General features: G+C 44.2%; 3 protein-coding genes and 1 pseudogene across 4 annotated transcripts in view; 3 read left to right on the top strand and 1 right to left on the bottom strand.

The window, feature by feature from the left end:
- The window catches only part of LOC311146068 (26S proteasome regulatory subunit 10B-like), a 15,256-nt gene extending 3,861 nt beyond the window's left edge, over nt 1–11,395 (top strand). The window contains exons 7-13 of the mRNA XM_084182532.1: nt 3,811–3,898; nt 4,018–4,203; nt 4,300–4,361; nt 5,539–5,659; nt 5,866–5,946; nt 6,126–6,197; nt 10,261–11,395. Of these exons, the coding sequence (XP_084038658.1) occupies nt 3,811–3,898; nt 4,018–4,203; nt 4,300–4,361; nt 5,539–5,659; nt 5,866–5,946; nt 6,126–6,197; nt 10,261–10,379 (729 nt within the window). The 3' untranslated portion in view covers nt 10,380–11,395. The remainder of the gene's footprint in view (nt 1–3,810; nt 3,899–4,017; nt 4,204–4,299; nt 4,362–5,538; nt 5,660–5,865; nt 5,947–6,125; nt 6,198–10,260) is intronic.
- A 6,581-nt stretch (nt 11,396–17,976) lies between these two features.
- On the top strand, nt 17,977–28,814 carry LOC311145824 (protein LBH-like). The gene is made up of 3 exons (XM_084182140.1): nt 17,977–18,190; nt 23,314–23,416; nt 28,369–28,814. The coding sequence occupies exons 1-3, from the start codon at nt 18,162–18,164 to the stop codon at nt 28,570–28,572; spliced, it is 336 nt and encodes a 111-aa protein (XP_084038266.1). The 5' UTR covers nt 17,977–18,161; the 3' UTR covers nt 28,573–28,814.
- Nucleotides 28,815–41,099: 12,285 nt separating this feature from the next.
- lclat1 (lysocardiolipin acyltransferase 1) lies at nt 41,100–56,976 on the top strand. Its single transcript, XM_084182184.1, has 6 exons — nt 41,100–41,409; nt 51,652–51,821; nt 52,088–52,286; nt 52,442–52,588; nt 53,196–53,312; nt 54,085–56,976. The coding sequence occupies exons 2-6, from the start codon at nt 51,654–51,656 to the stop codon at nt 54,609–54,611; spliced, it is 1,158 nt and encodes a 385-aa protein (XP_084038310.1). The 5' UTR covers nt 41,100–41,409; nt 51,652–51,653; the 3' UTR covers nt 54,612–56,976.
- A 5,638-nt stretch (nt 56,977–62,614) lies between these two features.
- LOC311145749 (protein yippee-like 5) lies at nt 62,615–63,193 on the bottom strand (annotated as a pseudogene). The gene is made up of 2 exons: nt 63,053–63,193; nt 62,615–62,839 (listed from the first exon to the last, which is right to left on the bottom strand). The product of its transcript is annotated as a protein yippee-like 5 (transcript).
- Nucleotides 63,194–71,585: the final 8,392 nt, after the last annotated feature.

Genomic DNA, 71,585 nt, shown 5'->3' with positions numbered 1-71,585 from the left:
CCATGGCCAGGAAACTCCCCAGACCTTAATCCCATTGAGAACTTGTGGTCGATCCTCAAGAGGCGGGTGGACAAACAAAAACCCACAAATTCTGACAAACTCCAAGCATTGATTATGCAAGAATGGGCTGCCATCAGTCAGGATGTGGCCCAGAAGTTAATTGACAGCATGCCAGGGCGGATTACAGAGGTCTTGAAAAAGAAGGGTCAACACTGCAAATATTGACTCTTTGCATAAACTTAATGTAATTGTCAATAAAAGCCTTTGACACTTATGGAATGCTTGTAATTATACTTCAGTATACCATAGTAACATCTGACAAAAATATCTCATAACACTGAAGCAGCGAACTTTGTGAAGACCAATACTTGTGTCATTCTCAAAACTTTTGACCACGACTGTATGGTGTTGAACGCTGAGCTGTAGTCAATGAACAGCATTCTCACATAGGTGTTCCTTTTGTCTAGGTGGGAAAGGGCAGTGTGGAGTGCGATTGAGATTGCGTCATCTGGATCTGTTGGGGCGGTATGCGAATTAGTGGGTCTAGGGTTTCTGTCATGATGGTGTTGATGTGAGCCATGACCAGCCTTTCAAAGCACTTCATGGCTACCGACGTGAGGGCTACGGGGCGGTAATCATTTAGGCTGGTTACCTTCGCTTTCTTGGGCACAGGGAGGTGGTCTGTTTGAAACATGTAGGTATTACAGACTCAGTCAGGGAGAGGTTGAAAATGTCAGTGAAGACACTTGCCAGTTGGTCCACGCATGCTTTGAGTACACATCCTGGTAATCCATCTGGCCCGCGGCTTTGTGAATGTTGATCTGTTTAAAGGTCTTGCTCACATCGGCTACGGAGAGGGTGATCACACAGTCGTCCGGAACAGCTGGTGCTCTCATGCATGCTTCCGTGTTGCTTGCCTCGAAGTGAGCATGAAAGGCATTTAGCTCGTCTGGTAGGCTCACCTCACTGGGCAGCTCGCGGCTAGGTTTCCCTTTGTAGTCTGTAATATTTTTCAAGCCCTGCCACATCCGACGAGCGTCAGAGCCAGTGTAGTAGGATTCAGTCTTAGTCCTGTATTGACGCTTTGCCTGTTTGATGGGTCGTCTGAGGGCGTAGCGGGATTTCTTATAAATGTCCGGATTAGTGTCCCACTCCTTGAATGCGGCAGCTCGAGCGTTTAGCTCGGTGCGGATGTTGTATGTAATCCATGGCTTCTGGTTGGGAGATGTACATAAGGTCACTGTGGGGACGACGTCGTCGATGCAGTTATTGATGAAGCCGGTGACTGAGGTTGTATACTCCTCAATGCCATTGGATGAATCCCGGAACATATTCCAGTCTGTGCTAGCAAAACAGTCCTGTAGTGTAGCATCCGCGTCATCTGACCACCTCCGTATTGAGCGAGTCACTGGTACTTCCTGCTTTAGTTATTGCATGTAAGCAGGAATCAGGAGGACAGAATTATGGTCAGATTTGCCAAATGGAGGGCGAGGGAGAGCTTTGTATGCGTCTCTGTGTGTGGAGTAAAGGTGGTCTAGAGTTATTTTTCCTCTGTTTACACATGTGACATGCTGGTAGAAATGAGGAAAAACTGATTTAAGTGTCCCTGGATTAAAGTCCCCGGCCACTAGGAGCGCTGCTTCTGGATGAGCATTTTCTTGTTTGCTTATGGCCTTATACAGCTCGTTGAGTGTGATCTTAGTGCCAGCATCGCTTTGTGGTGGTAAATAGATGGCTACGAATAATATAGATGAGAACTCTCTTAGTGTGGTCTACAGCTTATCATGAGGTATTCTACCTCAGGCGAGCAGTACCTCGAGACTTCTTTAATATTAGAAATCGAACACCAGCAGTTAATGACAAATAGACACACACCCCTGCCCCTCGTCTTACCAGACATGCTCTGTCCTGCCGATACACAGAGAAGCCAGCCAGCTCTATATTATTTGTCGTCGTTCAGCCACGTCTCGGTGAAACATAAGATATTACAGTTTTAATATCCCGTTGGTAGGATATTCTTAATCATAGATCGTCCAGTTTGTTTTCCAATGATTGCACGTTTTCCACATTCCCTATACTCGCCACCTCCCCTCGTTTTAAAAGGAGGCCAGAGAGGACGCAGGAGTTGAGCAAATCAAATTGAGAGAGCGGGAGATATACAGTGCCTTGCAAAAGTATTCATCCCCCTTGGCGTTTTTCCTATTTTGTTGCATTACAACCTGTAATTTATATGGATTTTTATTTGGATTTCATGTAATGGACATATTGGTGAGGTGAAATGATTTTTATTTTATCTTTTCGAAACATTCTACAAAATAAATAACGGAAAAGAGGTGCATGCAAATGTATTCACCCCCTTTGCTATGAAGCCCCTAAATAAGATCTGGTGCAACCAATTACCTTCAGAAGTCACATAATTAGTTCAATAAAGTCCACCTGTGTGCAATCTAAGTGTCACATGATCTGTCACATGATCTCAGTATATATACACCTCTTCTGAAAGGCCCCAGAGTCTGCAACACCACTAAGCAAGCGGCACCATGAAGACCAAGGAGCTCTCCAAACAGGTCAGGGACAAAGTTGTGGAGAAGTACAGATCAGGGTTATAAAAAAAATGTCCGAAACTTTGAACATCCCACGGAGCACCATTAAATCCATTATAAAAAAATGGAAAGAATATGGCACCACAACAAACCTGCCAAGAGAGGGCCGCCCACCAAATCTCACGGACCAGGCAAGGAGGGCATTAATCAGAGAGGCAACAAAGAGACCAAAGATAACCCTGAAGGAGCTGCAAAGTTCCACAGGGGAGATTGGAGTATCTCTCCATAGGACCACTTTAAGCTGTACACTCCACAGAGCTGGGCTTCACGGAAGAGTGGCCAGAAAAAATCCATTGCTTAAAGAAGAAAATAAGCAAACACATTTGTTGTTCGCCAAAAGGCATGTGGGAGACTCCCCAAACATATGGAAGAAGGTACTCTGGTCAGATGAGACTAAAATTGAGCTTTTTGGCCATCAAGGAAAACGCTATGTCTGGCGCAAACCCAACTCCTCTCATCACCCCGAGAACACCATCCCCACAGTGAAGCATGGTGGCGGCAGCATCATGCTGTGGGGATGTTTTTCATCGGCAGGGACTGGGAAACTGGTCAGAATTGAAGGAATGATGGATGGCGCTAAATACAGGGAAATTCTTGAGGGAAACCTGTTTCAGTCTTCCAGAGATTTGAGACTGGGACGGAGGTTCACCTTCCAGCAGGACAATGACCCTAAGCATACTGCTAAAGCAACACTTGAGTTGTTTAAGGGGAAACATTTAAATGTCTTGGAATGGCCTAGTCAAAGCCCAGACCTCTATCCAATTGAGAATCTGTGGTATGACTTAAAGATTGCTGCACACCAGCGGAACCCATCCAACTTGAAGGAGCTGGAGCAGTTTTGCCTTGAAGAATGGGCAAAAATCCCAGTGGCTAGAGGTGCCAAGCTTATAGAGACATACCCCAAGAGACTTGCAGCTGTAATTGCTGCAAAAGGTGGCTCTACAAAGTATTGACTTTGGGGGGGAGGGGGGGGGGGTGAATAGTTATGCACGCTCAAGTTCTCTGTTTTTTTGTCTTATTTCTTGTTTGTTTCACAAGTGGTAGGCATGTTGTGTAAATCAAATGATACAAACCCCAAAAAAATCAATTTTAATTCCAGGTTGTAAGGCAACAAAATAGGAAAAATGCCAAGGGGGATGAATACTTTCGCAAGTCGCTGTATTTATGGTCCAATTGTGACAGGGATGGATGTTGATGTGTGTTTCAGGTGATTGAGCTGCCTCTGACCAACCCTGAGCTCTTCCTGAGGGTGGGCATCATCCCTCCTCAAGGCTGCCTGCTATACGGACCCCCAGGTGAGGAGTTCAACTTGCCTGGTTCTCTGATAGCTCTACATGTTAGCCTGAGGGCCGCTTTCCAGAAGCCAGTATTATGTGCTTTATAATTTACTGCATTTTCATTTCATGGTTTTCAGGAACCGGAAAGACACTTTTGGCCAGAGCAGTTGCTAGCCAGCTTGACTGCAATTTTCTGAAGGTGGTGTCCAGCTCCATAGTGGACAAGTACATTGGTGAGAGCGCTAGGCTGATCCGAGAGATGTTCAACTATGCCAGGGACCACCAGCCCTGCATCATCTTCATGGATGAGATCGATGCCATAGGTACATGAACTAGAGCTACAGACTATTGTTCAGTCAGTTTGTTGATTTCTATAGATTTCCACACAGACACACATGATCTGAGTCTTTGTCTAACAGGTGGTCGTCGTTTCTCTGAGGGGACGTCTGCAGACAGAGAAATCCAGAGGACACTGATGGAGGTGAATCTCTCAACAGAGAACAACCATAAACTTAACTGCACACAAAGTACTACCAAAGATGGTTTAGTATGAAGATATGTAGAAACTGCTTCTCCAATATAAATCCCCAATCACGCTTGTAGGCGATGTCATGGCGACGTTGGCTAGCTAAGCTCATGCGCAGAAACACATAATCGGGTCTAACGGTCGTCTTGTGCCGAACTTTGCATGTGGAGGCCGTCAAATCAAAGGCACTCCTTTGATGTAAAGTTATTTTTGACTAAAATGAAAACGTGTCATTTGGTCACTTTCACGAGGTTGGAGTAAAAACATATTCAGCTACTTAGAGTAACCTTCATGAAAAAACATGTTTTTCATCGAAGACCAGATGTTTTAGGCTTAGTTATAGTGAAACATGTGAATTCTGGTCTTTATTTTCACAGTTTGTTGCAAAAGTGATATTCTGTTATTTTAGTAGTAGTAAATCTAGCTCTTTTTGCCCCTAGCGGTTCAACTCTACCATTGAAATTGTGGTGTAGAGGCACCTTGAGAAGGTGCCTCTGTCATCTCAATGGAGGGGTTCGGTATGAAATATACTCCCTTCTAGATGTGCTGGGTGGTACAACCTCAAGGCTTACTATAAAAGCAGGTGACAGCGCGCATTATTTGGCAATGGTCTAGGTAAGTGGAGTGTGCCAATATATTTTTGCATGATGCTATGAGGATTAGCCGTTTACATTCGTAGCAATATCCATCGTAACAAGAAATAGATGACAATAGTGATATCAACGTGTTGTACAGTATTCTTTCCCAACAGCTAAGACAGTTTGCTTATACAGTAGTTCAATGGTTATGAGTTCTAATCCCACATGGGGCAGAGACAGTGTCTTGTATTATTATAATTTTTTTATCCTTTATTTACAATATTCATCCCATGCCCACACACTTTGAAAAGTGAAAGCATACCTGTGAGAGGGGTCGCCCTGGTAGTAGTTGACGTTTTTTTTTTATACAGTACCCAAGACTGATCTGTGAGTTAATTTGACCATTGGAAAAATACGTACTGCGTAAATACTGCAATGCAGGTTGGATTGAATTGAGCCCCTAATCTTCATTTTCAAGGTGGTGATTGTACTTTTTTCCCCAACACAATACCGCAATAAATGTGAGTCCACATTGCTACATATGTCCTGTCTAGCTGCTGAACCAAATGGATGGCTTTGACACCCTGCACAGAGTGAAGATGATCATGGCCACCAACCGTCCGGACACGCTGGACCCTGCCCTTCTAAGGCCAGGGAGACTGGACCGCAAGATCCGTATGTTTCCTCTCGAGACTTTTAACTATCCTGGTTTGAGAAGCATAGATAATCATGTTGCAGAAAACCTTTAGTCCTGGTTCCATTTCAGCACCTAGTCACTTCCCCAAAGGGCCAGGGCAAGTGGCTAGGGCCTGAAAAGTAACTAGAACTTGGTAAATGACAAAGAACAGCAGGACTATCAACTTCTGGCTTTGTCTCTACAGACATCGAGCTGCCCAATGAGCAGGCTCGGATGGACATTCTGAAGATACACTCTGGGCCAATCACTAAGCATGGAGAGATGGGTGAGTTTAGGGACTAGATAGCTTGCTGTGCTGTGGATGTGACATATTGTAAGTCGCTTTGGATAAAAGCGTCTGCTAAATGGCATATTATATTATTGTTATATTATTATAATTTTGTGATGAAATGAAGTCGCATGTTGTGAATTTCATGGTGGGCTTTAACTTTAATTTCTTTGCAGATTACGAGGCCATTGTGAAGTTGTCTGATGGATTTAATGGAGCTGATTTAAGGAACGTGTGCACTGAAGCAGGTTAGTAACCTATCCAATACACTGTATAACTGTATAATTTGACATCTTAAAAATAGGCATTCACTCAGTCTGTTCCAATATCAGGGTTCGCACAAGGTGCTTGAGGTGCTTAAAATACTTGAATTTGGCACTCTGAATACCTTGAAAATCTGATATTTTCTTACGTTGGTACTTGAAAAGTACTTGAATTAAAATGAGGAGAACAGAGAACGATCAAATATGTTAATATGAAAAATATTAGAAAAATGTATTGGTCTTGCGAAATAATTTCCAGGCAGACTACCGAGTTGTATTTCCTCATGTGTTTCAAATCAAATCAAATCACATTTTATTTGTCACATGCGCCAAATACCACAGGTGTTGACCTTACAGTGAAATGCTTACTTACAAGCCCTTAACCAACAATGCAGTTTTAAGAAAGAATACCTAAAAAATAAAAAAAGTAACATAAATAAAGAGCAGCAGTAAAATAACAATAGCGAGGCTATATACAGAGGGTACCGGTACCGAGTCAATGTGTGGGGGCACCGGTTAGTCAAGGTAATTGAGGTAATGTGTACTAGGTAGAGTTATTAAAGTGACTATGCATAGATAATAAACAGAGTAGCAGCAGCGTAAAAGAGGGGGGGGGGGCAATGCAAATAGTCTTGGTAGTGATTTGATGTTCAGGAGTCATATGGCTAGTGGGTAGACACTGTTTAGAAGCCTCTTGGACCTAGACTTGGCGCTCCGGTACCGCTTCCCGTGCGGTAGCTGAGAGAACAGTCTATGACTAGGGTGGCTGGAGTCTTTGACAATTTTTAGGGCCTTCCTCTGACACCGCCTGGTATAGAGGTCCTGGATGGCAGGAAGCTTGGCCCCAATGATGTACTGGGCCATACGCACTACCCTCTGTAGGACACCAAGGAACTTGAAGCTGTCAACCTGTTCCACTACAGCCCCGTCAAAGAGAATGGGGGAGTGCTCAGTCCTCTTTTTATTCCTGTAGTCCACAATCATCTCCTTTGTCTTGATCACATTGAGCGAGAGGTTGTTATCCTGGCACCACACGGCCAGGTCTCTGACCTCCTCCCTATAGGCTGTCTCATCGTTTTCAGTGATCAGGCCTACCACTGTTGTGTCATCGGCAAACTTAATGATGGTGTTGGAGTCGTGCCTGGCCATGCAGTCATGGGTGAACAGGGAGTACAGATGGGGACTGAGCACGCACCCCTGAGGGGCCCCCGTGTTGAGGATCAGCGTGGCGGATGTGTTGTTACCTACCCTTTCCACCTGGGGGCGGCCCGTCAGGAAGTCCAGGATCCAGTTGCAGAGGGAGGTGTTTAGTCCCAGGGTCCTTAGCTTAGTGATGAGCTTTTAGGGCACTATGGTGTTGAACGCTGAGCTGTACTCAATGAATAGCATTCTCACATAGGTGTTCCTTTTTTTCAGGTGGGAAAGGGCAGTGTGGAGCGCAATAGAGATTGCATCATCTGTGGATCTGGTGAAAGTGGCAGCTCTACCCTTTAGTTCAGTGCGGATGTTGCCTGTAATCCATGGCTTCTGGTTGGGGTGTGTATGTACAGTCACTGTGGGGACGACTTCATTGATGCACTTATTGATGAAGCCAGTGACTGATGTGGTGTACTCCTCAATGCCATCGGAAGAATCCTGGAACATATTCCAGTCAGTGCTAGCAAAACAGTCCTGTAGCTTAGCATCTGCTTCATCTGACCACTTTTTTATTGACCGAGTCACTGGTGCTTCCTGCTTTAGTTTTTGCTTGTAAGCTGGAATCAGGAGGATAGAATTATGGTCAGATTTGCCAAATGGAGGGCGAGGGAGAGCTTTGTACGCGTCTCTGTGTGTGGAGTAAAGGTGGTCTATTGAGGGTTTTTTTCTCCCTCTGGTTGCATATTTAACATGCTGGTAGAAATGAGGTAAAACAGATTTAAGTTTCCCTGCATTAAAGTCCCCGGCCACTAGGAGCGCCGCCTCTGGATGAGCGTTTTCCTGTTTGCTTATGGCCGTATACAGCTCATTGAGTGCGGTCTTAGTGCCAGCATCGGTTTGTGGTGGTAAATAGACGGCTACGAAGAATATAGATGAAAACTCTCTTGGTAGATAATGTGGTCTACAGCTTATCATGAGATACTCTACCTCAGGCGAGCAAAACCTTGAGACTTCCTTAGATATTGTGCACCAGCTGTTGTTTACAAATATACATAGACCGCCACCCCTTGTCTTACCAGAGGCTGCTGTTCTATCCTGCCGATACAGTGTATAACCCGCCAGCTGTATGTTATTCATGTCGTCGTTCAACCACGACTCGGTGAAACATAAGATATTACAGTTTTTAATGTCCCGTTGGTAGGATATACGTGCTTGTAGTTCGTCCACTTTATTATCAAGCGATTGTACTTTGGCCAATAGTACCGATGGCAAAGGCAGATTAGCCACTCGTCGCCGGCTCCTTACCAGGCACCCCGATCTCCTTCCACGATATCTTTGTCTCTTTCTACTGCGAATGACGGGGATGAGGGCCCTGTCGGGTGTCTGGAGTAAATCCCTCTCGTCCGACTCATTAAAGAACAATTATTTGTCCAGTTCAGGGTGAGTAATCGCTGTTCTGATGTACAGAAGCTCTTTTTGGTCATAAGAGACGGTAGCAGCAACATTATGTACAAAATAAGTTACAAACAATGCGAAAAAACAAACAAAATAGCATGGTTGGTTAAGAGCCCATAAAACGGCAGCCAATCCCCTCCGGCGCCATTGTAAGAGAATGGGCGAGCTCCCCTGGCTCTGGTTGCCAGGTGAGCTTGCCCATTCCACCTACACCACCACTCAGCCAAACAGCTACAGAACTGACTGATTATTGATTATGCGCAGTCAAATGTCACATCGATAGCTAAAATGCCGGGCAAATGTAGATTCAATCCTGCCTGCAGGATATTTATGTTTATGAATGGGTTTTTGCCAGACCCAACCAGGGATGTAGTGGAGGGTAAACGCATGTGAACGCCATTTACGCACCTTTTTATTTGTGAAATAGCGTTTACTCACATTTTTATTTTGTTAATTATCGCTTACCCACTTATTGCGTTCCCAGCGTTGATCAACGCTCAGAAGGCTTCTTGATCTGAGTTCTAATCGCGGCCTACCTCTGCGAACGAGGGGAATCATGAATGATTCATATATGCTCGTTATGTTCGCCTGCTCCCCCGGATTTGCCTTGTTAGCAGCGCATTCATTCACTACTCTGTTCAGCGGGAAACTCCGCCCACGACATAGGTCGAGAGATGAAACAAACTACCTCAGCCCAGACCTACAGTGGCAAGTAGCAGAGAGACGCCACTGACAGTGGAAATTATTTTAACAACCCGTGTCAACAGACATCCCCCAAACAAACCAACCCCTGACTCTCGGCGAATGAGTGTACAACTGGTAAATAGTCGCTGATATTTCAGTCACATGTCTAGCTAGCTAGGTAGCTCAAGGGCTCCGGCTATTAGCCAGGTAGCTAACTATAACTAGCTGGCTAGAAGGATGAAGTTAGAAGCTAACGTTGAATGGAGCTTGACCGCAGAATGAGCAGTTGACTGAAATTAAGGTAGCTATAATCAAAAGATGGGCTACTGTAAGTTATCATAACAAAATACATTTTCTTTATTGAGAGTAGTGAGACAGACAGTGGTGAGTCAGGCTGCAATGAAGGAGGCAAAGGAGATACACAGAGAGAGGAAGCATTGAAGCAAGTAGGGAGAGGTTACGCCTTGATCACACTGACAGCGTCATTGCGTTTTGGTACACCAGAAGTACATTAATTTCCAATGGAACGCTGCGTTTGACTTGCAGCATTGCGTTGCAGAGGCATTTGCAGTGCGTTCTGTGTGGTGCATACCTTGGATTTATTGAATGTATGCGTCAAACTGTATGCGTAAACGGCTTGACAGAAATGGTAGCAGAAGGTAAATGTTGCACATATCCATATCCATAAATATTAGTGCTTGAAAAAGTACTTGAAAGTCCTTGAGTTTGACTTGTCACTGTCTGTACGAACCCTGCTATGTGTGTTTCCCAGGTATGTTTGCAATCCGTGCTGACCATGAGTATGTGACCCAGGAAGATTTCATGAAGGCCGTTCGCAAGGTTGCAGATTCTAAGAAACTGGAATCCAAGCTGGACTACAAGCCTTTATGATAGTACCACCAACCAACCTATCAGGAAATATATGGTAATTTGAGTCTGGAAAGAGTAAAGGAACGGATGACAAAAGCAAACATATTTGTGGTTTTACTGTATTCCAAATGTATATTTTATAGACATAGGTTTAGAAGTTTAGCTAATACATACCTATGTGGTGAAATATATGGTTTGGTTTTTCTTTTCGTATTTTGCATAAGAATACATATTTAAATAAACTGTCAACCATCTTATGTCCTATCATATGATTATCTTAATGCCCATTCAGAGGTTACTGAGTAATACCCCAGTCAGTGTAAAATATCCTTATGGATTTTTGGAATTCAGAGTCAAAACCACAAAGATGTGTCATGTACTTTTCATTCTTGCATTCGGCAGTGTCACTAGTCTGATGCAAGAAATGGTTGAGGTTTATGGCTGACTTTGTACCATATTAAAGTTGTCATAGAAACTCCACTAAATGGTGGAAAAGCCGAAATGGACATTGCTGACTTAAAGGGGCAAATTGCAGTTGCTGCAAACATTTTTGGACTTATAAATGAATGATATGTACCCATTAATTCTTGAAGAATATAACTTATAAATGCCTCATGAGCATAGTTCAACTGTCGTACGCCATCAGAACCCAAAATATAAGCTTGTTTTACTTGTGTTTGTAAACAAAGTAAATGTAAACAAACACTAGATAGCCTCAAAACATGGTTACAACTATACATTTGATATCATGGAAGGTCAGTCCTTGCATCCATAGCTTTGTCTATGAATTTGAGTGGGTACATTTCTCCAGCCCCATCCCTCAGCTTTTTACAGAAATAGAGACACGCTTTGTTATTGTTTCAACCGCTGATTGCTGCTTTAAAATAAATCTAATCACCACAGGTTAACATGCCTTGTCGATAACTGTAAAGGTCTTTACTGGCAAGCACAAAAATGTTCCTTCTGTCTTTGATGTTGAATTTAAGAAAAGATGCCCCTCTAAAACTTCTGCTGCAATAAAAATGTCACCCAATCAACATACAGTTGAAGTCGAAAGTTTACATACACATTAGCCAAATTCATTTAAACTCATTTTCATTTTCACAATTCCTGACATTTAATCCTTGTAAAAATGCCCTGTTTTAGGTCAGTTAGGATCACCACTTTATTTTAAGAATGTGAAATGTCAGAATAATAGTAGAGAGAATGATTTATTTCAGCTTTTATTTCTTTAATCACATTCCCAGTGGGTCAGAAGTTTACATACACTCAATTAGTATTTGGTAACATTGCCTTTAAATTGTTTAACTTGGGTCAAACGTTTCGGGTAGCCTTCCACAAGCTTCCCACAATAAGTTGGGTGAATTTTGGCCCATTCCTCCTGACAGAGCTGGTGTAACTGAGTCAGGTTTGTAGGCCTCCTTGCTCACACACATTTTTCAGTTATGGCCACACATTTTCTATAGGATTGAGGTCAGGGCTTTGTGATGGCCACTCCAATACCTTGACTTTGTTGTCCTTCAGCCATTTTGCCACAACTTTGGAAGAATGCTTGGGGTCATTGTCCATTTGGAAGACCCATTTGCGACCAAGCTTTGACTTCCTGACTGATGTCTTGAGATGTTGCTTCAATATATCCACCTAATTTTCCTTCCTCATGATGCCATCTATTTTGTGAAGTGCACCAGTCCCTCCTGCAGCAAAGCACCCCCACAGCATGATGCTGCCACCCCCGTGCTTCACGGTTGGGATGGTGTTCTTCGGCTTGCAAATCCCCCTTTTTCCTCCGAACGTAACGATGGTCATAATGGCCAAACAGTTCTATTTTTGTTTCATCAGACCAGAGGACATTTCTCCAAAAAGTACGATCTTTGTCCCCATGTGCAGTTGCAAACCGTAGTCTGGCTTTTTTATGGTGGTTTTGGAGCAGTGGCTTCTTCCTTGCTGAGTGGCCTTTCAGGTTATGTCGATATAGGACTCGTTTTACTGTGGATATAGATACTTTTGTACCTGTTTCCTCCAGCATCTTCACAAGGCCCTTTGCTGTTGTTCTGGGATTGATTTGCACTTTTCGCACCAAAGTACGTTCATCTCTAGGAGACAGATAGCGTCTCCTTCCTGAGCGGTATGACAGCTTCATGGTCCCATGGTGTTTATACTTGCGTACTATTGTTTGTACAGATGAATGTGGTACCTTCAGGCGTTTGGAAATTGCTCCCAAGGATGAACCAGACTTGTGGAGGTCTACACATTTTTTTCTGAGGTCTTGGCTGATTTCTTTAGATTTTCCCATGATGTCAAGCAAAGAGGCACTGAGTTTGTTTCTTTTTTTATCCAGAAAAACGTCCCAGTCCTTAACGATTACAAGTATACCCATAACATGATGCAGCCACCACTATGCTTGAAAATATGGAGAATGGTACTCAGTAATGTTTGGGGCAAATCCAAAACACTTTGTATTCAGGACAAAAAGTGAATTTCTTTATGACATATTTTGCAGTATTCCTTTAGTGCCTTGTTGCAAACAGGAAGCATGTTTTGGAATATTTGTATCCTGTACAGTCTTCCTTCTTTTCACTCTGTCAGTTAGATTAGTATTGTGGAGTAATTACAATGTTGCTGATCCATCCTACGTTTTCTGTCACAGCCATTAAACTTTGTAACTGTTTTAAAGTCCATTGGCCTCATGGACAAAACCCTGAGCGGTTTCCTTCCTCTCCAACAACTGAGTTAGGAAGGACGCCTGTATCTTTGTAATGACTGGGTGCATTTATACACCATCCGGTGTAATTCATTACTTCACCATGCTCAAAGAGAGATTCAATGTCTGCTTTTTTTTAAACCCATCTACCAATAGGTGCGGCAGGTAGCTTAGTGGTTAAGAGCGTTGTGCCAGTAACCGAAAGGTCGCTGGTTCTAATCCCCGAGCCGACTAGGGGAAAAATCTGTCGATGTGCCCTTGAGCAAGTCACTTAACCATAATTGCTCCTGTAAGTCGCTCTGGATAAGAGCGTCTGCTAAATGACAAAAAAAAAAAAAAAGCCCTTTGCGAGGCATTGGAAAACCTCCCTGGTCTTTGTGGTTGAATCTGTGTTTGAAATTCACTGCTCGACTTAGGGACCTTACAGATAATTGTATGTGTGGGGTACAGAGATGGGGTAGTCATTTAAAAATCATGTTAAACACTATTGCACACAGTGAGTCCATGCAACTTATTATGTGACCTGTTTTAAGCAAATGTTTATTCCTGAACGTATTTAGGCTTGCCATAACAAAGGTTTTGAATACTTGACCCAAGACATTTCAGCCTTACATTCTGAATGAATTTGTAAAAATTTCAAAAAAACATAATTCCACTTTGACATTATGGGTTATTGTGTGTAGGCAACAAAATGTGGAAAAAGTCAAGGGGTCTGAATACTTTCTGAAGGCACTGACTGTACTTCGTGAATAAAGGTCTAAAATGGAGTAGAAGTATGGCCACAAGGTGGTGCTAGAATACTATTTTGAAGCCAGGTCATTTGAATTTGCTCAGCAGAGGACAGTGAAGTTGTAATAAAATGCGTTATACACCTTGTCTGCCAAATGGTTTTACATGGCCTTGTAAATATTGTATAGGGCTACTTTAGATGTGACCTTCACATTTTCAATATTGTCGTGGATTCTTGATCTTAACCAGTCACATTTGTATCTCAATGTATTCAGAAAAAGAGCCTTATAGCTTACTCTGGTATCATCCCCTCCTATTATGCAAATATAATTGCAATATTTGAAAATCAAATGTACTGTATATTTGTTTGGACATGTGTTAGTGAATTGACACTGGATATTCTGACCTGAGTTTCATAACATAAATCATTGCGTAAAGGATAAATAAGCAGAGAATGGTGTGACTTTTTTGTTCATTCAGGTTTAATTTTGGAGCATATCACAGGGTTCCCCAACTGGTGGCCCGCTGGCCAAAGTGATTTTATTTGGCACCCCAAGTTTTCTGAGCTAAAAAAAACAAAACACAAATCAGCTCAAACTGATTTTAATTTTGGAAATCTGTTCAAAAGTATTCCCATGCATAATAGAGAGATATATATGTGACCGTATACAAATGTAAGCAAGGTTTGAAATCATTATGCTCTAGTCAAATATATCTGTTTGAGCTTCTTGCGGTCAATTTGCAGTATAGAAATTATTTGTAATTATGTTCCGGCCCCCTGACCATCCGCTCAAGAAAAATTGGCCCGCGGCTGAATCTACTTGATGATCCCACTGAGGTATAATTAAGCAATAAGGCCCGAGGAGGTGTGGTATATGGCCAATATATTCTACCATGGCTAAGGGCTGTTCTTGTGCATGACGCAACGCGGAGTGCCTGGAAACAGCCCTTAACCGTGGTATATTGGCCATATACCACAAACCCCCAAGGTGCCTTGTTGCTATAATAAACTGGTTACCAGCGTAATTAGACCAGTAAATAGTATTTTTTTGTCATACCCATGGTATGCGGTCTGATATGCCACGGCTTTCAACCAATCAGCATTCAGGGCTCGACCTAACCAGTTTACGGATGATCCCTGTCATATCACCTTAGCGACTAACAATAGCTATGTTTCCATTAACTTGTCCAGTGATTTTTTTGTTGTCAACATTTAGAAAGTTTGCATAGAAAATAGATGCGACAATTGCCTGCTATGGTGTGTTTCCATTTGACTATCTTGTCGATAAAAACTGATGGAATTAATGACATCACAACTATAAAAAATAAAATTTAAAAATACAGTGTCGAATAAAACTGAAGTGGTTGAAATGTTTCCATTACCCATTTAGACAAATTGTGCGTTAATATATATATATATATATATTTTTTTGCAATATTTTCTCTGTTATACTAATCTATAATGAGCCTTTGGCTGATCAGTGGTCAACGGTCGCCCCCCCCTACCAAGATGGGCCAGCTGGGTTTTCTGATAGGCTGAGCTGAGGTCACACAAACTCACATTAAAAGTCAAACAGCAAAGAGACCTGCTCTGACTCTGTCATCAGTTAGACAGCCAAGATCATGGATCGTAAAAAAATGGAAAGTGTGCCGTGCCTATAAATGTAGAAAGAGCACATTGTACATTGTCAGCTTCCTCAAAACGTCCTATTATTTGGGCGGCTAAAACCATGATTTGGTCAAACAGTAAAGTGCATTATCCTCATGATTCCTGTAATGAAAGTGTCTTCCCTGCCACTGTGCCCTTGCTGGGGCCTGCTACTGTGATGAGCGAGCCACTCTCCTCTCCCCCATGCGTTCAAGAGAAACATTTGTTCTGATAGTATAACGTTTAAAAATGCAATTGCGGGAAAAACACAGCTTTGAAAGCTTCATCCCCTTATCCTTGTCGAAGAGAGAAGGGTCTCAGCTTTCTGTAGGTATAATATTTATTTCTCAACATTCAGCTGAATAGCAACTATTTTACAGCCAAGATATTTGATATGGCTTTGAGATATGGAGTGGTGTGCATGAAATGCGTACCGGCCATTGCGAGGGCATAGGCCTATAGGTCTGATTTGTGTAGTAGGCTACAACTGCAACATTTTTTTTTAGGACATTACATTTACTGTATGAATACATGACTACTAGCAGTGGGTATTATATTTAGAGTTAGCAATCTAGTTAATGTGTTTAAAAGTTATAAAAGTTTCCACTTTCCCAAAATTAATTTGTCTATGATATTAGTTGGTGCACATAAAGATGTATGTAATTCATCTCTATTGAACCAAAAATTCTGGAGTCCTATTTGGACAGTAGAATATAGCAACTATAGTCTAATTGTCAACCCAAAATTCATCAAAATACTGTATCTTCAATCAGGCATTCCTGCTTGGACATGTTAGATAAAACGTAATTATTGAATACCTCAGTAGTCTTTATTATACTTCTTAATAAATAATTAATTACTTTATAAGATGATGACTTATGATTTGGGTCCGACTAAATCATGGGCTGTTGCCACCAACTGTAAAAGGTAGTGGCACCAGTGACACCAGGGCAAAATGTTAGTCTGGAGCCCTGTAATACACTCTAGGAAAAAAGGGTTCCAAAAGGGTTCTTCGGCTGTCCCCATAGGAGATCCCTTTTTGGTTCCAGGAAAAACCTTTTTGGTTTCAGGTAGAACCCGTTTGGGTTCCATGTAGAACCCTCTGTGGAAAGAGTCCTACCTGGAACCAAAAAGGGTTATCCTATGGGGACAGCGGAAGAACCATTTTAGGTTCTAGATAGCACCTTTTTTTTTTCTAAGAGCGTAGTAATTAACACTTAGGGTAAGTGTTGATTCAGGGGAACACATATGACAGGTACTCATTTGCAATATAGCCAAGGTCGTTAGCTTGACTTTTATTAGGTATAAGGCTTAAAGCTGCATTATGTAACTTTTTGGGCGACCTGACCAAATTCACATAGCAATGTGAGTTATTGATCTGTCGTTCTCATTAAAAGCAAGTCTAAGAAGCGGTAGATTTGTTCTATGAGCGCTATTTCTGTGCTTCCCATTCTTATGTTTAGTTTTTGCGTCTTTTACTTTGTTTTGTATACCAGCTTCAAACAGCCGAAAATACAATCTTTTTATTTCTGGAAAATATATTTCACAGCAGTTTAAATGGTAGAATGATTCTCTACACTGTACTTGCTTGTTTTATCACATAAACTGAAATTAGGTGAACTATTAGAATTTTAGCAACCAGGAAATGGCAGAGTGATTTCTGCATAGTGCAGTTTTAAGCAGGCAGAGAGACAGACAGACAGAGAACAAGAAGAAGCACAGAGTGACCACAAAAAAAAAATGCTAAAACAGACAGCACAACAGGGAGTCAAACAAAATGGCTAGAACACAGGCGCACACAGTGATGTGGGCTGGTGTGGATAAAATGCCAGGGACAAATTCTTGTCCCAATCCGCCCCTGAATGCAATAATTGACTATTATTTGCCCCATATTCTAATAATTATCATGTGCCAACACTCATGCACTCTTGCACTCATGTAGATCTGAAATAATTGGATTGTGAAACTTGCCAGCCAACCACAAATGCAAGGCGAAACAATTCATGCATTCTTGAAAGTCATGTGACAATCCTTGTCCTGCAAAGAAACATATCTATAGTTGAAAAATGGATTTGGCAAGCAGTGTGGGGTGGAACTTTATAGTTACGTGTGACATCACTGTACCCCACGTACCATCAACATTATTTGGCAATCATAATTTATTCGAAAAACACAGTTTTCATCAATTTGTCGCAATAAAGAAATCCACCCTGTTGTCGATCTTTAGAAAATGTATCCTATATCCGCTGTTTCCATTACACATGTCACAATGATTTTGTTTTTTTGCAACATTGCTTTTGTCGAATTGACCTGGCCAGTGGAAACCTGCCTAATGAAGAGCGTGATGCAGTATATTTTATATTTCCAATGAAATTGTTCATCCCTTGCTATCGTCACCGCGGGTACGAGGCACCTGTCCTTTGACTGGTCCGTAGAGATGCTGCTGCCTTTTAATAATTTGGTGCCCGTGTGAAAGAGGTGTGTCTTCAGCGACAGTACACGCCTCTTACATAAAAGTAATTTCTAACTAGTCGGGATATCAGACCGGCAAAAATACTTGATGGGTGTTTGTTTCACTGAGGTCACGGCTCCGCTACGATTTCTACTTCTCTGTAAAAAACGCTCTCGGAAAATTTTATTGTGACAGGCGTTCGGTTGTGGGGAAATAAACCATCAATATCAGATTAATTCCTTGATCATCAGAATCAACTGCAGGTGTGAATTAATGTCTGTATATTCTCCCCAAATATACTGGTAAGTATTATTTTTGTAATGTATTTTTTTTACACCTGCGACATGAGTTCTATGTTGCTTTTTTTTTTTTAACAGAATTTCATTGTATGTGATTTTTAGCATTGTTTTTATATTTGCTAATGGGTATAATTAAGAGAACTGCGATTTAGAAATAAAAATGTATGTCAATCATCAAAAGAAGCTAGGCTATTTACTGCTTCAAACCATCACACATGCGCTCTTGAATGTGTCAGCGTGCAGTTAGTGGAGTTTTTATTTGTATTTTATTTATTTTTTACAACGTGTAAAACCACCTAAAAGAAAGGTCAGATCACAAACAACTCACTCCACATTTCTGGAGCTCTGTTTGTCAAATGGTGACAGGTGTCAAGCGGCCCACCAAGTCTGTCTATCCAGGTGTGTCTGAGGATCACCTTTTTCCTTTCACAAGGGGACACAGATGGGCAACCCAATGTTTTCACGTTGCTATGGGAACATTGAGATGCAATGCCTTTTAGTCAGACTACTGACAATTGCAGAAGTAAGAACATAACATGAGCTTACCTTGGTTTCTCGACAAGCAAAGATACAACAATATGAGTGTTCAACCATATGTACCGCTGTTTCACATCATTTGACCTTTAGTGGTTGGGCTATTGTGGTAGGGTGCAATAGAGGGAGATGGAATGACCCTCTTACCCATTTACGGTCGGTCCATCACCTAGAGGAGGCTTGTGACTCAATCTCTCCATTTTACTCTGAGTATTCCTACCTCCATATAGGCTAGTAACATTGCATTAAGGATAGGAGGACTTCGTCCAAAGACTTCGTGCAAGACTTTGTTTTGCTTCTGTTTTTTGTTTTTTTTACCACTGCAAGTCTCCGTTTGCCTGCACCAGGAAGTGAAGACCCGACCTTGTTACTTACTGTAACCACAAAGCTTCTCGTCTGCGCTTTCAGTGTGCTTCTCTGGGATCCTTTTGCTAAGATCTCTTGATTATTGTTTCCTCGTGCATTGCTGCCTAATGTAGCACTTCTCCATTCCTTTTTCAAAACGTTATTAGTTATTGTGTTTCAGGTTGATCATGTCATGAATTATATAACTGCAGTCCAATGGGAGGCATTTGATAGCTTTCAATGTTTTGCCATGGGCAGTTGTTGGATTTTTAGGTGTTTGCCCTCTTGAAACAAGAACATGTCATTCTCCTATAAAGTGATCAGGTCATCATGGACTAAATGCCTCTACTGTGGCATCTTTTAAGAAAAGCATGGGGCATGGCATTATGTCCTTGAGTTGGAAGTTAACATGAGATAAACATGAGCTTCTTCCGTCCAGCCAGTAACACAGTAAGAGTGTTTCCTGTATTCTGAGAAGGCTGAGCTCCGTAAAGCAGCCTATGGACTAAAGCAGTGATCAGGACATGGCCCATTCATTCCAACACGTTTCAGAGAGAGTGACACGGGCCCCCTCCCACCCCCTACACACCTACAGGCTGTGACTTAGCCACCAGGCAGCCCAACGATGGCATGGAATGTCAGCAGCCGCTTTGCATTGTCGCCACTCTGCTTCAGATTTATGATGCGCGTAGCAAGACTTGGGAGGAGTAGAGGGGAAACCATGTTAATTATGCAACATGTAATATCCCATCCTGTGCACCAAGTCACATTGCTATGGGGATATAAGTTTGGTCTCCATCAGCACCTTGGGCGAACATGGGCCTCTGGTAGAGAGGGCGAGGAGACTGGTAGACGACTTGACATGAACTATGTACCCACAGACAGACCTTCACAAATGTGCCAGAATGATTCCCAAAAGCCCATCTAGATTGAAATAACCCCCTCACTTGGCCTATATATTTTAAAAAATGCAGCAGGCAACCTCTGTGATCCTTAGTTTGATTTGTTTAGCCTGGACACGTGTCAGTCTGAGATGCGTCTCATGCCCATGCCAGACCTCTGACTGGAATGTGTCTAGGGCTGGCATTAGCCCATATAGGACTGGCATTAGCCCATATGAGCATGTGACTCTGTACAGTATGTAGGCCTAGATGTTCCTGTGGACAGTGCTAAAGAGGGTCACTGAAGTGCCAAGCACTGAAGTGCCTGATCATGTCACATGGAAGATGGGATGGCAAGTCCAACCAGAAGTTCTACATGGCAATAATGTCACAGACTTAAACCTTATGAAATTACCTGAATGGGCCTGGTCAGTCAGAAAGGAGCCGTTCCAGGTAAATCCTGGTGAATGATTACGATCCTAGGTCAAATCTGGACTTTTGAGTAAATGTGTCCTTGACAAGTGGAGTGCCTTGACTGATCTTTGGCAGTGCGCATTAGACAGAGGGTTTGAGGTGCCCTTATAGAATAAATGTGTACTTGGATGGGTCCTGCCAGGGCAGAAGTAGGAATGCAAGACATTTGATCTCTTGGCCTCTGAATTAGTTGGCACGATGGCTGCAAACTTTGTTGAACTTGAAGTGTTTCCTATCTGCATCCCTGATGCGAGCCCGTGGTAATCCAGTATCCTCATCAATTTGGAGTCTCTTGATTATACAGAACACTTAACATGGCTCCTTGAGGCAGACATTTCCACGAAAAAAGGACACAGTGTAACCTCGAACAGACACTTTTAGATCTAATGTATTTGAGTGGTAAGTTCTCTCCCTGAGTTGAATTGTTACGTGCACTCCTCCACTTCCTTCTCATTGTGCCCCTTTATGTTTTATTAGGCCGATGTTCTGTTATTCTTAGCTGAGCAGGATGTTTATACGATCCCCGAGCAGAAATATGACTGGCAAAGGCAGTGTTTATGTTTCTCTCTCTCTTCTGTACTGTCACCACTCTGTGTCCATTCCTCTCCAGTCTCCATGCGTCTCTGGCTTACCCTCTGTCACATAGGTTCAAGAGCATGTCTTGCTGACAATTTTTTTACACACTTAACCTTGCATATCCTTTGGACTAGTTTTTATTTTTAGATTTCCGGCTATTGTTGTCACTGAATCGATTGACTTGTAAAGTACAAGAAGATTCCAGAAACCTATTCTGCCCTTTGGTCTTAGCTTGTTCTTTCCCCCTGCGGCTCCCACCTGCACAAAATAATTTTTGCTTTTCCCAATTTGTATGTGACACATGGTATGCAAACTTGGGAATGGAAATATTGATTGATAAACAGCAGTAGCCATTGCTTCAGGGTGTGGCAATGCACGTGTTGCTCTGTAAATTGATTTCTCGCGCGCATCTCTCCTTTTCAAGTTTGAAGGCGTTGAGACTCTTTCTGACAGATTCAGGATAGATGAACACTTTATTGTATATGGGATTTGTTCCTTATCCTAAAGAATATATACGTCTGCCTCAGTCCTTTATTATGGTACCAAAAGGCTAAGACTTTCTACATGAAAGTGATGTTGGAAAATGTGGATGGCCTAGGGGCTTTATTTGCAATTATTGGATTGACAGAAGTTGAAAGATTTTTATCTGGAACTTAATCCCCGTACAATGAAAGACTGGTTGTTGAGCTCCACTTGTTTGTCTCCAGTCAGAGTATATGCTAACTTTTTATTCTGGTGCTTTATAAACTGCTGTCATGGACATGTTCTTTTGATGAAAAGTCCTGATTCCCACTGGAGACTGTCTTATCGTGACTGTGCGGGGATTAATAGGTTATTGAATGATAAACGTGGACGTCTTGGAAAGAAGAAGTCAACAAAACAGTGAAGTAACATGAGAGAGTGGCAAACTATGAGTCATAGGAAACATCTCGATTTTTGCCCACAACCTCTTATGGTGAAAACGTTTCCTGCTCCGATCACAGAAAGTTCACAAATGGAAAGGGACACGGAGGTACCATTCTTAATTTCGCCATAAAGGGAGTCTGGAAGTCCGGGGTTTACAGCTCAGGGTCTTATCTGACATTGTACACAGGATTACTGTCAAAATACCTCTGGGAAACTTGACAAATATTGGGAAAATATATATTTTAAGTTGAGTTGACGAAGAATTTAGGCTCCTTTTTTTAAAAGTGCACTTCATAGGTTTACCTAAAATGTTTTACTGGTCATGGCTAGAGGATATCGAAATGGCTAACCACTTAACTTTCCATCGTCTCTAAAAGAGAAACTTTTTTTATTTTTTTATTCAGGGTTAAAGTAGGTTAATGGCACCCAATGTTCTACTTTTTTGCAGAAACAAATGACTGATCTGTTATATTTTGACCAAGTCTGTGCTTGTGCTGCTCATTTGATGCAGGTGGTCATCTACAGTATGTTCTGTTTCCTGTCCCAGTTGTAGTTGTCCTACGGTGGGTTGGCCACTCTGACCATAGTCCTGTGGACACTGACCACTGTACCACTAGGCTTTAAATAGAAAGCGTGAGAAGAACGCTCTGCTCGGCTGACATCTTGGTTCCCAAACATCCCAAGAATAACTTTTCCTCCCACAAAGTACCTCAGTTCAATCCCCCTGTTCAGTCATTTCTTACAGTGCTTCAGCATGTAGGGTACACTGAAGTGGATAAACAACATCTTGTTGCTTCAACTAAAATGGAAAGTTTGGTGAACCTTTGATGTAACAGAGGGTATTGGGTCCCTCCCGTGTTATGGGTTCCAGTCAAATTGCAGTGTACACCCACAATGCATTCTTGCTATGACTGTGTCCCCTCACTGCTAGTTGAATCATACCTCATCCTGTATGAAGACATGGCTACTCAATGCAAACCACATATTGGTGGTGGTGTAGCTTTGCAGTGCACTACATTTATTCTGCATAGTCAGTCAGTGGTCAGACTAAATAAAAACAAATGCATGCATAGACCAAACAAAAGACTGAACAAGGCTTATGCGTAGCCTTTTCATTGCAAACACAATACCAAAGGGCCATATCTCATGCACATCAACTACATGAAAGTCATACTCAGTCATCTCACTAAATGGACTGGATGAATTTGCATATTACTTCCAAAAGTAATAGCTACATGTAAATTATATTACACCAACTTATCAGTTCTTCTTCGTGCAGCCTCTTGTACAGCACCATTATTGGGACACATGTACCTGCTCTTTATAATGCTCCTCAGTGTGAAAGTTTGGGACTAATAGAGATCCTGAATGGTGGAATAACCTAGTCCTTTCCCCTATGTCTCTCTCCAGCCCAGTGTTTGTGCCTAGTGGAGACATGACTGAGGTGATGATCAGCAGCACGCCCATGGAGGACATGAGGCTCAGCCCCAGCAAGGACCGGCTCTCCTTCCAGGTAACACGCACATACAAGTTCAAGTTTCCACTTGATTGTCCCATAGGGAAATTGGTTTGCCGCTAGATCATGGTCCATAAGGGAGGGGAGGGGAGGGGGGGGGGCAGAGGGTGTAGTAGTTTTAATTGGTTTATGGCACACGTCACTGTTCAAAAGTCCCCACCACTATTAGTAACCCTCTGAACAAAAGGAGGTTGAGGTTGGATTAGGGACAGCCAAGGCTGTATGTTCCATCATAGCTCTTACTGTAAGCAGCTCACTCAGGGGACTATGGGTAAGGAGAGGTTTGTTTTCCAATCAGGAGGTCTAATCATCAGCGTTATTATTGTTGTTACAAGTTATGCAAACAAAATCTTTTTTAGGAATTTAGGGGGGCTATTTAAGGAAAGGGTAATCGTGTTGTGGAAAAATGTGTATTTGCCTTGTGGTGGGGAGGAGTGCAGCTTTGCAGGGAGTTAGAGATGATTGCAATGACTTTAAAAACATACAAAGGAAATGAGTAGGAGTTTGTAGAATCGCAATGTCACAACCCACAGATAGGCAACTTTCTGAATAGCAAGCCATCAGGTGGCCTTGACAAGTTTGATTGTTTCCACTGCTTGCTTTTATTACTGCTGGGTCAATGGCTCATCTCTGGAAACAAACAATCAGGGCCATTTTAAGGCCAACCCACTCCTTTATGAGCATCTGTGACTGTTCGTGTCAGAGTTGACCCAGAGGATGCAGACTGACCCTGTAGGAAGGTGGGCTGCCTGCCCCTCACCATCTACACACCAGCTGTGTGTCTGTCCTGTGAGGATAAGGAAGGAGGTGGTGAAGGTCTCTTCTCTGCCCAGGAGGATCAAATCAAATTGTATTTGTCACATACACGTGTTTAGCAGATGTTATAGCGGGTGTAGCGAAATGCTTGTGCTTCTAGCTCCGACAGTGCAGTAATATCTAAGAAGTAATATCTAACAATTTCACAACATATACCCAATACACACAAAACTAGTAAGGAATGGGATTTAAGAATATATACATACAGTTGAAGTCGGAAGTTTACATACACCTTAGCCAAATACATTTAAACTCAGTTTTTCACAATTCCTGACATTTAATCCTAGTAAACATTCCCTGTCTTAGGTCAGTTAGGATCACCACTTTATTTTAAGAATGTGAAATGTCAGAATAATAGTAGAGAGAATGATTTATTTCAGCTTTTATTTATTTCATCACATTCCCAGTGGGTCACTAGGTTACATACACTCAATTAGTATTTGGTAGCTTTGCCTTTAAATTGTTTAACTTGGGTCAAACGTTTTGGGTAGCTTTCCATAATAAGTTGGGTGAATTTTGCCCCATTCCTCCTGACAGAGCTGGTGTAACTGAGTCAGATTTGTAGGCCTCCTTGCTTGCACACGCTTTTTCAGTTCTGCCCACACATTTTCTATAGGATTGTGGTCAGGGCTTTGTGATGGCCACTCCAATACCTTGACTTTGTTGTCCTTAAGCCATTTTGCCACAACTTTGGAAGTATGCTTGGGGTCATTGTCCATTTGGAAGACCCATTTGCGACCAAGCTTTATCTTCCTGACTGATGTCTTGAGATGTTGCTTCAATATATCCATATCATTTTCCTTCCTCATGATGCCATCTATTTTGTGAAGTGCACCAGTCCCTCCTGCAGCGAAGCACCCCCACTGCATGATGCTGCCACTCCCGTGCTTCACGGTTGGGATGGTGTTCTTCGGTTTGCAAGCAACCCCCTTTTTCCTCCAAACATAATGATGGTCATTATGGCCAAACAGTTCTATTTTTGTTTCATCAGGCCAGAGGACGTTTCTCCAAAAAGTACGATCTTTGTTCCCATGAGCAGTTGCAAACCGTAGTCTGGCTTTTTTATGGTGGTTTTGGAGCAGTGGCTTCTTCCTTGCTGAGCGGCCTTTCAGGTTATGTCGATATAGGACTCGTTTTACTGTAGATATAGATACTTTTGTACCTGTTTCCTTCAGCATCTTCACAAGGTCCTTTGCTGTTGTTCTGGGATTGTTTTGCACTTTTCGCACTAAAGTACGTTCATCTCTAGGAGACAGAACGCGTCTCCTTCCTGAGCGGTATGACGGCTGCGTGGTCACATGGTGTTTATACTTGCGTACTATTGTTTGTACAGATGAACGTGGTACCTTCAGGCGTTTGGAAATTGCTCACAAGGATGAACCAGACTTGTGGAGGTCTACAATGTTTTTTCTGAGGTCTTGGCTGATTTCTTTTGATTTTCCCATGATGTCGAGCAAAGAGGCACTGAGTTTGAAGGTAGGCCTTGAAATACATCCACATATACACCTCCAATTGTAAACAATTGTTGGAAAAATTATGTGTGTCATGCACAAAGTAGATAGTCCTAACCGACTTGTCAAAACTATAGTTTGTTAACAAGACATTTGTGGAGTGGTTGAAAAACAAGTTTTAATGACTCCAACCTAAGTGTATGTAAACTTGCGACTTCAACTGTATATGGACAAGCAATGACAGAGCGGCATGGACTAAGATACAGTAGAATATTATAGAATAGAATGCAGTATATACATATGAGATGAGTAGTGCAAGATATGTAAACATTATTAAAGTGACTAGTGTTCCATTTCTTAAAGTGGCCAGTGATTTCAATAGGCAGCAGCAGCCTCTAATGTGCTAGTGATGGTTATTTAACAGTCTGATGGCCTTGAGATAGAAGCTGTTTTTCATTCTCTTGGTCCCAGCTTTGATGCACCTGTACTGACCTCGCCTTCTGGATGATAGCGGGGTGATCAGGCAGTGGCTCGGGTGGTTGATGTCCTTGATGATCTTTTTGGCCTTCCTGTGACATCAGTGCTGTATGTGTCTTGGAGGGTGGGTAGTTTACCCCCGGTAAAGCGTTCGGCAGACCGCACCACCCTCTGGAGAGTCCTGCGGTTGTGGGCGGTGCAGTTGCCATACCAGGCGGTGATACAGCCCGACAGGATGCTCTCAATTGTGCATCTGTAAAAGTTTGTTAGGGTTTTAGGTGCTAAGCCGAATTTCTTCAGCCTTCTGAGGTTGAAGAGGCTCTGTTGCACCTTCTTCACCACACTGTCTGCGTGGGTGGACCATTTCAGTTTGCCGGTGATGTGTACGCCAAGGAACTTGAAGCTTTCCACCTTCTCCTCTGCGGTCCCGTCGATGTGGATAGGGGGGTGCACCCTCTCCTGTTTCCTGAAGTCCACGATCATCTCCTTTGTTTTGTTGATGTTGAGTGAGAGGTTATTTTCCTGGCACCACACTCCCAGAGCCCTCACCTCCTCTCTGTAGGCGGTCTCATCATTGTTGGTAATCAAGCCTACTACTGTTGTGTCGTCTGGAAACTTGATGATTGAGTTGGAGGCGTGCTTGGCCACGCAGTCATGGGTGAACAGGGAGTACAGGAGGGGGCTGAGCACGCACCCTTGTGGGGCCCCAGTGTTGAGGATCAGCGAAGTGGAGATGTTGTTTCCTACCTTCACCACCTGGGGGCAGCCTGTCAGGAAGTCCAGGACCCAGTTGCACAGGATGGACAGACAGCTGGGTGACTAACAGTTAACCGCTTCCTCCTCCAAATTCGTTGTGTTTGGTCCAATTTGTGAGTCCATCACCTGAATGCCAGCTGTGTTTCTGCAAGGCAACATGGCATTGACCCTTAGAATCGCCAAAATAGTATGGAGGTAGTTTTACAGAGCAGAGTAACTGGAGGTTGTTTATGTTACGGAGGTGAGAGCTTCTCTGTAGCAACTTCAATTGGTGTTCGAGTCAGCACTGTTGTGATTCCTGATCGCCCAAAGCCCCGATCATCCCCCCTCTACCCCCACCACAACCCAAAATAGCTGTCATTGTGCCTCGCTGGCGAATGCGTTGCTGTTTCCTGTCGCTGGAAGTGAAATGAGCTGTGACGTGTTTGCTGGGGGTCTTATAGCAAGGTCACTCTGCCCAATTCCCCTCAGTGCTGGCGCATAGACATTAGCAACGCAGGCAAGGAGATGCAGATACTAAAACTCCCTGCGCACACATGCACAAACACACACATATACTCACCATCTCTCAGACCTGTGCTAACATACACGTACTCACTCACACACACATGCACTGACTAACACACATGCTCACACTCACATACCCACACACCACAGGAGGCTGATGAGGGGTGGACGGCTTATAATAATGTCTAGAATGGAGTGAATGGAATGGTATCAACCACATGGACACCACGTGTTTGATACCATTCCATGTATTCCGTTCCAGCCATTACTATGAGCCCATCTAAATATACTCAACACAGCAGTTTTCAGAACATTTTGTTCCTCCCTTTCTCTTATCATCCCCCTCTTATGGTATTCAGGGAGACTTGGACACAGCTGGACCCTCTCTTTCTCTCCCAGCCGCTCTCTCCCTCTCTTCCTCCCCCTCCCTCTCTTCCTCCCCCTCACTCTCTCCGTCTATCCCTCTCAGCCTCATCTAATGCTTTCTTTCCACTGGGCTGTTTGCCTAGACAGCGACATCGCTTTCCCCTTCCAATGTCTCCCACTGAAATATGCTGAACTAAAAATATTCTTCCACTATCCAAACATTTACAAAAATGCTGTTCTTGGACCAGGAAAGGCTCTCTCTCCTCTCCTTGATTTGACAATATCTATCACCTTGTTTTCTTTTGGTTAAGTTATAAGTAAGCTCTACTCCCTTAAAGTGTGCTTGGTTTCTTGACGGTACCAGACTTGCTGTAGGTTTGCAATGCTATGACTTGCTCTCGTATAATCTCCCCATTTGTCAGTCACACGGTGTTGGATAACAAGTTGTAAGCACTTAAAAGCAGCTTTGGCACCATGCCTTCCAAAGCTATAAAATGTAGCATGATGCCGCATGAAAGACTGTGACCAGACCCAGACACCCAGGACTTTAACAGTGTGTTTTTGTGCTTTCCTCAGATCTTTCCAGACCCCTCGGACTTCGAGCGCTGCTGTAAGCTGAAAGACCGCCTGCCCTCCATCGTAGTGGAGCCCACGGAGGGGGAAGTGGAGAGCGGCGAGCTGCGTTGGCCTCCTGAGGAGTTCATTGTCAGTGAAGAAGAGGAGAAGGAGAACCATGGCAAAAGCCAAACTGGACAGCCAACGCAGAACAACCAGCACTAGAGGCCAAACGACAGACCCTACTCCCACCTACACCCTACTAGCACTTAACCACTCAGACTGACTAGGGGCACACATGTCAGTGATGCTCACTTTCCTTCCCTTGACACCGAAGCATCACTCTCAAGAGAAGAAATACGCATGCTGTACCTTATCTACTTTCTGGATTTCACCTCTGTTGCTTAACCACACACACACCATATGTATGAAAATACACACAGGTTATACCAACACCAAGCACCTCTGTGTCTCACCCTAAAATGGAGGTCCAGTAAAACGGTGGCAGCTCAGAGCTCCATGGACAGATCTAGGACTACAGGAGACTACAATTCCCACACCATTCGCCGAATCTGCTGGCTACATGACTCCAGAGACTCCTTATACCCATAGACTACTGCTTTGGTACCCAAGCGGACTTCTGTTTTTCATACCTTCCTTCGGTATATGGATTAAAATGTACATGATTGCCATTGCCATCTGTGGATCTCATAGTCTGTTTTTAAAAGTATTGTGCGTACGTTGGTGGGGTTTGTTTCGGTGGATTGTGATTACTGACAGGAAGTAGGGGTTACTGAATGACACAGAGACCGTTAGTCTCTGTTGGGCAAGGAGTAATTTTTTTTTACACTGAGATGGAAAGAGAGGGAACTCTTCCCTACTTCTATAACAGTTCATAATATGTACAGTATAATATGAAGGCTGGTTGTGCACTGAAGCACTCATGTGCTTTGCTTTTTTCCTTATCTTGTCCCCGCAGATGTCATTTGATAGGTATTGGAGGGGGGAGGGGGGAGGGAGGGGGGAATTAGAGTCAATATTAATCAATATATTTTTTGGATGTAGTGATTAAAACCAACAGTGTCACTAAAATGGACAAAGACTCAAGACTGAAGGACAGTTTTGCCCTTGGAGCCAATACCTGAGGTTATTGTTGATTGGTTTATTTTGTTATTGTCACGAAACATTAATGAGACTGTGATTCTCACCAGAGCTCTGAGTTCACTGATCTAGTCTTCCTGTTCTTTTGAAATCAGCCCTTATGGGTATGTCACCCTCAACCAGTAAGGTATATCACGATGCAGGGACAGGGACTTGGCCAGCTACCTCTTGTACATTTCTGAAACAACTCCCAATTTTCCAGTTCATAAAAACAGGCATTGGTTCATGGCAGTGGAGGCTGCTGAGGGGAGGATGGTTCATAATGGCTTGAATGGAGTCAATGGAATTGTATAAACTACATGGAAATCACATGTTTGTGTTTGATACCATTCCATTGACTCCATTCCAGCCATTATTATGAGCTGTCCTCCCCTCAGCAGCCTCCACTGGTTCATGGATTCTGTTCTCTTACTAACAAGTCCTCCATAGTAGCTTCCTTTTTATCATCTTAAAAACAGTTACTGATATCTGTCTGTGTTTGTTAAAGCCAGTTAGTTGATCCTGACTCATAAATTGCCACCTGGTTTGTATGCAATTTGTTAAACTAATGATGTTTTGCCATCTATTTCTCTATTCTACATCACCAGCTGTTCAGCCTTCTTGGAAATATGTATATAGTTAAAGGCATAATGTTTTCTGAAGAAAAGAAGATACCTTTATGTATTGTTCTGATACTGTAAATTAAGTTTTGTGTATGTCTCTCCCTCTGTAAATGGCATTAGGGCTCTGTAAAGAACATATCCTTTTCTCTCTGCTGTCACCCACAAGTCCTGTGCTTTGTTTTTGTAAAGCTCAGGGAGAATAGCTGCCATTTTGCTTTTTTGTTGTTGTTGTATTTAGATCACTTTACTCTGAATGCAGAGGTTGTAAATAAACATTTGAATTTGCTTCCAACTGTCTGACTGATTCCTTGTGCTATGTCAGAGGTTGCAGAAGCAGATCCACTGCTATGGGGCAAAATACACTTTTTTCTGGGGTAACCCTATAGTGCATCATATTGTTTTCAAGAAATGCACAAACTTATTTTTTTCTCTCTTTTGTAAAAAGGAACTTTTTTCATCCCCCTCACCTGCATTGTTTACTGAATCTGGTGCCTTTGTTTTACTTCCTGCACATCATTGCATCTCTAGCTTCTTCTTGATGCATATATACAGAATATATATATATATATATATATATAGCAGCATAGACCACACTTCCTGTTTTCTAACCTCTCTTCTCAAACACTGAAACGATTGAATTTTTGCAGCCTCCTGAAACGCTTTGCTGATTCTAAAGTCAGTTAAGATTTGTGAAGAGTGCTATGAACAGTGACATTATAGTACAATGAGGAAAACACACATGCCGATACTTTACAGCAGGGGTACTCAACTTTTACACCACGAGGTCCGGAGCCTGCTGGGTTTCTGTTCTACCTGACAATTAATTGCACACGCCTGGTGTCACAGGCCTAAATCAGTCCCTGACTAGATGGGAACAATGGAAAAACGTGCAGTGGAACTGGCTTTAAGATCCAGAGTTGAGTTTGAGGGCTTTACAGGAACAAATTAAGAGTCTGTGAAAACACACTTTACAGATGACTCGCTGCCTTGTACTGATAAACATGGTCTGGTCAAGTTTGTTTGGCTTGTACCTGGAAATGTCCATCAAAGGGTGAAGAGGGCGGGACTTGAGGGGGACAAGGGCCTCTCAGATTGGCCAGGTGGCACTCCCAATGTCATCATACCACTTTCTGGAAAGAGAATGATGAGCTGACATAGAGAAGGATAGAGGCCTCTAGTGGCCAAAAGCCTATATTAGCATGGGCAGCGCCATTGAGGGCTTCCACCATTTTTATATAGTCAACTGGGTGGGGCTTCCAACTTCATTGGCTGATCCCTCCTGGTGACCCTGTTGGAGTCATGTCCAACCGGGACATCAGGAGGGATCAGCCAATTGCGAAGAAGAACATGTATTACTTCAAAATGAAGATTGCCTCAATGGTGCTGCCCATGCGGTCACGGGTGCTATAATGGCACAGATACAAAGATGAGTCCTCTATGTATCTCTATGGCTGACATTCTCCCCTGCTTCCTTCTTCCTGGAAAAAGTGGTGCATAAAAAGTTATTAATACATGGTCAGCTCATAACTTCAAGGGCCGTGGGACCACAGGGAGAAGGTCGGGCCCAGCCAATCAGTAATTATGACTTGCTTTGTCCCGCCATCACTGCTATATTGTGCAAATTTGTTTTGCATATGGCCCAGTGTGCCGGGTGGGCGGGGTTTGCACATTTTAGACCATTCCATTGGTGAACTCTCCACCCACCTGGGGCACCGGGCCATGCAAAACGATCTGGCCCATTGTCAGGACCACTCTGTTGATAAGAATGCTCAAAATATATAGAATACAGTACACTATACATACCAAAAAAGTGTAGCAGGATGTAACTGTTTATAAGTGGGTTAGTGAGGTTTTTGTTCTGATTAGTTATCTGGCAACAGTATCGTAACAGTAACATTCAATGCACTCAGCTCAAAGGTCCAACACTCCATCCCTCAATCAAGTTGGCCTAAATCTAAAACTAATCAAGTAGTTACATAACTCAACCCCTTAGTGAATTGACGTCTGATTTTTATCAATTTGTTTCTCTTGCACTCCTGCTTGTCCATAAATGTCATTGGTTTGCCAATTTCCTTGTGTGAACAACCATTTAAGTGCATGGGGGCTGCAAGTGCAACAGCCGTCATTTGGCCAGCGATAACATCAGAGCACCAAATTGACTCTGGGGACAGATTGCGTCTCCTATACCGTTGTTGGCTTGTGGCACTGGGTGTGTGAGAATGTGTATTAGTGAGTGTGTGAATGGGGGCCTGGCTGTGTATTAAACTGTGGTCAGAAGGCTTGAAGCACAGTCACTGATAGCTCTTCTAGCCCATTCTTGGAATTCTTTCCGATGGAAACAATCCGCCGCTGATCCCAGTGTGTCAGCACAGTCTGTCCCTCCACCCCCCAACTTCTCTATGACTCCTGAAGTCAACCACACCAACACACACACACTCTCTCGCTTCGCTCTCTCATTCTATCGCTTCTCCCCTCTACTCCCAGCACCATTCCCCACATTCACACACTCACATCCGGACCTCTATCTCGATCAAGCATGGTGCTGTATCTTGTTTGACACAGTGGCTTATGCGACAGTATGAGCTCATGCTGGCTCTATTTCTCTCTCTCTCTCTCTCTCTCTCTCTCTCTCTCTCTCTCTCTCTCTCTCTCTCTCTCTCTCTCTCTCTCTCTCTCTTGTCCTTTCTCTTTCTGACATCTTTAGACCCCCTTGTTCTAGTAAGTTTCCCATAATTGACTGCAGTTACATACACTGCCTAATGTAACATGACATTACATCAATTCTTATAACCTTGTTATTTGTTTTGTGCCCAACCATGGTATGCTTGCTGAGTGTGTAGTGTGTGTGTGTGTGTGTGTGTGTGCATGCACATTTGCAAGTAGGTTTGTGTGAGAGTTTGTGCGTTTAAGAGTGCTTTTGTATGTGTGTGCCATGTGCGTAACGGAAAGATTATTTTCCCATGGTTCCTCAATTGTGAGAAGCAAATAGAGCTCTCAGGCCACGAAGCAAAAAATTTGCTAGTTATTTATACCCTGTCTGGAGACTGGACACCAAGAGTACACATAGCTGGCACTGCCAACCAGGGGAGAGATACGCACATAGGGGCACAATGAGAGAAGAGACAGAAGAGATAAAGAGACAAATGGGTAGAGACTTAAAGGAGGGGTGGAGGAGATCAGAGCAAGGCTGGGCCAAGAGAGAACATTGCGAGAGGTACATTGGGCCAAGGGAGCGAGCATAGCAACGAAGTACATTGGGTTCATCAACAGTCATGTGAATGATTTGGTGACTTACAAAGTATTGTGGTTAAACTCAAATATACTAATTGATAAAAAACCATTATTTTTTGAAAAAATGTTTTAAAAGGTATAATCTTCGTAAATGGTATCATAGGTAGGACTGGCGGAGTTATGTCGCACATGAACTCCCGAATGGCGCACTAGAGATCCTGGTTCGAATCCAGGCTCTGTCATAGCTGGCCACGACCGGGAGACCCATGGGCGGCGCACAATTGGCCCAGCGTTGTCCAGGGTAAGGGAGGGAAGTTGGTAGCTCAGTTGGTAGAGCATGGCGTTTGCAATGCCAGGGTTGTGGGTTCGATTCCCACAGGGGTCCATTATGAAAAAATACAAATAATGTATGCACTCACTAACTGTAAGTCGCTCTGGATAAGAGTGTCTGCTAAATGGCTGAAAAAAACATGCAGCTAACAAAAACATATAGAAATGTCTGCTCAACCAAATAATTGCAGCATTACTGCAAAAGTGGAAGGGGGAAAAAGTAAGGAAATTGTCTGTTGGCCCTGCATTAAAGAACATAATTGGTTAAAGAAAATTGTGATAAATAAATAAGTATACCAGTTTCATTTAAGTTCCAAAGGATTGACAGCCGTCCCAGATTTTTGACGTACCGATTCCATGGCATAGTGTTTATGAACTGATACGCAAAACGACGCCAGATTCAAAACTTAGAATTGTTCAATTTAAATTATTATACAAAATTCTTGCTACCAATAGAATGTTATTTATATGGGGGATACAATCTTCCCAGCTCTGCAGATTTTGCTGCGAAGAGACAGAATCATTAGATAATTTGTTTTGGTACTGTCAATTTGCTGCTTGTTTTTGGTCACAGGTCCAGGAATGGCTGAAGGATTGCAATATTTACCTGGAGCTAACCCTGCAGATAGCACTACTGGGTGATCAGAAAAGTCATAGTCAATCGATCAATAATATAATAATACTTTTAGCAAAAATGTTTCTTTTCAATTTACAATCTGTAGAAACAATGAGAATAGAAGGGTTCAGAACTTTTGTGAAACATCACAGTACAGTTGAAAAATATATGGCAAATAGAAATCCAATATAAATGGTGTTAAGAGATAGATGGGAGGTGTTGAATGGAGCTGAAGGATGGGACTAATAACAACTAACAACATCTAATAACTACAAGATAACTAATGTAAAGCATACTGTGTCCATAATAAGTATATAGGTTATAGGTTGAGAGCTTTTGTGAAAGAGCACAGTTAGAAAGATATGGCATATACAGTGGGGGGAAAAAAACTATTTAGTCAGCCACCAATTGTGCAAGTTCTCCCACTTAAAAAGATAAGAGAGGCCTGTATTTTTCATCATAGGTACACGTCAACTATGACAGACAAATTGAGATTTTTTTTCTCCAGAAAATCACATTGTAGGATTTTTAATGAATTTATTTGCAAATTATGGTGGAAAATAAGTATTTGGTCACCTACAAACAAGGAAGATTTCTGGCTCTCACAGACCTGTAACTTCTTCTTTAAGAGGCTCCTCTGTCCTCCACTCGTTACCTGTATTAATGGCACCTGTTTGAACTTGTTATCAGTATAAAAGACACCTGTCCACAACCTCAAACAGTCACACTCCAAACTCCACTATGGCCAAGACCAAAGAACTGTCAAAGGACACCAGAAACAAAATTGTAGACCTGCACCAGGCTGGGAAGACTGAATCTGCAATAGGTAAGCAGCTTGGTTTGAAGAAATCAACTGTGGGAGCAATTATTAGGAAATGGAAGACATACAAGACCACTGATAATCTCCCTCGATCTGGGGCTCCACGCAAGATCTCACCCCGTGGGGTCAAAATGATCACAAGAACGGTGAGCAAAAATCCCAGAACCACACTGGGGGACCTAGTGAATGACCTGCAGAGAGCTGGGACCAAAGTAACAAAGCCTACCATCAGTAACACACTACGCCGCCAGGGACTCAAATCCTGCAGTGCCAGACGTGTCCCCCTGCTTAAGCCAGTACATGTCCAGGCCCGTCTGAAGTTTGCTAGAGTGCATTTGGATGATCCAGAAGAGGATTGGGAGAATGTCATATGGTCAGATGAAACCAAAATATAACTTTTTGGTAAAAACTCAACTCGTCGTGTTTGGAGGACAAAGAATGCTGAGTTGCATCCAAAGAACACCATACCTACTGTGAAGCATGGGGGTGGAAACATCATGCTTTGGGGCTGTTTTTCTGCAAAGGGACCAGGACGACTGATCCGTGTAAAGGAAAGAATGAATGGGGCCATGTATCGTGAGATTTTGAGTGAAAACCTCCTTCCATCAGCAAGGGCATTGAAGATGAAACGTGGCTGGGTCTTTCAGCATGACAATGATCCCAAACACACCGCCCGGGCAACGAAGGAGTGGCTTCGTAAGAAGCATTTCAAGGTCCTGGAGTGGCCTAGCCAGTCTCCAGATCTCAACCCCATAGAAAATCTTTGGAGGGAGTTGAAAGTCCGTGTTACCCAGCGACAGCCCCAAAACATCACTGCTCTAGAGGAGATCTGCATGGAGGAATGGGCCAAAATACCAGCAACAGTGTGTGAAAACCTTGTGAAGACTTACAGAAAACGTTTGACCTGTGTCATTGCCAACAAAGGGTATATAACAAAGTATTGAGAAACTTTTGTTATTGACCAAATACTTATTTTCCACCATAATATGCAAATAAATTCATTAAAAGTCCTACAATGTGATTTTCTGGATTTTTTCTTCTCATTTTGTCTGTCATAGTTGACGTGTACCTATGATGAAAATTACAGGACTCTCTCATCTTTTTAAGTGGGAGAACTTGCACAATTGGTGGCTGACTAAATACTTTTTTCCCCCACTCTATATACACAGTTGAAGTCAGAAGTTTACATACACTTAGGTTGGAGTCATTAAAACTTGTTTTTCAACCACTGCACAAATTCTTGTTAACAAACCATAGCTTTGGCAAGTCGGTTAGGACATCTACTTTGTGCATGACAAGTAATTTTTCCAACAATTGTTTACAGACCAATTATTTCACTTGTAATTCACCGAATCACAATTCCAGTGGGTCAGAAGTTGACTGTGCCTTTAAACAGCTTGGAAAATTCCAGAAAATGATGTCATGGCTTTAGAAGCTTCTGATAGGCTAATTGACATAATTTGAGTCAATTGGAGGTGTACCTGTGGATGGATTTCAAGGCCTACCTTCAAACTCAGTGCCTCTTTGCTCGACATCATGGGAAAATCTAAAGAAATCAGCCAAGACCTCCGAAAAAAAATAGTAGACCTCCACAAGTCTGGTTCATCCTTGGGAGCAATTTCCAAAAGCCCGAAGGTACCACGTTCATCTGTACAAACAATAGTACGCAAGTATAAACACCATGGGACCACGCAGCCGTCATACCGCTCAGGAAGGAGACGCGTTATGTCTCCTAGAGATGAACGTACTTTGGTGCGAAAAGTGCAAATCAATCCCAGAACAACAGCAAAGGACCTTGTGAAGATGCTGGAGGAAACAGGTACAAAATATCGATATCCATAGTAAAACAAGTCCTATATCGACATAACCTGAAAGGCCGCTCAGCAAGGAAGAAGCCACTGCTCCAAAACCGCCATAAAAAAGGCAGACTACGGTTTGCAACTGCACATGGGGACAAAGATAGTACTTTTTGGAGAAATGTCCTCTGGTCTAATGAAACAAAAATAGAGCTGTTTGGCCATAGTTATGTTTGGAGGAAAAAGGGGGTGACTTGCAAGCCGAAGAACACCATCCCAACCGTGAAGCACGGGGGTGGCAGCAACATGCTGTGGGGGTGCTTTGCTGCAGGAGGGACTGATGCACTTCACAAAATAGATGGCATCATGAGGAAGGAACATTATGTGGATATATCGAAGCAACATCTCAAGACATCAGTCAGGAAGTTAAAGCTTGGTCGCAAATGGGTCTTCTAAATGGACAATGACCCCAAGCATACTTCCAAAGTTGTGGCAAAATGACTTAAGGACAACAAAGTCAAGGTATTGGAGTGGCCATCACAAAGCCCTGACCTCAATCCTATAGAAAATGTGTGGGCAGAACTGAAAAAGCGTGTGCGAGCAAGGAGGCCTACAAACCTGACTCAGTTACACCTGCTCTGTCAGAAGGAATGGGCCAAAATTCACCCAACTTATTGTGGGAAGCTTGTGGAAGGCTACCCGAAACGTTTGACCCAAGTTAAACAATTTAAAGGCAATGCTACCAAATACTAATTGAGTGTATGTAAACTTCTGACCCACTGGGAATGTGATGAAAGAAATAAAAGCTGAAATAAATCATTCTCTCTACTATAATTCTGACATTTCACATTCTTAAAATAAGGTGGTGATCCTAACTGACCTAAGACAGGGAATTTTTATTAAGATTAAATGTCAGGAATTGTGAAAAACTGAGTTTAAATGTATTTGGCTAAGGTGTATGTAAACTTCCGACTTCAACTGTATACAGCTCTGGAAAAAATTTAGAGACCACTGCAAAATTATCAGTTTCTCTGGTTTTACTATTTATAGGTATGTGTTTGGGTGAAATTAAACACAATACTAATGTTTTAACTTAGGAAGAGTTCAGAAATCAATATTTGGTGGAATAACCCTGATTTTCAATCACAGCTTTCATGCGTCTTGGCATGCTCTCCACCAGTCTTTCACATTGATGTTGGGTGACTTTATGCCACTCCTGGCGCAAACATTCAAGCAGCTCGGCTTTGTTTGATGGCTTGTGACCATCCATTTCCTCTTGATCACATTCCAGAAGTTTTCAATGGGGTTCAGGTCTGGAGATTGGGCTGGCCATGACAGGGTCTTGATCTGGTGGTCCTCCATCCACACCTTGATTGACCTGGCTGTGTGGCATGGCGCATTGTCCTGCTGGAAAAAACAATCCTCAGAGTTGGGGAACAATGTCAGAGCAAAAGGAAGCAAGTTTTCTTCCAGGACAACCTTGTTAATGGCTTGATTCATGCGTCCTTCACAAAGACAAATCTGCCCGATTCCAGCCTTGCTGAAGCACCCCCAGATCATCACCGATCCTCCACCAAATTTTACAGTGGGTGCGAGACACTGTGGCTTGTAGGCCTCTCCAGGTCTCCGTCTAACCATTAGACGACCAGGTGTTGGGCAAAGCTGAAAATTGGACTCATCAGAGAAGATGACCTTACTCCAGTCCTCTACGGTCCAATCCTTATGGTCTTTTGCAAATCTCAGCCTGGCTCTTCTTTGCCTCTCATTGATGAAGGGCTTTTTTCTAGCTTTGCACGACTTCAGCCCTGCCCCTAGGAGCCTGTTTCCTCGCCGTGCACTTCACCCCAGCTGCCGTTTACCATTATTTTTGTAGGTCACTTGATGTCATCCTACAGTTGTTGAGTGACATTCGAATGAGTTGGCGGTCATCCCGGTCAGTAGAGAGTTGTTTTCGCCCTCTGCCGGTCTGTAGCTTTGTTGTCCCCAATGTCTGCTGCTTGAACTTGTTCTTATGAACTGCCGTCATTGACATTTTAAGGATGGAAGCAACCTGATGCTCACTGTATCCCTCTGCCAGTAAAGCCAGCATTGAACCCTTCTTTTCCTCACTCAAAACATTCCTTTTCAACTCTTTTGGCATGGTCAATAGTTATTTTTTGATTAATATTACTTTTGAGGTACTATTAGCACTGTTTTTGCCATCCAGCTGGTCCTATTGCAAGAGGACAGTGATGACCACAGCAGTGGTTTTTATACTTTTCCTCGTTAAATAAGATTTGGTTCAGGTGATCACCTAATTAGTACCTAATTCAGTAGAATGAGGTGTGCCTGTGTTGGAATTCAACAGACACTGGAATGGAATGGCTGTCATACATTTAGAGATGCTGATTTAAGAACATTTTGCAGTGGTCTCTTAATTTTTTCCAGAGCTGTATATATATTTGCGAGAGAAAAAAAACATATGGGGGATTGGAAGTGATGCAGATCATTACATTGATGTAAGTTACAATCTATCTGCAATATTAAAGCTGATCTACCCCCCCCCAGTAGTAAAGGGTATGCATCTTTGAGGTCAGGGAGGTTCTTGGGTTGTGTGGGCATGTGTCTTTCCCCCACACGAGTGAAGGTATCAAATTCACAATCAATACACCCAGTGAGGCAAAGAGACTGACTCATTGACTGGTGTTCAAAATAAAGCCTCAAAGACTTGTCAATTAATCAAAGTCAAACACAGTCAATACTTGGAAAAGGTACCTTCAACCGAAGCAGTCCCAGCAGACAGTAATACATAGCCTACATACCCTACACAAATGTGCAATACTGCATGCATAATAGGACAGATGATTCAAAGCAGAGAGAGAGAGAGAGAGAGAGAGAGAGAGAGAGAGAGAGAGAGAGAGAGAGAGAGAGAGAGAGAGAGAGAGAGAGAGAGAGAGAGAGAGAGAGAGAGAGAGGCAGGTGAGCTAATCAGTTCAGAACAGAACAATGGTGACTGATTTCACTATGGACATTTAGAGGTGTCAAATCAATGTTATCATCAGTGTTTCAACGCAGATGAATCTGGTTAGAAAGAAGACAATAGTTATGATTAATGAGAACGAGTGACATGTAGAGAGTAACAACAGAAAGACAGCTGAAATTGAAATGAGACAATTATGCAAGACCCAGTAAGAGAGTAAGATGGTGGTACAGAGGAAGTGTGGGGTGAAAGGGAAGAAGACTTCAGTTAATTCATCCCTGTCCCTTTTCTGAACCCCATGCACCCCTTTCTCCTCCCCTCTTTCTTCTCCCAAAAAGCACAAGGGGTCAGAAGGGACAAGAATGTAAAAACATTTTTTTTTAAACATAAGAGATTTTTTTCTCTCCAGTAAAGCATCGCTAAAGCGCTATCTATAGCTAGACTAGTTTGAAAATAAACCCAAAACACTGTCCAATGCCTGAAAAAATCTCTCTCACAGTCGGAGTCCGTCACAGACAAAGTGAAACGATGATGTTCTTGCACTGTTATGAATATATTGAATGTTATTACAGATATTTTCACCCTATTTGACCTCCAGGTTTTGCATTAAGAATCTATCTCTTCTGAGACATGGAAGGGTAGCCTACCACTGAGTGTCGCATTGACATGTTTAATTAAAAGCCATGTAGGCTATTTCAGGAGGGACTTGTTGTGTCACCTCTTTAAATGGTGCATTAGCTTAAATACTTCTGTGGCACTAATGATGGATAAGGTGATCACGGGTTTTTTCTTCAGCTTGAGTTTGCAGGCACCATTAGACAGGAAGGATGCAGCAACGGCCGGGTGTGTGGTCATCTCATCGGTGTGTCTTTCTCTGTTGTCAAAGGTGAGCTGGCATTGAAACAGAACGCAGTGAGGTTGTTTCACAGCACATATTTTATGCTCCCTCTGAAGTCATGCACTGACCCTTGAGAACTTTACTGGTCAACCCCTACAGTCTACTCAGACACTCAGATAAAGTGCATGCCACAGGGAGCAGGTCATGGAAAGTATTTAGTTTGACTAAGTGCTACTCATGACACATGCTTGCTTGAACGTTTGCATTGCTCTAAAAGGCTTGGTGTTTGATTAGGGGAGGAAGTTTAAGAAAGCTGTTTGAGTCCCCTTTCACACAGGCATGCAGTCCACTTTTCCTCACCCAACCCACATAAACAGCGTCCCCTGTTGGCGCGTGCGTGCAGTAATGGGTGAGAGTTGGAAGTTGAGAGGTCATAGTATGAGGTAAAAAGGTAGCTAGCGGGTGCTGCAAAGCTTGCATCCATCTCGCGCCGTTAACTTTCATAAATGCAATTTTTATAACCGATAATAATCATTTTGCTTCTACTTAGCATGCGTTTACTACAACCAGGCGTCTGAAAAATAGGTTTCGCTTCAGCAACTGGTTTTATGCTAGCTGGCTAGTATGTCGCAACCAAGTTGTTGACATTTCGTCCGGCCGCACCCGACTGGTGCTCATTTGTAGCGAATTTGGTGCGAAGAACATTCAGGTGGGTGGCAATTCTTGTGTTTTATGTTTACATTTCTCACGATACTCTGATATTGAGTGAAACTTTCTTGTACGAAACAGTTTGCAAGTCTCTGTTGTCAAGCCAACTCTTGCCAGCAGCTGTTAGTTAGGCTAGTTAACTGTAATGTAATGGACTGGCAAAACTGAGCTAGCTAGCTAATTTAGCGTGCTAGCTAAGCAGCTAAAAGAAAAGCAGACGCCTATACGTTACTTAGTACAGAGTAGATTACATTTCAGGTAAAGCATTTCTTTGATTTTATTTCGGACAAACTAGCTAACAATTACCTATGTTTACAGCTGACACTATTTCACAGGAACACACATTGTAATTTGTGCAGGGGAACCGAACTAGGTATTGCATGTGAAGGTGGAGAAATATGCTTCATTGCAACCAGTAGCTAGAAAGGATTTATCCAGTATTTACCCAATAATCCCTGTCTTTAAATTGAAATAAAGGTGTGCTGTTAGATTGTAAAAATGGCTCCGCTCATGATGATCAAATGAAGTCTACTAACTATGCTTTTGATGTTTCTTTTCCTCTTCAGTTTAGACTAAATCATCAACAGGGATTAAGCAGACCCCATTGATAAACCCAAATGCCCTCTGTCACCAATGCAAATCCTCAGTGGCGATGTCAATTAGCGAAATGAGCAGGCTATCTCATGATCATATTTCAAACATTTCTAGGCCTATTCATTCTTGATGGGATTTTTGGAAAGCTTTCAGGTTGTTGTTATCCCGCACATTCACAGTAAACACACACGTTCTGCACAAGGTGTTTCTTTCAGGAGGAGGGAAGGCAGTGCTTTATGTGGGCCTCTGTGGGCACAGTATCCTGGCCAACTGCCCTGACCCTGATGAGAGCCCTGATGAGAGCCCTAGCTGGCTGGTTAGCCTCTCAGATATGAAATCATCACTACACTGGCACTATTGTGCTATTCAAGTCCAATCAGTGTGCCCTGTCTATTGCCCTGGCTTCGATTACCTACTGAAGTGGAATAGCCCATGTCATGCATTTCAAGTGCAATGGACATTGTACTGTGAGAAATGGATAATGCCACACTTTAACTACTGGTTAATAATTGGGCCACAGTTAGGCCTAGTTGACATGTTGTTATTGAGATCTTCTCAGTTAATTTTTGAAAGTATGTTAACCTTAGTCTACTGTATGGACTGACTAGATCTACAGGCTGTGCAGGGCTTGAAATTCAGGTACATTTCTCAGTGGCTCATCGGGCCAGTGCCAACTGAAAGCTACTGGCCAGAATTTAAAAAAGAAATACTGGCCTGGGCCAAGATCACACAGGAAAGCAGATCATCATTTCATTACAATGTGTCATATTTACATTGATTGTTTGCACAAAGGTTTTATTTTCCCCCTCCAATCTCAAAAGGGCTGTTATTGTTAGTGATACAGCTAGAGACCAATGTGTTTGGCTAAAAGTGTTTTTTGTACTCCAGGCAGTTGCTCATATTCTAATGCCTGCCCCAGACCACTCGTGTTGATTTTTTTGCCCTCCCACACCACATTATATACAGATCTCCGCTAAACATAGAATCACTGTGTTTATCCATCTCTCTGTGACCACCAATAACTTCACAACAAAGTTGACTACAAATACAAAGTTGGCAATGTCTTTGCAATTGTTACAAACAAGCGAACGATAAAAAGATGCTTCAAATGAAAACTGAGATGACTACCTACAGTATAGGCTATAGGCCTATATATAGTGCATTCGGAAAGTATTCAGACCCCATTTTGTTACGTTACAGCCTTATTCTAAAATATATACAGTGAGGGAAAAAGTATTTGATCCCCTGCTGATTTTGTACGTTTGCCCACTGACAAAGACATGATCAGTCTAATTTTAATGGTAGGTTTATTTGAACAGTGAGAGACAGAATAACAACAAAAAAATCCAGAAAAATACATGTCAAAAATGTTATAAATTGATTTGCATTTTAATGAGGGAAATAAGTATTTGACCCCTCTGCAAAACATGACTTAGTACTTGGTGGCAAAACCCTTGTTGGCAATCACAGAGGTCAGACGTTTCTGGTAGTTGGCCACCAGGTTTGCACACACCTCAGGAGGGATTTTGTCCCACTGTCTTTGCAGATCTTCTCCAAGTCATTACGGTTTCGAGGCTGACGTTTGGCAACTCGAACCTTCAGCTCCCTCCACAGATTTTCTATGGGATTAAGGTCTGGAGACTGGCTAGGCCACTCCAGGACCTTAATGTGCTTCTTCTTGAGCCACTCCTTTGTTGCCTTGGCCATGTGTTTTGGGTCATTGTCATGCTGGAATACCCATCCACGACCCATTTTCAATGCCCTGGCTGAGGGAAGGAGGTTCTCACCCAAGATTTGACGGTACATGGCCCCGTCCATCGTCCCTTTGATGCGGTGAAGTTGTCCTGTCCCCTTAGCAGAAAAACACCCCCAAAGCATAATGTTTCCACCTCCATGTTTGACGGTGGGGATGGTGTTCTTGGGGTCATAGGCAGCATTCCTCCTCCTCCAAACACAGCGAGTTGAGTTGATGCCAAAGAGCTCGATTTTGGTATCATCTGACTACAACACTTTCACCCAGTTCTCCTCTGAATCATTCAGATGTTCATTGGCAAACTTCAGACGGGCCTGTATATGTGCTTTCTTGAGCAGGGGGACCTTGCGAGCGCTGCAGGATTTCAGTCCTTCACGGCGTAGTGTGTTACCAATTGTTTTCTTGGTGACTATGATCCCAGCTGCCTTGAGATCATTGACAAGATCCTCCCGTGTAGTTCTGGGCTGATTCCTCACCATTCTCATGATCATTGAAACTCCACGAGGTGAGATCTTGCATGGAGCCCCAGGCCGAGAGAGATTGACAGGGCTTTTGTGTTTCTTCCATTTGCGAATAATCGCACCAACTGTTGTCACCTTCTCAATAAGCTGCTTGGCGATGGTCTTGGAGCCCATTCCAGCCTTGTGTAGGTCTACAATCTTGTCCCTGACATCCTTGGAGAGCTCTTTGGTCTTGGCCATGGTGGAGAGTTTGGAATCTGATTGATTGCTTCTGTGGACAGGTGTCTTTTATACAGGTAACGAGCTGAGATTAGGAGCACACTCTTAAAGGGAGTGCTCCTAATCTCAGTTTGTTACCTGTATAAAAGACACCTGGGAGCCAGAAATCTTTCTGATTGAGAGGGGGTCATACTTATTTCCCTCATTAAAATGCAAATCAATTTATAACATTTTTGACATGCGTTTTTCTGGATTTTGTTGTTTTTCTGTCTCTCACTGTTCAAATAAACCTACCATTAAAATTATAGACTAATCATTTCTTTGTCTGTGGGCAAACGTACAAAATCAGCAGGGGATCAAATACTTTTTTCCCTCACTGTATATATTTTTTAATTCCTCATCAAAGCGAAAACAGATTTTTAGACATTTTTGCAAATGTATTAAAATACAAAAACAGAAATACCTTATTTACATAAGTATTCAGACCCTTTGCTATGAGACTCGAAATTGAGCTCATGTGCATCCTGTTTCCATTGATCATCCTTGAGATGTTTCTACAACTTAATTGGAGTCCACCTGTGGTAAATTCAATTGATTGGACATGATTTGGAAAGGCACACACCTGTCTATATAAGGTCCCACAGTTGACAGTGCATGTCAGAGCAAAAACTAGGCCATGAGGTCGAAGGAATTGTCCGTAGAGCTCCGAGACGGGATCGTGTCGAGGCACAGAACTGGTGAAGGGTACAAAACAATTTCTGCAGCGTTGAAGGTCCCCAAGAACACAGTGGCCTCCATCATTCTTAAATGGAAGAAGTTTGGAACCACCAAGACTCTCCTAGAGCTGGCCGCCAGGCTGAGCAATCGGGGGAGAAGGGCCTTGGTCAGGGAGGTGACCAAGAACCCGATGGTCACTCTGTCAGAGCTCCAGAGTTCCTCTATGGAGATGGGAGAACTTTCCAGACAGACAACAATATCTGCAGCAATCCACCAATCAGGCCTTTATGGTAGAGTGGCCAGACGGAAGCCACTCCTTAGTAAAAGGCACATGACAGCCTGCTTGGAGTTTGCCAAAAGGCACCTAAAGGACTCTCAGACCATGAGAAAGAAGAGTCTCTGGTCTGATGAAACCAAGATTGAACTCTTTGTCCTGAATACCAAGCGCCGCGTCTGGAGGAAACCTGCCACCATCCCTACGGTGAAGCATGGCGGTGACAGCGTCATGCTGTGGGGATGTATTTCAGCGGCAGGGACTGGGATACTTTTCTTTTTTTAAATACATTTGCAAACATTTCCACAAAATAATTATTTTTGCTTTGTCATTATGGGGTATTGTGTGTAGATTGATGGGGTGGGGGACAATTTAATTAATTTTAGAATAAGGCTGTAATGTAACAAAATGTGGAAAAAGTGAATGGGCCATGCTTCAACGATGCACTGAGAGAACGTTCTCTCTAGGTGGTGTTTTTCTAAACAAATGTTACATCTTCGACTGTTGTAGGAAAGGTGCATAGTTTAAAACACTGGTAAGCCTAAATTCCATTGCTGTCGGGAAACCGGGCCCTGGAAGGTTTCCAAAACCTCCCCAGGCCAGCGGGCAGCTCTGTATGTCGAGTCCTGCTGTGTATTGATCATTAGCACAACTAAGCATTTCACTCTCCCTGACCTTTATCGGAGATCCAATGGAAATAAGTAATTAAAGCATTGTTTTTTTCTCTACTGACTAACCCTCCACTCCCTGTAAACTGCACAGCTCATCAGACGGCAGCAATTAGCTGTGAGCATAGTGGTGATGGAACCCAGGGGTTGAAGTCCTCTCTGTTTTTCCACTGCAACAGAGAGGACTGTTCAGCTAGCCTCTCACTAGTTCAATTAGGGGCCCCTGTGGCTCAGTTGGTAGAGCATAGCACTTGCAATGCCAGGGTTCAATTTCCACAGGGGACCAGTACGAAAAATGTATGCACTCACTGTAAGTCGCGCTGAATAAAAGTGTATGCTAAATGACTCAAATTAAGAAATGTAAATGTAATTACTTAGGCTAATGGGTTAGAGAGCAGAGAACCAAGAATGGGAATGACTCTGCTTGCTGTTTAGACATGGTCGAGGTCTCATTTCCATTTGCTCTATGGTGATATCTGGTCTAGAATCAGACTGGAATGCAATACGATTGCCAGAGTATGCAGGGTCAGACTAACAGCAGATATTCTGCATTGCAGTTAGTCTAGATCATATTTTAGGCAATGCTCTGTGGACATTGCTATGGTGATTGAATATACGTTTAATCAACCCTCATCTTATGGACTTACAGTAATTCAATTCTCTGATTTTATTACAGGTTGCCTGCGGGTCATTAAATGAATTTAAGACTGACATTTTATCAGATTTTTAAAGGCAGGGTAGGTAGCCTATACAATTTGATAGACAATACTAACTACGTTTCCCCTTTATATATATATATATATATATAATGTGCAACTTTTTATGGAGCAATATAATTTTTTAATAAGATCATCTTTGAGAACTAACAATCACCAAAATAAAAACTAGACAGTCAGGAAGAATCTAAACTTCCAAAAATGTCATGGCATGGGGTCCCCATTGATTTTTGTGAAAATGTTTGTCACTCCAGATGACTGTGTAGAATGGCAGGAAACTAGCTTTAAAGAGCTACTGAACACTCCAATTGGCTTGTGTGTTATTTTGGTGCTCATTAGAAAAACGAAATTTCAATCTTGGAGGTGTGTTTCCTGACCGATTCCGCGTTTGGTTAATTAAATTTGTCCCCCAAGAGACACTGTAGACGCAAAATCCGATTTCACTTCCTCAAAATCCCCAGAATGAAACTAAGATGACTCAAGAAATCTGTAATAAATGTTGACGTTTTTGCAGAGGATGTTTTAGTTACCTAATTTTACATCTAACTAAGGTGTTTGGCGCAGTATTTCTCAAGTTAAAAAAATGCATGACGTGTTGTCTTATGTAAACAGTCTGAGCTGCTGGGCAGGTCTGTCTTATTGTCATGCTATTGGATAGAGTGCAATCACTGGCTGGGCCACTCAAGGACATTCAGAGACTTGTCCCGAAGCCACTCCTGCGTTGTCCTGTTGGAAGTTGAACCTTTGCTCCAGTCTGCAGTCCTGAGCACTCTTGAGCAGGTTTTCATCAATGATCTCTCTGTACTTTGCTCCGTTGATCTTTCCCTCGATCCTGACTAGTCTCCCAGTCCCTGCCGCTGAAAAACATCCCCACAGAATGATGTCAATAGGTCTAAATACTTTCCAAATGCACTGTACATATGAATTGGGTAAAATAGTATGTAAACATTATTTAAAGTGACCAGTGTTCCATGACTATGTACATAGGGCAGCAGCCGCTAAGGTACATGTAAGAGTAACCGGGTGGTAGCCGTCTTGTGACAGTGACTAAAGTTCAGGGCAGGGTACTGGGCGGGGGGCGGCTAGTGGTGTCTATTTAACAGTCTGATGGCCTCGAGATAGCTTTTTTACAGTCTCTCGGTCCAAGCTTTGATGCACCTGTACTGACCTCGCCTTCTTGATGATAGCAGGGTGAACAGGCCGTTGCTCAGGTGGCTGAGGTCTTTGATCTTACATTTACATCATTTAGCAGACGCTCTTATGCAGAGCGACTTACAAATTGGTGCATTCAACTTATGATAGCCAGTGGGACAAGCACTTTTTTTGTTTGTTTTTTTAATGTTCGGGGGGGGTCGAAGGATTACTTTATACTATTCCAGGTATTCCTTAAAGAGGTAGGGTTTCAAGTGTCTCCGGAAGGTGGTCAGTGACTCCGGTGTCCTGGTGTCGTGGGGGAGCTTGTTCCACCATTGGGGTGCCAGAGCAGCGAATGGCTTTGACTGGGCTGAGCGGGAACTGTGCTTCCATAGAGGTAGGGGAGCTAGCAGGCCAGAGGTGGATGAACGTAGTGCCCTCGTTTGGGTGTAGGGTCTGATCAGAGCCTGAAGGTAAGGAGGTGCCGTTCCCCTCACAGCTCCATAGGCAAGCACCATGGCCTTGTAGTAGATGCGAGCCTCAACTGGAAGCCAGTGGAGTGTGCGGAGGAGCGGGGTGACGTGAGAGAACTTGGGAAGGTTGAACACCAGACGGGCTGCAGCGTTCTGGATAGGTTGTAGGGGTTTAATGGCACAGGCAGGGAGCCCAGCCAACAGCGAGTTGCAGTAATCCAGACGGGAGATGACAAGTGCCTGGATTAGGACCTGTGCCGCTTTCTGTGTAAGGTAGGGTCGTACTCTGCGAATGTTGTAGAGCATGAACCTGCAGGATCGGGTCACCGCTTTGATGTTAGCGGAGAACGACAGGGTGTTGTCCAGGGTCACGCCAAGGTTCTTTGCACTCTGTGAGGAGGACACAATGGAGTTGTCAACCGTGATGGCGAGATCATGGAGCGGGCAGTCCTTCCCCGGGAGGAAGAGCAGCTCCGTCTTGCCGAGGTTCAGCTTGAGGTGGTAATCCGACATCCACACTGATATGTCTGCCAGACATGCAGAGATGCGATTCTCCACCTTGTTATCAGAAGGGGGAAAGGAGAAAATGAATTGTGTGTCGTCTGCGTAGCAATGATAGGAGTGACCATGTGAGGATATGACAGAGCCAAGTGACTTGGTGTATAGAGAGAATAGGAGAGGGCCTAGAACTGAGCCCTGGGGGACACCAGTGGTGAGAGCACGTGGTGCGGAGACAGATTCTTGCCACGCCACCTGGTAGGAGCGACCTGTCAGGTAGGATGCAATCCAAGAGTGAGCAGCGCCAGAGATGCCCAACTCGGAGAGGGTGGAGAGGAGGATCTGATGATTCATAGTATCAAAGGCAGCGGATAGGTCTAGAAGGATAAGAGCAGAGGAGAAATAGTTAGCTTTAGCAGTGCGGAGAGCCTCCGTGACACAGAGAAGAGCAGTCTCAGTTGAATGACCAGTCTTGAAACCTGACTGGTTTGGATCAAGAAGGTCATTCTGAGAGAGACAGCAGGAGAGTTGGCTAGAGACGGCACGCTCAAGAGTTTTGGAGAGAAAAGAAAGAAGGGATACTGGTCTGTAGTTGTTGACATCGGAGGGATCGAGTGTAGGTTTTTTGAGGAGTGGTGCAACTCTCGCTCTCTTGAAGACGGAAGGGACATGGCCAGCGGTCAAGGATGAGTTGATGAGCGTGGTGAGGTAAGGGAGAAGGTCTCCGGAAATGGTCTGGAGCAGAGAGGAGGGGATAGGGTCAAGCTGGCAGGTTGTTGGGCGGCCGGCCGTCACAAGTCGCAAGATCTCATCTGGAGAGAGAGGGGAGAAAGAAGGCAAAGCGTAGGGCAGTGTGAGCAGGACCAGCGGTGTCATTTGACTTAATAAATGAGGATCGGATCTTCTTGGCCTTCCTGTGACACTGGGCGCTGTAGACGTCCTGGAGGGCAGGCAGTGTGCCCCCGGTGATGTGTTGGGCAGACCGCACCACCCTCTGGAGAGCCCTGCGGTTGCGGACAGTGCAGTTGCCGTACCAGGCGGTGATACAGCCCTACAGGATGCTCTCAATGGTGCATCTGTAAAAGCTTGTGACTGTCTTATGGGCCAAGCCGAATTTATTCAGCCTCCTGAGGTTGAAGAGGCGCTGTTTCGCCGCCTTCACCACGCTGTCTGTGTGAGTTGACCATTTCAGATTGTCAGTGATGTGTACGCTGATGAACTTGAAGCTTTTCACCTTCTCCCTGTCAATGTGGATGGGGGCGTAACTGTGAAATGTTCTCTTCGCCCCGTGGCAAAACATGAAGAATTGCAGGAAATTAAATTCAAAACCAACATTTTCTCTCTGCGACCTCTAAAACTGTGCCCCCATGCTAAGCTTGCCACAGCTGCTGAAAAAATATATAGGGAAAACACTGAATTAGGACAATAAACCAAAAATTACTGACGTTGCCTTCCTCTTACCAATGCAATTTTGCTTGCATCAGTGATTAGGCTACACAACGTTCCTGCTGACTTTGGGGTTCTAAAACCATTCTTTGGTCAAAGGTAATGTGCATTAACCGGTTTCCTGCAATGAAAGTGTATGCGCTGTCCCTGTTTCGCTTCTGGCTCTCGCTCCCCCCCTTTTGCACACTGGGTAAAGGGAGAGATGCAATTTGCAAGCATACTGACGGTGAGCAACATTTCAAAATGTAATTGCAGGAAAGACTATTTTTAAAACTGTTAAAAAAAAGTTGTCTGCTTTATGTGAGTATAACAATTATTTCTCAACTGTCAATATAGAGGAAATAGCACTCAGACGCCATAATGGGACATGTGTAAAGATAATGTCTTTATCATTCTCTGTGGTTTACACCTTTTTGTTAGGTTAAATGTGTTTATGCTTGACAATACTGTGCTGTTGAGGCCCCAAAAACCTAAATCTGATACACTCCACTAGGCAACTGATTTCTATCAACACTAGTAGACACAAAGGGTCCCTGTGGGGCAAGACTAGATATCATCTGACATGATCATCTGGAGATTTGCCGTCATTCTCAGTACTGGGTTTTGCATTTCTGCATGTTTGTTACAGTATGTCTGTTATGTTGTACTGATTTATAAGAAAGACCACCACCTGTAATACAACAGTAGCTTTTAAAAGAAAATTGAATCTAGGCCAAGGCATATGATGCCAGTATTGAGTGGGCTCCAGATGACATTCTCGAAAGCATGATCCAACAAAAGACACAGCCATAGGCTGGGTTATATGCAAATATATTTAGGCTATTCAGTGAAAATGTTAAATGTTCAGGTCTAAGAAAAGGTTGTCGGCGAGCTGCATAAAATCCAGTCTCCCTGCTCACAGCATTTTAGCAGTAAGAAACTCCTGGCTCCGACCCTTATTTACATTCTACAATAGGAATGTCTGCCTTGGTTTTTACACTGTTTGTGTGGAAATATAGGAAGATCCACAGAACAGGAGGGTTTGCTATTGATGAGGACATTGATAACTCCATTTGTCTTACATTAGGCTGGTTCATGATTCATCCAATCCTTCCTCATTACTCCTAAGCTTGCAGTTCCACATCAACAGAGAATTCTAGAGAATTGATTAGCCTACTCTGGAAGTGTTTATCCTACCTATATCTCCTTCATGATCAGTTTAATACTGTAGTGAACTAACAAGTTGTGACTTCACTGACGCATAAGGAGAGTCCAAATATATAAATGTGAAGTCATCTCTCTCTCTCCCAGGTATGGCGGTGTCTGTGCGGGGGCTGTACTTTGTGGTGACCCTGTTTCTGGGCAGTTTCTTTGGCAGCATCTTCATGCTGGGCCCTGTGCTACCTCTAATGCTGCTGTCACCCTCCTGGTACCGCTGGATCACAGACCGTATTGTGGCCACCTGGCTCACCCTGCCCGTGGTGAGTCCTCTTACCCCTCATCTGTCTGTGTTCCTTACGTCTGCATCCACTTATGTCAGTCTTTTTTATCACCTTTGTTTGACCACTGTGGTCAACTGTTTCGCCTTTTTGGTTTTGACCTAACATTCTTTGATGTCTGCCCTAGACATTCTTTGACCTCTCACTGACTTTGTTTTGTACTATTCTTGGCATCTGTGTTTTGGAACCAAATTAAATGAGTCTTCCTGTTCCTACGTACCTCCCGCCCCCTCCCTACCCCTGTGCAGGCCCTGCTGGAGCTGGTGTTTGGGGTTAAGGTGGTGATCACGGGTGATGGCTTCATCCCAGGGGAGCGCAGTGTGATCATCATGAACCACCGGACGCGTCTGGACTGGATGTTCCTGTGGTGCTGCCTGCTGAGGTACAGCTACCTGCGCCTGGAGAAGATCTGCCTCAAGGCCGCCCTCAAAGTTGTGCCAGGCTTCGGTGGGTGTAGGCAACACACACAGACACATACGTGTGTGTGTGCGCACACACCTCAGCATGGGTATACACAGTGAAAAAAATGCATACACACAACTGTAAATTGCTTTGGATAAAAGAGTCTGCTAAATGGCATTCATCTGGTTAATTTGCTTCAGGCTGGGCCATGCAGGTGGCCTGCTTCATCTTTATCAAGCGTCGGTGGGAGGAGGACCGCAGCCACATGGAGAACATGCTGGAGTACTTCTGTGACATCAGAGAGCCCCTGCAGCTCCTCCTCTTCCCTGAGGGCACTGACCTCACCGGTAACAGCTTTCAGTGACAACAGTCACATAGCCAACCAGGGCAATGATGTGTTGGCTAGGACAGAAACACTAGCACCCTGCATCAACCTCTTCCATCTCTCATCCCCAAGCCTGTTAACATCGGTTTTATAACTCCCTGAGGATGTATGTGTGGTATGTGTATACAATCCTCTTAAAATCAGTTCGACTTACAGACCCAGGGCCAGATATGACATTTTACTAATAGTTTTAGTAATGGTTCCTACACTCCCCCTACTCTCCTAGAGGGCTGGTGGTAGGATTTGGATCAGGGTGTGCTTTCTGTGACTCCCTCTGGATCAAAGAAGTCTTAGCTTTGTCCCTGAGAGGATATCTAAGGATCTACAGGTGTAGCACTCCCCCATATCTTTTAATGAAATCAGCTCATGTAATGAAATTCTATTCATATCTAGGAAGGACATGGATGAGGGTTGGTATACGACCAATGTTCTCTCACGCTTACAGTAGTGTTTTAAACCCTATCCAAGAAGTTAATGTGAAATGTCATCTTATGATAGTCAATTATCCAAAATGCCGACAATACTATTTAGCCTACTTCTCATTTTCTGTTTTTCTCTCTCTCCTGCAGACTACACTAGAGCAAGAAGTGATGACTTTGCGGAAAAGAACGGCCTGCCTAAGTTTGAATATGTGCTGCACCCCCGCACCACCGGATTCACCTTCATCGTGGACACTCTCCGCAAAGGTCAGGGGTTAACTTTTTCTATATTTACTGTCAGTTTTGACCCAGGTTGCCCTAACATGCAGTAAAGTGAAACCAATTGGCTGTTTGTATTGTAGTCATCATCTGTCATTGCTTGTTATGACAACAGTTAGCCTTGTCAAATTACTCAAAGTGTGAAGGAATTATAACAAGCCACATCAAACAGTGTTACCTGTTTTTCTTTAGAAATCTCAGACTAGTACTTCATCAACACTGTGACACATTACAGCATCTCATATTGCCCTGTGAGCTAATCCTGGCAGCATTCCATAAGTCTTAAATACCACCGCCTGCGGCGCTTAGCTGGGCACTAAATCACCAAGCAGGTGTTCTGAACCGCAGTGATGTCACCAGACTTAGCCCTGTTCCCTCACCTCTGGTGATTGACATGTTATCTACGTGGTCTTTGTCTGAGTGTGCTGTGCCCCTGGCCTATTTATATCCACTGACTCTCTCATACAGTACAGTAGGGAGTGGGTGGGAGCTCAGGGCTGGCAGGTGTCGCGTCATCCTCCCAGGCTGATATTTCACTCAGGCCCTGGCTCATTGTGTGGTATGGGAGGGAGTGGGGCTGCAGGGTAATGTAAGAGACCGGAATGATGTAGGGCTCAGTGTGGGAGGCAAGAATGTATGCAATATACTTCGTTAGTTACATTTGACTCAAGGGAATGGATCCTCCGCATCAGCATCCGCACAAACCCCACGGTTAAAATATAGATGCACGTCAGTCATACATACCTCCCGTCCTTTACAGGAGACAACCTGGATGCCGTCCATGACATCACTGTGGCCTACCCCAAGAACATCCCTCAGACGGAGCGCCACCTGATCCTGGGGCAGTTCCCCCGGGAGATCCACTTCCATGTGCGCCGCTACGAGGCCTCCGCCCTGCCCACATCCCCTTCCGCCCTGGAGGCCTGGACCCAGGAGCGCTGGGCAGAGAAGGAGGTCCGCCTGAGGGACTTCTATGCCGCTGAGCCCCGGGGCTTTGACAGGGAAGGCGTGTGCCGCGTGCCCCCTTGTAAGACGGAGCTCCGCGTGGCTCTGATCAAGGCAGCATCTCTGTTCTACTGGAGCTCCTTCATAGCCTTATCCTTCGCAGGCCTCTGGCTCTGGGCCCCGCTCCGTCTGTACTTCTTGGTGATGATGGGCATCTACTTCGGCCAGCAGAAGCTGATAGGAGGACTGGAACTGCTGGAGCTGGCCTGTCATCGCTACTGGAAGTCTGTGACTGGGGACGAGAAGAAAAAGGTGGTGGACAGGAACGGGAAGAAGGAGTGAGGAGGAAGGGACGGCAGGAGGCTAACGTTTCTGCAGTGTTCAGTGGGGATGCTGAGGCCTGAGTCCACAGTTGGGCTTAGTGCATATGCTGGAGGGTCCCCACATGGGCAATCTCCCTCACGCACAGGGAGTAAAGAGTGAACCGGCAGGCAGTGTGCATGGCTTCTAGGGTGAGCTAACCTCACGGCTGAGGTTGCAGAAAAAAAACACAGGAAAGAATGAATGGTGTTCTGCTTGCTGGGTCATAGTGGCTCATCACAGCCATTACTCTGTAAAGCCTTCATGTGTCTGACTCTGTCTAGCACCTTTACTGTCTACAATTAAGAGGACTCATCGTTCATCGTTTTTGTTCTTATGTTTATATTTCGTATCATTCTAGAACCAGTGTCCATAAATGTGTATGAGTGTCATAATAATTGACAGAATATTATGTCTTAGTTCAGTTATAGCCATGTGTTTTAAATTGATTTTATTCTTGTTTTGTGCGTTTCCCTTGGTTATGTATTTATTTCTTTTAAGTGATGGAACAGAGCCATAGTACACAGCACTCATACATTAGATGTGTGTATACTGTGATCATTTTAGTCAATATTTTAACCATTATTGTTCTGTGTTTAGCCAATGTAGATTATCCATTAGTCTAGCCAAATGAATCACTGTTTTCCGCAAGCAATCAATAGCCAACAAGTGATTATCGGTAGAAATTAATGCCATCTGTCCAAGTGATGAGTCAGTTATACACTTAGTGTAGAATTGTTTACTGGCATTGAATCCGAACACTGTCTAAGACATTAAGGCCACTGTCATGCCATTTACATTAAAGGTGCAATATGCAGAAATCGCTTCGCCATTTCCTGGTTGCTAAAATTCTAATAGTTTCAGTTTGTGACAAAAAGCAATTTATAGTGTAGCGAATCATTGTACCATCTGAACCGCAATGAAATATATTTTCAATAACCAAAAATATTGTATTTTCAGCTGTGTGAAGCTGGTTTACAAAACCGAAAGTAAAGATGCAAAAACAAAACTTAAGAACGGGAACTGCACATAGAACAGATCTACCACTTCCTAGATTTGCTTTCAATGAGAAGGACATATCTATAACTCACATTTCTATGTGAATTTGGTCGGGTTGCCCAAAAAGTTACATATTGCAGCTTTAAGCCTTTTATAAGTTAAGCTGTTTTCATTGTTTAACTCTTGATAAACCTGTAAACCTGATGATTTTGTATGCATGCTGGAAGAAATGGCTTTTGCAGGAGGAAATCCAAAGGCAAGAATTGGCCATGTGATATAAAAAGGAACCAAACTGAATGTAGTAATCTTCCAAAACTGGGCAGGGCAGTTTCACCATGCGTTGCTGACAAAGGTGCTGTGGACTGCAGCAAGACTATCATGCACTCTGGATGGAATGGGTGACGGTTCAGGATTCGAGATCTGAGACTGAGCAGCTACAAAATCAGCTTAGTTTCCTGCTCTTTTTCGGAACCAACCGAAAGAGCGGGTGGAGGGTCGAAAAATGTCATTTGGGCAACACCACGCCACACCGTCCACAGAGGACCAGACTTGGAGTGGAAAACTGGCCTTGAAGTCATCCTAATCCAAAAAACCCTCATGCCCACCTCTCTCTCTCTCTCTTTCCCCGGGGAACTGGCATCGATGTTCTCTGTGCGCTAAACTCAATTAGCGAATGACAGCTGAGAAAGCTCTACCGGTTGTGCCAGAAAAAAGAAATTCAAATGAGAGCATCAGATTGGGAAGTGCTCTGTCCAATAGTACCCTAGCCACTGCTCTCAATGCCACCTCCAACCTTGCCGTATATAGAGTTGAATGGTTTGTCTCGCACAATCCAGAACCATTTTTATCAATGACACTGTGCACTGTTTGATCTACCGACCACCTCAATGCTGCAGGTCAAATGATCATTTTTGTAAGTAGAAAGAAACAGTCCTATGTACCAAGTCATAGATGGTTGTCTCTTTTTGTTTCTTGAAATACGAGGCCCTGTTCAAGTGTAGGGGCTGGTTACTGTGATTACTGTGTTAACAATTCTCATCAGCATGTCAGTGATTTACCAAATTACTAATCCTCTCTCTATTACTAGAATCTCTGAACCAGCTAGAATTTCCACATTTCTCCCATCTCTTTCCATCTCTCTCTCTTTCTCATCTGTTGTGTTTGTTTCCCTTTTTCTCTTTCTTGGTTGCTCAAAATTCTCTTTCTGTTGTGTTTTCGCTCTGTTTTGTTCCATAATAGAATCAACTGCTGATGCTGGACTCCTTTACAATCACTGTCCTCAGGTAAAGCTTTACTGGCCACTGTTATCAGTTATCACGCTGTTCAATAAATATAACATTTCAACCCATGCAGATGCCCTGCTCTGTGCCTCTAAGAAATGTGTAATGTAAAATTAATTCTTCACTGATTTGTTTTCTGGATGCTGACCCAACATTACCACTATTTGTGGTCCAAATATTCAACCTAACATCTTTTTAAAATGTGCGTAAGAAATTGTTCTAATTTTGCCAAGCTGCACTACCATTAGAATCTTGTAGTTGTGGACTCCTGGAGCGGTCCTACTTAACATTGCAGTGAATGAATCAACAAGACTCTGCACGCTCATGTTACACAACACCGAGCCATAGTGAGCTCACACCATAGACGTGTATATATAAATACACACACCACAGCAGTCTGCTGCGGCGCCGACAAACGGAGGGCAAGAGATTTGAAGGTGAAGCGTTGTTGCCATGGCAACTAATGATAACTCCACTGTTCCCTAGCAACGTGATGCAGAATGATGTCAATGGAAAGTACGCTATTATTTTCTCTGCTGCTAACAGAATGATGCCGTGTGTGTGTGCACAGCTGTTGGGTCTATGAGCTTTGTCTGCAAGCATGAGTCTCTGCTCTGATTTTAAATCCCAGTTCATTAATGCTGGATGTTGAGAGGGAGGGAGTGATCAAATTGTATTGGTCACATACACATATTTAGCAGATGTTATTGCGGGTGAAGCGAAATGCTTGTAAAGATGCTGACATCTTTTGAAAAATGCAGGTATAGACACCAGGTTGATACAGGGACTATTAATCACAGGGCAATTATGGATATGGGTCGAATTATTCTGTCAGTTTTGTCCTTACCTGTTCCTTTTATCATCTGTGCTTTGGCCAAATTAAAGTCCACACTCACTATGACAGATATGACAGTGGGTGAAAGGATGATGCATACAGCTTCCATCATTCTGTGGACATGGTCCTATTCCTTTTCATCCCTGGAGGAACATGAAATCAGGGGCTCCGTATAGCGTAGCTTTCTTAAGAGCTGCATAAAAGCATACAGACTACATAGGAAGGGTTATGCAAGAAGTATAATGCTGTGACCTATACATGAATGGCGCTTCCCAACATACACAGTTCCCAGTGTATTAACTTCTATCCTATTGTGTGCAGATTAATAGGATGAGCAGGGAAGTGTAATTAACCTAAGATGACTTCGATGGCCAAGTTTGCTAAAAGAGATCTAACTATGGTTTAGGGCAGGTGTGACCATGTTGATCCTTTAATCTCCTGACCCTCATCCTCTTCAGTTCAATCACCTGAGATACAGTACCTTACAAGTACACTACTGTACACCAACCCCACCTAGTTCTAACAAAATGGACCACCCATTCTATCCTACCGAACCTGTGCAGTTAATCAGGATTTGTGAGAGCCTGCCTGGTAAGTGTTGGGTAGCACTCTGTTCCTTCCTTGAGTGATTCCAGACCCTTGCTGATTCTACCATCCATGACACCCACAGACAAAGATGGCTTCCAACAGGATCAACTCTAAAAATAACCCCCATGCTTAGCTCTAATACAGTTTAAGTCGTTAGTTTACATACACTTAGGTTGGAGTCATTAAAACTTGTTTTCCAACCACTCCACAAATTTCTTGTTAAAAAACGATAGTTTTGGCAAGTCGGTTAGGACATCTACTTTGTGCATGACACAAGTAATTTTTCCAACAATTGTTTACAGACAGATTATTTCACTTATAATTCACTGTATCACAATTCCAGTGGGTCAGAAGTTTACATACACTAAGTTGACTGTGCCTTTAAACAGCTTGGAAAAATTCCAGAAAATGATGTCATGGCTTTAGAAGCTTCTGATAGGCTAATTGACATCATTTGAGTCAATTGGAGGCGTATCTGTGGATGTATTTCAAGGCCTACCTTCAAACTCAGTGCCTCTTTGCTTGACATCATGGGAAAATAAAAAGAAATCAGCCAAGACCTCAGAAAAAAAATTGTAGACCTCCACAAGTCTGGTTCATCCTTGGGAGCAATTTCCAAATGCCTGAAGGTACCACGTTCATCTGTACAAACAATAGTACGCAAGTATAAACACCATGGGACCACGCAGCTGTCATACAGCTCAGGAAGGAGACGTGTTAAAACAAGTCCTATATCGACATAACCTGAAAGGCCGCTCAGCAAGGAAGAAGCCACTGCTCCAAAACCGCCATAAAAAAACCAGACTAAGGTTTGCAACTGCACATGGGGACAAAGATCGTACTTTTTGGAGAAATGTCCTCTGGTGTGATTAAACAAAAATAGAACTGTTTGGCCATAATGACCATCGTTTTGTTTGGAGGAAAAAGGGGGTTGCTTGCAAGCCGAAGAACACCATCCCAACCGTGAAGCACGGGGGTGGCAGCATCATGCAGTGGGGTTGCTTTGCTGCAGGAGGGACTGGTGCACTTCACAAAATAGATGGCATCATGAGGAAGGGAAATTATGTGGATATATTGAAGCAACATCTCAAGACATCAGTCAGGAAGTTAAAGCTTGGTCGCAAATGGGTCTTCCAAATGGACAATGACCCCAAGCATACTTCCAAAGTTGTGGCAAAATGGCTTAAGGACAACAAAGTCAAGGTATTGGAGTGGCCATCACAAAGCCCTGACCTCAATCCTATAGAAAATGTGTGGGCAGAACTGAAAAAGCGTGTGCGAGCAAGGAGGCCTACAAACCTGACTCAGTTACACCTGCTCTGTCAGGAGGAATGGGCCAAAATTCACCCAACTTATTGTGGGAAGCTTGTGGAAGGCTACCCGAAAACGTTTGATCCAAGTTAAATAATTTAAAGGCAATGCTAACAAATACTAATTGAGTGTATGTAAACTTCTGACCCACTGGGAATGTGATGAAAGAAATAAAAGCTGAAATAAATCATTCCTCTACTATTATTTTGACATTTCACATTCTTAAAATAAAGTGGTGGTCCTAACTAACCTAAGACAGGGAATTTTTACTAGGATTAAAAATTGTGAAAAACTGAGTTTAAATGTATTTGGCTAAGGTGTATGTAAACTTCCGACTTCAACTGTATGTATGGGTGGAATGCTTTGTCACTGCCTTTTAATAAACCAATTTTACACACCACCAAACCCCTTTATAGTGGGGACATTTTGTGGCCTGTGTTGAGTCACAGAAGTGTTTGTGGGTGCTTGGTCTGTGCCTGTTTGTCTCCTTATCTGGGTTGACGAGGGTCCCCATTCTCTCACACTTTCCACTCTGTAACCACATTGACATTCTCCACTATCAGTTTGTTGTGAGAGTTGGTATTGTATTGTATTCTATTTTGTGTGTTAATTCCCACTGTCCCCTAATGGAGAGCATATTCCCTGTATTTTAAAGTGTGCTGTACATGAGTAAAACAAATGTATATCTAAACATTCTTTGACGTAACAGAGGTTGAAACAGGTGAAAGTGGCGAGAAGTGTGTGACTCCTGTGTAGGCTATGCACTAACAGTGTGATTAACCTTCCACCTTTGCTGTTATTTTTTGTCTACACAAAACTATTGATAAGACATTGGCCGTGTTCGAGAGCATAAAAATCCTGACTGGTTGCATCACTGCCTGGTATGGCAACTGCTCGGCCTCCGACTGCAAGGCACTACAGAGGGTAGTGCGTATGGCCCAGTACATCACTGGGGCCAAGCTTCCTGCCATCCAGGACCTATATACTAGTGTCAGAGGAAGGCCCTAAAAATGGTCAAAGACGCCAGCCTAGTCATAGACTGTTCTCTCTGCTACCGCACGACAAGCGGTACCGGAGCGGCAAGTCTAGGTCCAAAAGGCTTAACAGCTTCTACCCCCAAGCTATAAGATTCCTGAACAGCTAATCAAATGGCTACCCGGACTATTTGTATTGTTCCCCCCCACCCACCACCACTCTCTTTTACGCTGCTGCCGCTCTCTGTTTATTATCTATGCATAGTCACTTTACCTCTACCTACATGTACATATTACCTCAATTACCTCGACTAACCTGTGCCCCCGCACAATGACTCTGTACTGGTACCCCCTGTATATAGCCTCATTACTGTTATTTTACTGCTGCTCTTTAATTATTTGTTTTTATTTTTTATTTTTTACACTTGTTTTTCTTAAAACTGCATTGTTGGTTAAGGGCTTGTAAGTAAGCATTTCACTGTAAGGTCTACACCTGTTTTATTCGGCGCATGTGACAAATACAATTTGATTTGAGGTAACATGGGTAAATTGTGACTGACCTACAAATACTATTGAGTAGTTATTTATGATGCAAGGGGATTTGTAGATCAGTGTCTCGACTCGCCTTTAAATTTGGCCATAATGTTGAAAGTGCTGACTGTCCATAGGATTACCATAGTTACAGCACAGCACACAGTATGTAATTTGTATTCTGTTGCCATCTAGTGATCTAAATCTCAAATTGCACCAAACAACAATTGGAAACATTACTTTCAGCAAGACTACACACTTTATTCAGAAATCATCACTACAGAGGAAAAATTGCAAAAGAAGACTAATGGGGAAAAAGAGATAATCTTGCTTTTTCTTTTTTAACCTCATATCAAGAAAAACATCTGAATAATAATAACTACTAAGAATAAAAATACAAAATACAATGATAACTATTAATAAAATCAAAACATCTCTACTAATGAAATAATGATTTGATAATGTGTCAAGTCGATCTATTGCACATTGTCCTGGGCAGGGGTTGGAAACAGAGGATACAGTGTGACTGAAAACACCGCTCCCTTCATTCCAATTGGCTGGAGAAGAACAGCAACAGTTCATGTGAAGGCCAGCCCAGCATGTCAACAGTCTTTGGGCATGTTACTGCCCTGCTCAGCTCCACACTTACAAAGAAGAAACGGGCTGCTCGCATTCCTCACTCACACAGAGGGACTTGTGGGGATGTGCATGGTGACAAGCATCCAGAATGGTAGAGATCGAGGATAAGGATACACAGTACACACAGCACTGAGAGGAAGTTATAGTGACTGCATCTATAAAGTTGACAACATATCCAGAGTGAGTGAATATATCTACTACTAATCATTAGGGCCGGGACGATACCTGCATCGCGATACTTGTTAGTATGGTGGCAAGGAAACAAAACACGAAGCAGATTTCACTTCTTTAGGAAAACACCCTAATGTTGGAAACAAACATCATTATGTTGTCATCCAGAGTCAAATGTGTTTATTTAGAGCGTCTGCTAAATGACGTAAATGTAAATGTAAATTTCCCAAGGTAACACACATCATATTTTAGTGTTTTCATTTTTGCCATGGAAAAAATATTGAGATACTGGTATCGTCCCGACCCTATTAATCATGGTTTTGAGCGTCTCATGTGTAAATATGAGTGTGTGTCTTGCAGTGTGTGTAGTTGTGTTCAAAATCCTGTGTGCATGTGTGCATGGAGTCCATAGCTATGTGAAAGCGGGCCCCTGTCGAAGTCTCTAGGTGACAGGAGGTGGTCTTTGGAGGAGGGGTTTAGGAGAGGCCAACACAGCATCAAGAGATCCAGCCAATCAGGAGAGGTCAAAAAGTCATAGCTAGGTCAAAGGTGAGGGTGGAGCCGAGACGATATTGTCTGGGATGCTGAGTTTGAGGCTGTGGAGTTTGGGGGAACAGGGTTAGGGCAGGGGCGTGAGCGAGTATTTCGAGCATCAGCTCAGGAGTTGTCAGAGGGGACGTGCTCTTCGAAGCCCTCGCTCTCCCTGACCAGTGGCCTCTCCAGGATGACGCGGCCCTCCTTGTAGCGCTGGCTGTCCTCTGTGGCAAACTCATAGATCCAGCCCAGCTAGCTGTTGCAGTTCTTACAGCTGACGTCTCGCACCATGTGTCTGCCCGTCAGCATCACGCAATCTTGTACCTCGCTGTACTGCAGGTTCACCGCCTAACAGATCATGAATAATAATGCAGAGGTTATTACACTTGTGTGTTATACATAGCTAAGCATAGTGAGCCTGGCATAAAAGTTATTAGTTTGAGTGTTTGAGTGTTGAGGATAAAAGGCGTTTTCATTGGACTATTTCACTCCAGGGGTGAAAACACCAACATGAAAACATGTTTCTGGCAGTGGTAGCAGGCTGGTGTCATGGCGGGGTGACTTGTTGAAGAGGAAGGCTCGGTCGGTGGCTCCGGTGAAGCGGGTCGAAATGCGTTCGGAGCGGTTTGTCAGGATGGTGTCACAGTTGGCGCAGGCGAAGAGGCGTGTGCCCCCGATGTGGTCCAAGAAGATCCGCCCCATGGTTCAACTGGCTCCTCTGGGACACACACTCACTTGCAGGACCAGAGGAAAGGAGTGGGGTAATGCTGATCTCTGAAAGATACACTCAGATCACTGACAACTGCCATACAGGCCCAAACCACACACACTCACTCTTTCATGGCCTTCTTGTCAAAGTCAGTAACGCCATACCTAGCAAAGGACATCGATGGCATCTAACGTTTGAGAAAGTCGAAAACCATGACATGTCGTAGCCTAAACACAACCCAGTCTTACTGTTCAAAGTTGGGCGTTAGCTACAGTGCTATGAAAAAGTATTTGCCCCCTTTCTAATTTTCTCTACTTTTTCATATTTGTGATACTGAATGTTATCAGATCTTCAACCAAAACCGAATATTAGATAAAGGGAATATAAGTAAACAAATAACACAACAATTACATATTTATTTCATTTATTTCATACACCCAATTCCCCTGTGTGAAAAAGTAATTGCCCCCTTACACGCAATAACTGGTTGTGCCACCTTGTCACGCCCTGACTCTGAGGACTTGTATTTGTTGAGTCAGGGTGTGTATTTTCCGTGTTGTGTGTTGCTATGTTGATTTCTATGTTTTAGATCTAGCATGTGCAGATCTATGTTGGCCGGGGTGGTTCCCAATCAGAGGCAGCTGTAGCTCGTTGTCTCTGATTGGGGGCAATACTTAGGCAGCCTTTTGGCACCTGTTAGTTGTGGGATCTTGTTCCGTGTAAGGTATGTTGTTTGTATGCTACCTTGGACTTCACGTTTCGTTTGTTGTTTTGTCGAGTGTTTAGCCGTAAATAAATATGAACGCATATCACGCTGCGCCTTGGTCCTTCTCGTTCGTAAACGATCGTGACAGAAGATCCCACCAATCCTGGATCAAGCAGCGTGACGAGGAGAGAGGATGGACTTGGGAGGAGATAAGCGAGAGTCTGGCAAGAGGGATGGAGGCCATGATCACGGGGGAGAGACAAGCCCCAAAAAATTTTAGGGGGGGGGCTCACGCCGTGGACGACGAGGCAGCGGGAGGCCGCGATAGAGCGGTTCCGCTGTTTAGCAGAGGAGGCCACCAGATTAGGGGGGTCATTGGTTCAGAGGGAGCAGAAGGAAAGTGTAGAGGCACGGCGAGAGGAGCTGGTTAGGCAGCAGAAGGAGCGGGGGTTAATGAAGGAACCCAGTCCCGCTCCTCGCACCAATCAAGTGGTGCGTGTCGCCAGTCCGGTCCGGCCCGTTCCTGCTTCCCACACTAAGTCAGTGATGCGTGTTCCCAGTCCGGCACGGCCCGTGCCTGTTCCCCGCACCAAGCTAGTGGTGCGCGTCGTCAGCCCGGTCCGGCCTGTTCCTGTCCCTCGCACCAAGCCAGTGGTGCGCGTCGCCAGCCCGGCCCGGCCTGTTCCTGCCCCTCGCACCAAGCCAGTGGTGCGCGTCATCAGCCAGGTCCGGCCCGTTCCTGCTCCCCGCACCAAGCCAGTGGTGCGTGTGTCCAGTCCAGTACGGCCCGTGCCTGTTCCACCGGTGCTTGGTCCGGCACCGGTCAGCTGCTCCACTCCGGAGCCAGAGCAATCCGCTCCACCGGGGTCCAGTCCAGCTCCGGTCAGCGGCTCCACTCCGGAGCCAGAGCAGTCCGCTCCACCGGTGCCTGATCCAGCTCCGGTCAGCGGCTCCACTCCGGAGCCAGAGCAGTTCGATCCACCGTCGTCGGGTCCAGCTCCAGTCAGCGGTTCCAGTCCAGATCCAGACGTCAGCCCCTCTCCAGGTTCGGGGTCTCCCACACCAGGGTCCAGACAGGGCTGGGTACTTCGTGGGAGGAAGGAGAGGGGAAGCAGCGCGCCGAGGTCCAGACTAGACCAGGGGCGCAACGGGGAGGTGGAGAGTAAGTGGTGGTCACACCCGGAGCCGGATCCGCCTCCGAGGCGGAATGCCCACCCGGCCCCTACCCTGTTATGTTTATGTGGCGCGGTCGGAGTCCGCACCTTTGGGGGGGGGGGGTACTGTCACGCCCTGACTCTGAGGACTTGTATTTGTTGAGTCAGGGTGTGTATTTTCCGTGTTGTGTGTTGCTATGTTGATTTCTATGTTTTAGATCTAGCATGTGCAGATCTATGTTGGCCGGGGTGGTTCCCAATCAGAGGCAGCTGTAGCTCGTTGTCTCTGATTGGGGACAATACTTAGGCAGCCTTTTGGCACCTGTTAGTTGTGGGATCTTGTTCCGTGTAAGGTATGTTGTTTGTATGCTACCTTGGACTTCACGTTTCGTTTGTTATTTTGTCGTGTGTTTAGCCGTAAATAAATATGAACGCATATCACGCTGCGCCTTGGTCCTTCTCGTTCGTAAACGATCGTGACAGAAGATCCCACCAATCCTGGATCAAGCAGCGTGACGAGGAGAGAGGATGGACTTGGGAGGAGATGAGCGAGAGTTTGTCGTGTGTTTGAACGCATATCACGCTGCGCCTTGGTCCTTCTCGTTCGTAAACGATCGTGACACACCTTTAGCTGCAATGACTGCAACCAAATGCTTCCTGTAGTTGTTGATCAGTCTCTCACGTCGCTGTGGAGGAATTTTGGCCCACTCTTCCATGCAGAACTGCTTTAACTCAGTGACGTGTGGGTTTTCAAGCATGAACTGCTCGTTTCAAGTCCTGCCATAACATCTCAATTGGGATTAGGTCTGGACTTTGACTAGGCCATTCCAAAACTTCCAATTTGTTGCTTTTTAGCCATTTTCATGTAGACTTGATTGTGTGTTTTGGATCATTGTCTTGCTGCATGACCCAGCTGCGCTTCAGCTTCAGCTCACAGACGGATGGTCTGACATTCTCCTGTAGAATTCTCTGATACAAAGCAGAATTCATGGTTCCTTCCTATTAAGGCAAGTCGTCCAGGTCCTGAGGCAGCAAAGCATCCCCAAACCATCACACCACCACCACCATGCTTGACCTTTGGTATGATGGTAAGCTTGGAGGTAAGCTTCTCATATGGTGTTGAGTAAAGCTTAACCATGTATTAGATCGTAGGTAGGTAGTTAGTTGTAGTTAGGTATTGTAGTTATTGTAGGTTAGTATTGTTGTTATTGTAGGTTTCCGTAGGTAATTGTAGGTTAGTATCGAAGCACGAGGCTAGCTAGCTAGCGGGTAGCTACTGGTAACGTTTAGCAACGGTGGAGAGCTGTTTCCAATGTTAATGTGCTGCTAGCCAACGTTTAATTTTTGCTGCGTTATGCGTTATGAAAGGAACTAGACACGGACATGAATTATCTGTTTAGTGTGCTAACACACTCTTGGCAGTTTGTTGTAACCAAGCATTGTTGCTAAACTGTGTGTTAATGGATGCTAGCATGCTAGTTAGCTATGGCGTCATAGCTAGGCATCGTGGGTTGTTGTGGGTAGTTACTGTAGGTTGGCAGTGTCTTCGGCCGTGCCGGCTGTAGCACGAAGCGAGCTAACTAGCCGTTTTTCGAACAGAGTCAGAGTCAACACAGTAGCCATTGTGTGCCGGGTGTAGCACGAAGCTAGCTAGCTAGCCGTTCTTCAAACAAAGTCAACACAGTGGCCATTGCTAGCTACCCAACACGACCAGCTAACTGTACTGTAGTAGCTAAATACAATATACTTGTCCTAGCTAGCCAACGTTTAATCATTGCTGCGTCATGAAAGGAACTTGACACAGACACGAATGATCTGTTTAGTGTGTTATCACACTATTGGTGGTTTGTTGTGACCAAGTGTTGGTGCTAAACTGTTTGTTACTGGATGCTAGCATGCTAGTTAGCTAGTTAACACACTATTGGTGGTTTGTTGTGACCAAGTGTTGGTGCTAAACTGTGTGTTATTGTTATTGGATGCTAGCATGCTAGTTAGCTATGGTGTCATAGTTAGCTAGCTGAATAAAGTGGGTTGAGTCTATTCCTTTAAACATTGAACCGCTGTGGTTCACAACAATTCTGATTTCTAAAGGTGGAAGTTGGGAGAGTTTTTTGTTCGGGTGGTTCAGTGAAACAATTTTAGTTTCTGAGGTAGAAGTTTTTGGTGAGGGAGGCCCTGCTCTCTCCTCTCCCAGATGCTTAGCTCATTTCATTCCGATCTCCTCTGCATTTTTGTAGCCATTTGCTACAGCCTGTCAACTATGCCTCTGCCTATCCCTGTTCTCTCCTCTCTGCACAGGCTACACAAACGCACCACACCGCGTGGCTGCTGCCTCTCTAACCTGGTGGTCCCTGCACGCACCACACACCTTGAGTTCCAGGTCGCAGGCAGCCTCTGGAACTGCCGTTCTGCTGCCAACAAAGCTGACTTCATCCCAGCCTATGCCAACCTCCAGTCCCTCGACTTCCTGGCGCTGACGGAAACATGGATCACCACTGAAAACACTGCTACTCCTACTGCTCTCTCCTCGTCTGACCATGTGTTCTCGCATACCCCGAGAGCATCTGGTCAGAGGGGTGGTGGTACAGGAATCCTCATCTCTCCCAAGTGGACATTCTCAATTTTTCCCCTAACCCATCTGTCTATCTCCTCATTTGAATTCCATGCTGTCACAGTCACTAGCCCATTTAAGCTTAATATCCTTGTCATCTATCGCCCTCCAGGTTCCCTTGGAGAGTTCATCAATGAGCTTGACGCCTTGATAAGTTCCTTTCCTGAGGATGGCTCACCCCTCACAGTTTTGGGGGATTTCAACCTCCCTATGTCCACATTTGACTCATTTCTCTCTGCCTCCTTCTTTCCACTCCTCTCCTCTTTTGACCTCACCCTCTCACCGTCCCCCCCTACTCACAAGGCAGGCAATACGCTTGACCTCATCTTCACTAGATGCTGCTCCTCTACTAATCTCACTGCAACTCCCCTCCATGTCTCCGACCACTACTTTGTTTCCTTTTCTCTCTCGCTCTCCTCCCACACTACTCACTCTGCCCCTACACAGATGGTAATGCGCCGCCGCAACCTTCGCTCTCTCTCTCCCACTACTCTCTCCTCTTCCATCCTATCATCTCTTCCCTCTGCTCAATCCTTCTCCCTCCAATCTCCTGATTATGCCTCCTCAACCCTCCTCTCCTCCCTTTCTGCATCCTTTGACTCTCTGTGTCCCCTATCCTCCCGGCCGGCTCGGTCCTCCCCTCCAGCTCCGTGGCTTGATGACTCATTGCGAGCTCACAGAACAGAGCTCCGGGCAGCGGAGCGGAAATGGAAGAAAACTAAACTCCCTGCCGACCTGGCATCTTTTCACTCCCTCCTCTCTACATTTTCTTCATCTGTTTCTGCTGCTAAGGCCACCTTTTACCACTCTAAATTCCAAGCATCTGCCTCTAACCCTAGGAAGCTCTTTGCCACATTTTCCTCCCTCCTGAATCCCCCCCCCCCCCCCCTCCTCTCTCTCTCTGTGGATGACTTCGTCAACCACTTTGAAAAGAAGGTTGACGACATCCGATCCTCGTTTGTTAAGTCTAATGACACTGCTGGTCCTGCTCACACTGCCCTACCCTATGCTTTGACTTCTTTCTCCCCTCTCTCTCCAGATAAAATCCTGCGACTTGTGACTGCAGGCCGCCCAAGAACCTGCCCGCTTGACCCCATCCCCTCCTCCCTTCTCCAGACCATCTCCGGTGACCTTCTCCCCTACCTCACCTCGCTGATCAACTCATCCTTGACCGCTGGCCATGTCCCTTCCGTCTTCAAGAGAGCGAGAGTTGCTCCCCTTCTCAAAAAACCAACACTCGACCCCACTGATGTCAACAACTACAGACCAGTATCCCTTCTTTCTTTTCTTTCCAAAACTATTGAGCGTGCCGTCTTTAGCCAACTCTCTTGCTATCTCTCTCAGAATGACCTTCTTGATCCAAACCAATCAGGTTTCAGGACTGGTCATTCAACTGAGACTGCTCTTCTCTGTGTCACGGAGACTCTCCGCACTGCTAAAGCTAACTCTCTCTCCTCTGCTCTTGTCCTTCTAGACCTGTCTGCTGCCTTTGATACTGTGAACCATCAGATCCTCCTCTCCACCCTCTCCGAGCTGGGCATCTCCGGCGCGGCTCACTCCTGGATTGCGTCCTACCTGACCGGTCGCTCCTACCAAGTGGCGTGGCGAGAAGCTGTCTCCGCACCACGTGCTCTCACCACTGGTGTCCCCCAGGGCTCAGTTCTAGGCCCTCTCCTTTTCTCCCTATACACCAAGTCACTTGGCTCTGTCATATCCTCACACGGCCTCTCCTATCATAGCTACGCTGACGATACACAACTAATCTTCTCCTTTCCCCCTTCTGATAACCAGGTGGCGAATCGCATCTCTGCATGTCTGGCAGACATATCAGTATGGATGACGGATCACCACCTCAAGCTGAACCCTGGCAAGACGGAGCTGCTCTTCCTCCCGGGGAAGGACTGCCCGTTCCATGATCTCGCCATCACGGTTGACAACTCCGTTGTGTCCTCCTCCCAGAGTGCGAAGAGCCTTGGCGTGACCCTGGACAACACCCTGTCGTTCTCCGCTAACATCAAGGCGGTGACCCGCTCCTGCAGGTTCATGCTCTACAACATTCGGAGAGTACGACCCTGCCTTACACAGGAAGCGGCACAGGTCCTAATCCAGGCACTTGTCATCTCCCGTCTGGATTACTGCAACTCGCTGTTGGCTGGCCTCCCTGCATGTGCCATTAAACCCCTACAACTCATCCAGAATGCCGCAGCCCGTCTGGTGTTCAACCTTCCCAAGTTCTCTCACGTCACCCCCCTCCTCCGCACACTCCACTGGCTTCCAGTTGAAGCTCGCATCCGTTACAAGACCATGGTGCTTGCCTTTGGAGCAGCGAGGGGAACGGCACCTCTGTACCTTCGGGCTCTGATCAGTCCCTACACCCAAACGAGGGCATTGCGTTCATCCACCTCTGGCCTGCTGGCTCCCCTTCCTCTGCGGAAGCATAGTTCCCGCTCAGCCCAGTCAAAACTGTTCGCTGCTCTGGCACCCCAATGGTGGAACAAGCTCCCTCACGACGCCAGGACAGCGGAGTCACTCACCACCTTCCGGAGACATTTGAAACCCCACCTCTTTAAGGAATACCTGGGATAGGATAAAGCAATCCTTCTACCCCCCCCCCCCCCCCCACACACACACAGCGGAGTCGCTCACCACCTTCCGGAGACATTTGAAACCCCACCTCTTTAAGGAATACCTGGGATAGGATAAAGTAATCCTTCTACCCCCCCCCCCCCCCCACACCCCACAGCGGAGTCGCTCACCACCTTCCGGAGACATTTGAAACCCCACCTCTTTAAGGAATACCTGGGATAGGATAAAGTAATCCTTCTACCCCCCCCCCCCCCCCCACACCCCACAGCGGAGTCGCTCACCACCTTCCGGAGACATTTGAAACCCCACCTCTTTAAGGAATACCTGGGATAGGATAAAGTAATCCTTCTACCCCCCCCCCCCCCCCCCCCCCCCCACAAAAAAAATGTAAAGTGGTTATCCCACTGGCTATAGGGTGAATGCATCAATCTGTGAGTCGCTCTGGACTAGAGCGTCTGCTAAATGACGTAAATGTGCCCTTGAGCAAGGCACTTAACCCTAATTGCTCCTGTAAGTCGCTCTGGATAAGAGCGTCTGCTAAATGACTAAAATGTAAATGTAAATGTAATGTTCTTACTGTGGAATTGGTTTTCGCCAGGCATTACTGGAACCATGTCGTCCAAAAAGTTATACTTTTGAATCATCTGTCCATAGAACGTTCTTCCAAGAGTCTTGATGATCATCCAGGTGCTTTTTGGCAAACTTGAGTCCATTTTTTGGACGAGATGGGTCCCATTATGCCTTGTGAAAACCAAACACTGCATTCCACAGTAAGAACATCATACCAAAGGTCAAGCATGGTGTTGGTGGTGAAAGATTTCTGGCTCCCAGGTGTCTTTTATACAGGTAACAAACTGAGATTAGGAGCACACTCTTAAAGGGAGTGCTCCTAATCTCAGTTTGTTACCTGTATAAAAGACACCAGTACACAGAAGCAATCAATCAATTAGATTCCAAACTCTCCACCATGGCCAAGACCAAAGAGCTCTCCAAGGATGTCAACAGTTGGTGCGATTATTCGCAAATGGAAGAAACACAAAATAACTGTCAATCTTCCTCGGCCTGGGGCTCCATGCAAGATCTCACCTCGTGGAGTTGCAATGATCATGAGAACGGTGAGGAATCAGCCCAGAACTTCACGGGAGGATCTTGTCAATGATCTCAAGGCAGCTGGGACCATAGTCACCAAGAAAACAATTGGTAATACACTACGCCGTGAAGGACTGAAATCTTGCAGCGCCCGCAAGGTCCCCCTGCTCAAGAAAGCACATATACAGGCCCGTCTGAAGTTTGCCAATGAACATCTGAATGATTCAGAGGAGAACTGG

Source organism: Coregonus lavaretus (assembly GCF_964263955.1).
Source record: "Coregonus lavaretus genome assembly, chromosome: 18".
NCBI lineage: Eukaryota > Metazoa > Chordata > Actinopteri > Salmoniformes > Salmonidae > Coregonus > Coregonus lavaretus.
This window is presented reverse-complemented; position numbering and strand designations above follow the sequence as displayed.

Excerpts from the sequence above, each read along its gene's own strand:
- LOC311145824 (XM_084182140.1), top strand. The coding sequence starts at position 18,162 with ATGTCTGTATATTCTCCCCAAATATACTG. Across the intron at positions 18,191-23,313 it reads TATTCTCCCCAAATATACTG|CCCAGTGTTTGTGCCTAGTG; the intron begins GTAAGTATTATT and ends GTCTCTCTCCAG. Across the intron at positions 23,417-28,368 it reads AGGACCGGCTCTCCTTCCAG|ATCTTTCCAGACCCCTCGGA; the intron begins GTAACACGCACA and ends TGCTTTCCTCAG.
- lclat1 (XM_084182184.1), top strand. The coding sequence starts at position 51,654 with ATGGCGGTGTCTGTGCGGGGGCTGTACTTTGTGGTGACCCTGTTTCTG. Across the intron at positions 52,287-52,441 it reads CAAAGTTGTGCCAGGCTTCG|GCTGGGCCATGCAGGTGGCC; the intron begins GTGGGTGTAGGC and ends AATTTGCTTCAG. Across the intron at positions 52,589-53,195 it reads TGAGGGCACTGACCTCACCG|ACTACACTAGAGCAAGAAGT; the intron begins GTAACAGCTTTC and ends TCTCTCCTGCAG.